The 72089-nt window shown below is 37.4% G+C and overlaps 2 protein-coding genes across 2 annotated transcripts; both read right to left on the bottom strand.

Moving 5' to 3' along the window:
• Window positions 1-10453: 10453 nt before the first annotated feature.
• On the bottom strand, window positions 10454-14568 carry FUT4 (fucosyltransferase 4). Its single transcript, XM_031961023.1, has one exon. It carries the CDS (start codon window positions 14091-14093, stop codon window positions 12621-12623), a length of 1473 nt encoding a protein of 490 aa, XP_031816883.1. The 5' UTR covers window positions 14094-14568; the 3' UTR covers window positions 10454-12620.
• A 28183-nt stretch (window positions 14569-42751) lies between these two features.
• On the bottom strand, window positions 42752-69689 carry C3H11orf97 (chromosome 3 C11orf97 homolog). The gene is made up of 4 exons (XM_031961022.1): window positions 69341-69689; window positions 60083-60187; window positions 45780-45905; window positions 42752-42863 (listed from the first exon to the last, which is right to left on the bottom strand). Exons 1-4 carry the CDS (start codon window positions 69672-69674, stop codon window positions 42859-42861), a joined length of 570 nt encoding a protein of 189 aa, XP_031816882.1. The 5' UTR covers window positions 69675-69689; the 3' UTR covers window positions 42752-42858.
• Between the last annotated feature and the right edge of the window lie 2400 nt (window positions 69690-72089).

The following is a 72089-nucleotide window of genomic DNA, read 5'->3' as shown; positions in this document are numbered from 1 at the left end:
GACCTGTGAACCACAAGTGTCAAATGAAATTCTATTTTTTCCATATCAGTTAAAAAAAAAAAAAAGATAATCAAACCTTGTTTGAGCCTAGCATTTGGAAAAGAAAAAGGAGGAAACACACATAAAGGAATAAAATGAGAAAGGGAAGGAAATTAAATGACTTACACTTTAGAGAACAACTTTAAAGTTAAAGAAAGTAATTTAATGCTTATTTTGACATAATTTAGGGCTCCTAAGAGATATTTCTCTTCACTTTAATAAGCTGTTGCATTATACAAGTTAATTCATATAAATGATAAATGTAAAAATTCACCTAATGTGGTATGAAAAGTCTAAAGCAAATGATAAAATATAGATTTGTTATAGAGCTTTTGTTTTAAAAATAGCACTGAAACATCACTATAACAATTGCATATTCCCATAATTTCTATAATCATTGCATAGTACTGTGAGAAATGTTTCTGATGTTGTAGTTAGTTCTTTTTTGTCAAATAAACCAAATATTAAAACAAACTAATTCTTTTTTAAAAATTTTTATTGAAGCTTTTTATTTACAAAACATATACATTTTTTCAACATTGACTATTGCAGTCTTCTGTTCCAAATTATCTCTTTCTTTCTCTCCCACTCCCCCCCATGGCAGGTAGTCAAATACATGTTAAATATGTTAAAATATATGTTAAATCCATTATATGCATATGCATTTATACATATTTTATACATATACATATACAGTTATTTTGCTGCACCAGAAAAATCGGATCAAGAAAGAAGAAAAAAAATTTAGAAAGAAAACAAAATGCAAGCATACAACAACAGAAAGAGTGAAAATGCTATGTTGTGGTCCACACTCAGTTCCCACAGTCCTCTTTCTGGATGTAGATGGCTCTCTTCATCACTGAACAAGCGGAACTGGTTTGAATCATCTCATTGTTGAAGAGAACCCATGCCCATCAGAATTGATCATCATATAGTCTTGTTGCTATGTATAATGATTTCCTGAAAAACACTAATTCTTAAAGAAGGGTCCTGTGAAATCAATTCATGTGCAATACAAATGTTCTTGATAGGAGTTAGGAGAATAGTGTGTACTCCTGTTCTGATTCTCTACATTTCCATGAATAAGGAATTCTGTTAATTTTATATGCCAACAATAAAATCTTATCCAAAAAAAAAAAAAAAAAAAAGGTGATTTGTTGGACTATTCCCCCATCTCCCTATGGAGAGTTCTTGATTTTTTTGATTATATATGGAATAGAAGTTGGGAGAAAGACTTGTATAAAGACATGGAGACAGGAGATAGAATTTTGTTATGGGAGGAAGATTGTCTTAATTGCAGAGTATACAAAGAGAAATAAAATATGAGAAGAGCAGCTAGTGGTTCAATAGATATGGAATCAAGAAGACCTGAGTTCCAATATGGCCTTAAATATTTTTTAGTTGTATAATCCTGGGCAAGTCACTTAACCCCCTTTGCCTCAGTTCCTCATCTGTAAAAAATAAGCAGCAGAAGGAAATCACATATCATTACAGTATCTTTGATAAGGAAACAATAAACAGAGTCACAAAGAATTAGGTACAACTGAAACAACTAACCAACAACAACAAAGTGTAAGAAAACCAGAAAAGAAGATTGGCACAAATCTTATTAAAACTTTGTACCTTTTGACTTTTCCAATCAAAATACAATTCACATTGGGAAGAAGAAGATAATGACTTCCCCACTCCTTTTTGAGTAACTCAGGTAGGCTAGAGTTCAAATCCCAGGTATGGGCAGCTCCATAATCTTCCCTCTGTTGTCCAGAAAATAAACCACTTTGATGTAGAAAATGACAAGTGTGAAACATCAAAATGCAAATCTATATGTAGGGAGAAAGATAAAGGGATTTATCTTATATGTATAGGATGGTCACAGTTTTCATCAAATACATACTAGTTGCATGGCATTTAAAACTATTCACAAACCTGGATCTACATGCTTAAATTTTTTTTTATTATATGCTGAACTTAAGAAATAAAACTAGCATTTCTATAACAGAATAGAAAAAAAAAAGATGATTGTACATGAAACTCCTTTTTTAAAGATCCTATATACTTTTCTAGTTTTATTATGTATTGCTCTCATTTTCTCACTTTAATGTCCAGTCAAACTAGTCTTTCTTATCTTCTAACACAACACTACCATCTAAGTGCCTTTCAACAGACTGTTCCCTATATCTAGTATGCATACCTTCTTTATCTCCATATCTTGGAATTTTTAGCTTCCTTCATAGTTCAGCTAAAGTGACTTTAACTGCCTCTTCTACATAAAACCTTTCCTGATCCCCTCACTCCAGTTCTAAATGCTTCCAAAAAATTACCTTGTAGGGAGTGTTTTACTTTCTTTGCATATGTTTACATACTGTCTCAACTAAAAAGGGACTATTTTTTAATCTTTGCATTATCAGTATATTAACAGCTGTTACATGGTAGCTGCTGAAAAAAAGTGCTGATTTATTCATTCAATTAATTACATCTGCAAAAGCTCAGAGCCTGAAAGGATAGGGCAAAGTTCTATACATTGTACCCTCAGTTCATAAAAGTTCTTTGTAATCTGTGAAGTTATAAACAAATCCCTTTACCGCTGGAAGAGGGGAAAGAAGCCTGCCACATCATTTCAAAGTTATCAACATTATAGGTTGGATGTTACAGATACAAATATAGAAGTCAGAAAGAGGAAGAGGTTAGTGGAGAAGATAACAGGTTCATATTTGGATATGTTGCATTTGAAATGGAAAGATATTTACATGGAGATAGACTGTAGTCTCCAGAGACATAGGCCAGGACCTCAGAAGACAAGTCAGGGTTAAGGATAATAATAATGTGTAATAAGCACTGTGCCAAGATCTGAGGATACAAAAAAAAGCAAAAAAAGAATCCCCTAGAACTGACATTGTAATAGGGAAGACAACATGCAAACAACTGTACAAATAAGAAACATACTAGACAAATTGATGATAATCAGAAGAGGGAAGACACTGTATCAAGGAAAATTAGGAAAAGCTTTTTATAGAACATAGGATTCTAGGTAGGATTTGAAAGAAGTAAGGGATGCTAGGAGACAGATGAAGATGGAAAGCATTCCAGAAATAGGGGATAGCCTGCATAAATGCTCAAAATTAAGAAATGGAGTGAACATATCCATGTTCTCTGCAATCTAGTGATACTTGTCTCTTTGCTGTTCTCAAAGAGACAAGTATCACTAGATTGCAGAGAACATGGATATGTTTAAAGTAGAAGAGGAGTAGAAATGTAAAAGGGAAAAAAAAGTTTATAAAGGGTTTTAGATGTCAAAGGATTTTATACTTGAAACCATTGAAGTTTATTTGATAGAAGGGTGACACAGTTGGACCTATGAATTACAAAAATCAATCTGACAACCAGATTAGATTGTCATGGAAAGATTTGAGATAGTGAAATCAACCAATATTTTATTAGTAAAAGCATGAAGTGATGACAGTCTGTATCAATCTATAACAGAGAAGAGGAAGAGGCACATGCCAGAGATGTTATAAAGGATGGGGTTTGATAACTGATTGGATATTGTGGAATTAGATAAAGTGAAAGTTAAAGATGATTCCTAGACTGTGAATCTGAGACACTAACTGGTGGTACTCTCAATAGTAAGAGGAAGATTAGGAAAAGAGTAGTGTTGGGGGTAAAGATGATGATTTAATTTTGAACATGACATGTTTAAGATGCCTATGGCACATCTAGTTTCCAATGTTCAGTTGTAGCTGGAGAAGTGAGACTGGAGGTCAGGAGAATAGTTAAAAATTAGACAAATAGATCTGAAAATCATTTGCTAGAAAATTGAATTTATAGAAGCATATGAAGCACAGAGCGAGAAGAGACAGAACTCTAGGGGACATCTACCATGAACAGTCGTGACCTGAAGGACAATAAAGCAAAGAAGGCTGATAAAGTTAAAAAGGTAGTTCTAGAACTAGATGAAGACAATGTCATGTAAACATAAAGAAAAAAAAAGAATATCAAGGAGAACAGAGGGATCAACAGTTTCAAAGGTTGAAGAGAGAAAAAGAAAAATGAGGACTGAGAAACAACCACTATATTGATTAAGAGTTTGGGGAGAACAATTTCAGCTGAATGATGAATTTCAAAGCCAAACTGTAGAGAATTAAGAAGAGAATGAGATGAAAGGAAGTGAAAGTACACAAGGAGTTTAGTCATAAAATGGAAAAGATAAAATAGCTAGCAGAGTCAAATAAGGCTTTGGGGAGGGGAGGAGGGAAGGAGGGGAGGAGAAGAGACATGGGCAAGTTTGTAGGCAGGGAAGCAGCCTGGGGTGGGGGGTCCTACCTTTTAAATTTTTTTCATGTTTGGCCTGAATTGTAACTTCCACGATTGCTCTGCAGTTTATGTTGGAGATAACAAAAAATCTCTTCTAGTTGATTTATATAAAAATTGTGTGAGCAAGTCAGGGCATGACCAAGCTTTCTCAGGTCACAGAGAGAACCATCCTATGATGCAATTTGGCCTCAGGCTCTTTTAATTAGTGGTTGCTTTATAAAATGCACCAGAATTTATATATTTATATATATACATATTATATATATATATATATATGTACATATACATATCCAATATCTTCACACACATAATATCTATATATGTGAAAAGCAAAGACACTAATGGGGAATAAATTAATAATCTTTTTTTTAAGTGACTACTGTATGCCAGGTTTGAATTGAATTGAATTAGGTTCAGAGAATAAAAATAAAACAGTTCCAGCCTTCTAGGAGCTTACATTCCATGGAATAAACAATGTACATTTAAAAGCATATGCAATTTTTGTTTTTCTTCCTGGGTTATTTTTACTTTCTGAATCCAATTCTTCCTGTGCAACAAGAGAACTGTTCGGTTCTGCACACATATATTGTATCTAGGATATATTGTGATATATTTAACATATATAGGACTGCTTGCCATCTGGGGGAGGGGGGTGGAAGGAGGGAGGGGAAAAGTCGGAACAGAAGTAAGTGCAAGGGATAATGTTGTAAAAAATTACCCAAGCATGGGTTCTGTCAATAAAAAATAATTATGGGGGAAAAAAAGCATATGAAAGATAGATATAAACCAAATACAAGATAATTTATATTTTTCAGGGAAGGAAATGACAGCTGTGGGGATAAGAAAGGTTTAATGTAAAAATTGGTGTTTGAACTGAACTTTTAAGAAAGCTAGGTAATTTAAGATGCAGAGGTAAGGAATAAGTATAAAGTATGGGAGATGGACTATGCAAAGACTGAGAAATAAATGATGAAATATCTTTTTCAAGGATTTGCAAGAGATTAAACTGTATGGATTGTAGAAATAGAAAAGAGAATAAATACAAAAAGTAACACAGTCCATTAATCAGGAACATAAACCTCAATATGAGTTGAGGCTTTCAAGAATTATTCAGACTCCTATACTGAGAAGTAGTTAATCAGCAACCAAATAATAAACATTTATTAAGTGTTTACTAGGTACTAGGCATTTGTGCTAAGCATTGAAGACAGAAAAAGAAACAAAAAACAGTTCTCCAGGTATTTAGTCTAATGGAGGAGATAACATGCAAACAAATGTAAATAAAACCAGCTACACACATGGTAAATAGGAAATAGTTAAGAAAGAGAAGACACTAGAATTAAGAGGGGTAGGAAAAGGCTTCCAGTAGAAGGTGGGAATCTGTTTAGGAGTAGCTTCAAGGATCATTATATACTTCAACAACAATCCTGTATAATGATCAATTCTGATGGACGTGGCCCTCTTCAACAATGAGATGAACCAAATCGGTTCCAATCGAGCAGTAATGAATTGAACCAGCTACACCCAGCGAAAGAACTCTGGGAGATGAGTAAGAAACACTACATATAATTCCCAATCCCTCTATTTTTGTCCACCTGCACTTTTGACTTCCTTCACAGGTACACTATTTCAGAGTCACAAAGTACAAAGTCTTTTTGTACAGCAAAATAAATGTATACATATACTGTATTTAACATATACTTTAGCATATTTAACATGTATTGGTCTACCTACCATCTGGGGGAGGAGGTGGGGGGAAGGAGGGGAAAAATTGGAACAAAAGGTTTTGCAATTTTCAATGCTGAAAAATTATCCATGCATATATCTTATAAATAAAAAACTATAATAATAAAAAAAATAGTATGCCAAAAAAAAAAAAAAAAAAAAAAAAAGTAGTTCCAAGGCTTGCTATGTAGCAAAGTGGATAGAATGCCAATCCCAAGCCCAGAAGGATCTGAGCTCAATTTCAGCCTCAGAGTCTTATTAGCTAGGTGACCCTGCCTGTTTCTTCATCTGCAAAAAGAACTGGAGAAGGAAATGGCAAATCACTCCTTTGCTAAAACAAACAAAAAACAAAACCAAATGGGGTTATGATGAGTCAGATACACCTAAGTGACTAAACAAGTAGCCTTTGTACTTGTGGCCTGGGAGAAATAGGGATACCCATCATTTAAATAAAAAAGAAATTAATTTTCAGTGTGGGAAGGAAACTTTTGAGGAAGGGAGAAAAATAACAGAAAAAATTAAATTATATTTAAGAAATTAATGATCAAAAGAGGCGAAATATGCTGCTTTAATCATTGGAAGTCTTCTAACAGAACTTGTATGAAACCTGGTCAGGAAGGCCTGGTCAAGAGTTCATCCTAGAAGCAGAGGTTTTATGACATCTTAGGTGTCTTCTAGCTCTAAGGTTCTATGACACTGAAATCATTGTTAAAACTTGGTCTTCAGTGAGTTGTAAAAAATTGTGCCTAATCTCTAAAAATTTTCTTTTCTTCCTCCTCACCTTTTCTTTAAAGAGGAAATTCATTGATGTATCTAGCTATTTTAAAAACAACCACCAGATTTTCTAAAAATAGAAGTCAAGCACCCCAGAGAGATGGGGAAGAGGGGGGAGAATACTAGTGAGTCTCTGTTGTTTTTACTCAGATGATAAAGCTTCATAAGTTTTAAATCATCTAGTAACGAATCAAGGAAATTTTCTATTTCAGCAGAAATGCTAGTTCTTGCCTTGTTAGACCTGATTTTCAGTGAATTCATAAACTGTTCACTTTCCTTTTGGAGATTTCAACTTTAAATTGGAGTAATGAAGTTTTCAGGAAAAAAACAACAACTATTGGACAGATTAATCCTGTCTCCTAAAAATATTCCCTCATTCTGTCACTTTCACAACTCCCTCCTTTATCCTTTTTTTTTTTTCTTCTCCTTTCCATGTTTGTTCCTTGTAATTCCTTTTTCTACTTTTCCTTTTTTGTGGACAAATTTTCTTTTTCTTCAAGACACCTATTTTCTCCCCCCCAGCATTTTCCCCTTCTCTTCCTTTGTTACTAATCAGATTTTTCTTCTTGTTCCTCATTCCTTACTGAACTCATGTGTCTCCCTCAGTTTTCTCTGTAAAATATTCTTAAAGTTTGAAAGGTGAAAACTGGTAGAGAGGTTACTTTTCAGATTCCATACTCTTACCTAAGACTTAATGCCACTGGCAGCAGTATTCATGCTTTCTAGTTAATATCCTGTCCCCTCTCCCTTTCACAAATAATATCTGAATAAAAGGTAAATATATATATATATATATATATATATATTTAAATCATTAAAGTACTTAGGGAAATAAGAAAATAGGCTTCAAAAGAGAGAAAGCATCATTCTTTTTGCTCTGATATAGGCCACTGAGTTCCATTCATTTCAATTCTGTAAGCTTTTATTATGGGTCAAAAGGGTGTGTTGTGCAGGAGCCAGCTCCAGCAGATTGTTACATTTTCCATGTGAGCATTTGTATTCTGGGAATCACCAAATGCTCCTACTTGAAACAGGACTTTGTTGTTTTAATTATTGTTTATACTTAAAAAAGTGATGGAAAAAATGTTAATAAAGCAGATTGAACTAAACTCAGACCTCAAGACACTGGCTACATGACCCCAGCAAATAATTTTTAACTTGTGTCTGTCTTGTTATTATTAACAGACTGCTAAAATTAAGTATGACACACACAAAAAAAGACTAAGAATCCCTGCTTTGAAGGACAACAAGAATTCTAAGGGAGAGAGAGAAGGTTTAAGGAGTGTATTGTCCCAGCTAGCCTTGATCTTAGTGCAGGAGGCAGGAGAGCCACCACGAGGCTGGTCAAAGATAGAATGTCTCTCTTCCAGTCCTTCTTAGCCCTTATATACCTTATTATAATTACATCATTATAGCATATTGATTATGTGTGAACTTAGAGAACCATTACATCACCATACTAAGGACTAAGTATATGTGAACTAGATAACCATTGTCTCATCAATTCCACTGAGTTAATACCTTGTTTTAAATATACTTCTCCAGATCTACAAAGGAGTATCTCCCAACAAAAGAGATAGCAAAAAGCCCAGTGCCAAAAGAAAGAAATCTGATTTTTTAGTTCTGCAAACAGCAAATTTGTCCTTGAGTCTGGCTGGGACAGTGTATGAAGGAGAATAAATGTAAATTGTGATGATTAGTTAACAATTACAAGTACCTACTAAGAGCCATACAATGTGATGTAGACACAAAGTAAGAAAGAAAAAAATAGTTCGGTCAAGCAGAACTTCTATCTGAACGTAAGAACAACATAAGGAAAATTAGGTAACAAAGGAATCAAGAATGAATGAAATAACCTCTGAATTAATGCAATATAGAGTTTATTTTAAGGTAGGAAATGATGTAAGTCATGGTTGAACAAATTGACTAGTTCCGAAGAGCAGCACAAACACAAAGATGCTCATTTTCTCATTTTACTTTCATTATTTTATTGTTACATTGAAAATGAATAAAAGCAACCAAGTCTGCAATTTGATGAGTTTTGGTATAAAATTTCCTGAGACAATCTAAGAATTTAACATACCTTATTCATCCTACTTATTTACCAAGAAACATGTCATTTTCTTGATAGTTTAAAAATATATCAAATACTTTAAAAAATTAAACCAGATTTTCCCAGGGCCTGATTCTAAGACATTCAGTATTACTGCTGTTACATAGTAACTGGTATCTCATACACAGACAAAGAACAGAGGGAGCTCACTTAGAGGGACTGAAGAAAGAACACTTGCATTTAAGGATAAATTTATAAACCAAAATAACTAAAAATTGGGGAAGTGGATTTTGAAAAGCTGAAATAATTACATCTTGGTTCAATTGAATCCACTGGGGACTGAGCCATGTAATCTAACTGAAGTTGCTAAATATCACAAGCCTGCCTCTGAGGACAAGATCAAGTGTTGTGTGGCTAGGGTAGAGGGGAGAGCAGTCTTATTTGTATAAGATGACTTTGAATGAGCCGTGGCTAACTATGCCTACAAGGCTAGGATAAACTATGATGATCTATTCCCACTAGCTTTCCCATTATCCTCCCACCAAATGTTGTCTTTTTAAAATAATACTTGATGTACAATTTTGGAGCAAGGAGGGGAAAAAAAACCATTGCTATATTCTCTCGGTGAAATAGAATTTAAAGAATCCAGTAAAGAAAGAGGAGATATTGAAAAAGACAATCAAAATCAAATTTCAAGTAGTATAGTGGCAACAGGGATGAACTTAGTAAGTTCCTCTAACTGAAAAGGTAGCTAGGTTAAACAATGCCTAGTCATATGAATTAAGTCCCTAATTTAACTCACTACTAAACAATGTCTTGGGAGAAAAAAAAAAAATTAGATAAAATACAAGTGGCTTGATTTTATAACATTTTCCTGCAGTAAGCCTCAATCCAGGTGAGGTAGTAGTTATAGTCTCCAAGTATTAATACATATTAATTGAAATAAATTTCCAAAATTATATTTGCAAGGTTCATACATTTAGCAAAGACAGATTATAAGGCTATTTCTGACTACAAAATCAAGACTTTCATCACACACTACTAGATTTATAAATGTTTCAATTTTGCCCAATTTAACATGTCATATGAAAGTGAATTATAAAAGTCAGCTGCCATATTTAATCTAGTTGATGTAATTATAGGAAAAGAAAATTAGAAGTCCAAGTCCATTTGTTTTCAAGTAACTTAAACATGTAAGAAAATTATATTACAAAGAAAATCATCAAGATCTTTATAAACCTCAATAATGTTAGTTTTTACTGTCTTGTGTAAATGAAGATCAAGTTCACATAAATAAAAGGGCCACAGTAGTAGCAGCAGAAAATATCACTGAGCCTTTGAAGTTTAAAATTCATGCAGAAGCTTTGTCAAAACAACTTAAACATAAGGGTCTGGCTTTGGAGGAATTTCAGATCCCCTCATCAGAAAAAGAGCCTAGATTATATAATATATTCAGATGAATATCTAACCTGAAAGAGAATTTGGTTTTCCTGTTCAATGTAGACTAAAGTAATAAAATCCCATAAATTGTCATTTTAAAGAATCTTGTTGGAGTTTTCCTTTCAGAAACTCTCCTCATTGGGAGCTGGGTATCAGGCTGATCATCCTATCCATTCCCAAACTACTTGTAAGTCAATTGCCACCTACGTTTTAAAATACTTTGTAGAGAACATTTTGTCCCTAGATCTCAGTTTTTCAAAATGAACATCCCTATTTGTTGATTTTTTTTTTTTTTTTTTTTAAGGAAAAAGGTAGTAGGAAAGAAGGCACTAAAATATAAACTTGTCTGGAACAAATAAAACTAACTAATCTGGAACAAATAGAATATATAAGTCTAGTTCATCCTGGAACCCTTCCAAAATAAGCCATTGGTGAGAGAAGAAACAAAGAGTTATAGAAAGCAGACTGGAAATCAATTGTCTTAAATCTTCTAATACTCTGCAAGATAGCTCAGTCTACTTTAGCTGAAGTGCACTAATTTTAGTTGAAGTACACTATTTCCTTTAAGATTCATATAAACTATATATTCTGGGATGGAAGAGTCCTCATACATCTTTATATTTCTTTCCTGCCACTCGTCCCATAACTTCTATAGAGAGCAAACTACTCAGTACATTTATTGAATGAATGTTAATTCTTTTAGAAAAATTTTTATTTAATAGGGTAAATTCCTATGATAAAGGCTCATAAGGCAATATTATAGTAGGCTCTAGTATATTTTTAATGCCAAAGATAAGCTCAAGCCCACTTATTAACTAGTTAACAAGATCTTATTCCAATAAAAGGTTTAGCAGCAAAATGGAGCAGTAAATGACTAGGCACCGAGTAACCTGGGTTAATGAACTTTTTCAAACAAACACATGGGGAAACTGTACACTTAGATAATTACAAATAAAAAACATACAAAAATATAAAAAAGTTTCATTGTAGCAAACAAAATCTTTTTCCCCCCTTTTCTACATTATTTCTTAATTGCCTATAATCAAATGGGGTCATGTATGTAAAGCACTTCCCAAATGCTAAAATGCTAGCTGTGATGTTATCTTGTGTTTGTGATTCTTTAAGAAAAACATGGCAAGCACCATAACAGTGAAATTCTAGAATTTAAATATATGAAAACATGAAATATACAGAGTTTGTCAAGCCGATTTCTTTCTTTCTAATTCAGAGGAAAAGGTCTTGTTTCACAATTTTTCCTCTACTCGGCTTTCAATATATAGGTGGAAAAAAAATCTGAATTTACAAAAAACAGGTCATTTTTCGCATTGTAAAGGGATATTCACCACAGTTCCTTTAAATACTGAAATACTTTTTAGTGAACTTATAAATTAGTTCACACACAACTTTTAAAAAGTATTTTTTTCCCCTTCTTTCCTTCATCTTATCTTGCTTTCCTCTATTTGGAGGAAAGGATGCAATTGTTGATAGCTAGGTCTCTTAATAGCTTCTTCAGGAGGTCATCTTACCTCCTCTGGAAAGGATCTCAGAAGTTCAACACAAATGACCTTTGCAATAGAGCCATTCAGCCTTTGCTTGAAGACCTCCTGAAAGACTCTCTAAGAAAGGAGAACTCAGTCTCTCAAGTAGCCCATTCCAGTGCTGTATAGCTCGAATATTCATTGTTAGGCATTTTCCCATTGTCTCGGTAACTTCTACCCACAGCATCTTGTTCAACCCTGTGGAGTCATTAAGTACAAATTTAACCTCTCTATTAAGTAAACCTTTCAAATACTTGAAATCAGTTGTCAAGTAGCTATTGTCTTCTCCTCAAAATAAACACTTATTTCTCCAACAATACTCATAGAACATGAAATGAAAGAGCTTCACAGTCCTGATTCTCAGCTAGAAACTTTTAAGACACCTAGTGAAGAGGTGGCATTTTCATTGGAATAAGGCATTCTGTGACCTCTGAGAAAGTTGGTGGCTTGTGAAATAGGGGCTGCTGAAGATCAAGGAACAAACCGCATTGCTTACCCAATGCAGGTCACAGAGTCAGTTTGGTAGAGTGGGAAGACGCCTTTCTTTCTTCCCGTTTACCCATTTTAGAAGAGTTCGATTGCTTCATTGTAAAACACCCGTTGTGGAAGCTGGGCAGCAAGTACCTGATCTAGGAACTTTTAAATCTTCCTGTTACAAATAGCGTGGTTCCCAGATTACCATCTATGCAACATTCTTTGCAAAATACATGGTAATCCCCGGACCAAGGCACAGCGAAATCTCATCTTTGGAACCAGGCAGCCAAGTTGTTAATTTTCTTCTGCTGGTCTCCAGCACTCTGTAAAGCCTGGCAGGTCCGACACCAGGGCTCGTCCCAAAAGGACAGGGTATGCACCGCATAACGCCGGCGCCAGTCAAAATAGCGCTTGTATTCGTTCGGGTTTCGATCCAGAAAGCGGAGGTAGGTGGCTAGGGCAGCAGCATGGGGGAAGTCGTCCACATGGATAAAGGAATTTCGAGGGACAAAGCGCTCGTAATTGGCCCGGCTGGGCCCCAGCACCACCGGGACGGTCCCTGCCAGGAAGGCGTTTCGCCACAGTTTTTCCGTGATGTAGTCTAAGTGCTGAGAGTTTTCGAAAGACAGGTAAAATTTATAGCGGGCCACTGTGTGCAGAAGCCCAAGTTCCGGCACTGGCTGTCCAGGACCACCTTGGCCAAACACGTCCACTTCCACATGTTGGCTCAGCTCACGGTAGTACTTGACCCGCGCCTGGTCCTCGTTCCAGTGGCTGACCACCCAGGCCACCAACCTATGCTTTCGGGCCAGCGAGGGGATCAGCCCGGAAGGCTGCTCTTCCGGATTGCTCCTGGGGTAAAGATACCCATAGGGCACAAAGATGTCCGAATCAGCCCGGTAGGACAGCGTCCAGTTGAAAAGGCTGCCATCAAGGCTCTCCAGTCTTGGGGAATTGGTAGGGGACTCGAAGTTCATCCATATCCAGCGTTGCCCAGGGGGCCTGTCCGGCCGGCCGCTGCTCGCCGCTCCGACTGTTGCTGTGTCCGGGTCCAGCCCGTCTCCGAGCTCGCTCTGTGGAGGGGGCCAGTCCAGGGTTCGCACCAGGTCTCGGTGATGGAAGAGAACTGCATGCGCTTCCCAGTAAGCGCTCCTGTCAGTGAGCAGGAGGCAGCCGTTCAGATTAAACAGGCGCTGGCAGTCGGGGGCCGGACTGGATTTGCCCTGTCCGCCGAAGGGTTCCCACCACATCAGGACGGTGACAGGCCGTGGCGGGGCCGAAGGCCGCAGGTATGTCCAGGGCAGCTGAGGCAGCTGGCCCAACGAGAAGTAGAAGGCCAGCGCCGAGAACAACACCAGGAGCCAGGTTGTAATGAGAAGCCAGGCTCTCCCTGGCAGTCCCAGGCCGCCACGCCGGCCCCGCTGCCGGCCGCTCCACGATGCATACATGGGCGGAGAAGGCCGAGACGGGGCTGCTGCAGCTGTTGTTCGCCCCGGGTCCAAAGGCTGAGGGGATGGGTAGCGGCTTTCATACTGCTGCAGCTCAGTTCGCCGCCGGGCTCTTCGCGGCAACTCACCCTCCAGCTGTTGACTGCCCGGAGGTGGGAGGGGACCATGTCCAGATTCCAGGCACCACACCTCCTGCTCTCCTCCAGGGGCTCCAGCCAGGGAGAGGTGAGCTTCCCTCTCAGGGCCGGCTCCGCCCCAAACCCTCCCAGATGGACTTAGAGATCTCCACATACTGTCTGTCCGTCCAAACCTTCTCCTTCCGCGCCGTTACCTCTCTTTCTCCACCTCTCGGATTCGTTCCTCCTACCACCCCTTCGTAGAGTACGGTTTCATTTCTTCCACTTCGATCTCTTCCCGGATGGACTTTCGGTCTTTCCTTCTGGGAACTCCTCCCCTGTGGCCCGATTCCCTTCCTGGTGCTGCCCAGCTGTTCTTTCGCTTTGGTCCGTTCCCGATCTCTAGAGGAGGTTGGGGAGAGGATCGCTCCAGATTTGTCCTGAGTAAAGTCTGGAGAAACGAAATCAAAAAGCTTCAGACGTGAGCAAAAGCTAACTTGGGCTTCTAGAGAGAGGGAAGGACTGTATCCTCTGAGTTAAAGAAGAACCTTTACACTTCCTTCCGTTTAGCTCCCGTCAGAGGCTCAAGACTATAGAAAAAAAGGACCACAAGGGGCATATCTGAGTGCAGAAAAGACACGGAGGGGGGAGAAGGAGGGAGTGGTGGTGAAGAAGGGTACAATTGTCCACGTGGCCCAGAGACCAGAGACGCGCGAAAGGAAATCGGTAGGGCTGCTGCCTAGACTTATAGCTATGAATGGGGCTGCTTTCCTAAATAGGCCACTTAGCAGAATCTGGACAGACCCAACCCAACTAACTGCAAAGAGGACACAGAGAACAGATTGTAGGAAAACTGCCAACACAAAAATAAGGACATCGCATACATATTTTAGGAGGTTAGGCTGTTGGGTTTGTTTTGTTTTTTTTTTCTTCAATTTTAAAACATTTTTAAAGGTTTAAATCCCTCCCCAGGCAAACAATCAGATAGGATTTGTACATATGAAATTATGTAACTATATTAGTTATTTGTACAAAAAAATCTGCATAAAAGGAGAAATTGAAAGTGAAAAATAGTCATTATTTAATCAATATTAGTTCATTCTTTAGAGGGGAATAATATGCTTCATTCCTTGGGAATTGTCTGGGATGTTGTATTCTGAGGATAATTAAATCATTCATACTTCTTCATCAAACAACATTGTTACTGTGCACAATGTTCCGGTTCTGTTCACTTGACTATGCATCAGTTTATGTAAGTCTTTCCAGGTTTTTCTGAAATCATCCTGCTTATCATTTCTTACAGCACAATAATGTTCTTTTACAATCATAATGGAATTATGTTTGTTTATCCATTTCTCAATCATAGGCATCCCTTGGATTTCCAATTCTTAGCTACCACAAAAAGAGATACTGTAATTATTTGTGTACAAATAGGTCCTTTCCCCCTTTTTTAGATATCTTTGGGAAATAGACCTAGCAGTGGTATTGCTGGATTAAAGGGTATGAACAGTTTTATAGTTTTTTGGGCATAGTTCCAAATTGCTCTCCAGAATGATTGCATCAGTTCACAATTCCACCACAAAGCATTAGTGTCTAGTTTGGGTCATTTCTTAAAAAAAAAATATATATATATATATATATATATATATTCAAAAACAGATCATAGTTTTAGGACTAGAAGGAACCTGAGGGGTCATCTAACTAAGCTACACATTTTACAGATGAAGATCAGAGTTGTGACTCATTCCCAAAATCATAAGTGAGGTTATGTAAGTAAGCTTTTTGTCCAGAATTTAGAGAAAGTCCCAACAATACCATTGGTTCCTCTTTCCCAGACTTTGAGTTATCTTCTGCTGCCCCACCCCCACTTCTCACCTCACTTCATCAGGAAGGCAACTGAGTCTCAAAGGATCACTCAGAATGTGAAGATTCAAAGAAGCAATCCATTTAATAAGAATATATTTAAATATGCCCCATAAAAGTTCCTTTCAAAATTAAGAAGGGCAGGAAGTTCCCTGAAATCCCTGACATTGTCTTTAAAACTGCCTTTATAGTTTAGCACAACAGATTCACAGTTGAGTCCCAAAGTCAATCTACCAGAGAGACAAATTAACCCCACCTAGTAGTCTGCATCTTTGCTTCTTTGCCCACAATAATCCCAACTGGAGTTAGGTGGGATGGGGAGAAGATAGAAACAGAGACTAGAGAGTTGGCTAATTTGTGCCTCCCTACCTCCATTGTTATCTTGATCTGCACCCTGTCTTCTAAATGTGATATCCACAAATGCTCTGGACCCAAGGCTCTCTGTAGACATTTTTCCCTCCCTTGGTGATTTCATCCACTTTGATGTCTGCAGTTATCACTGCTATCCCCAAATCTCTATATTTTAGCCCCAATCTCTCCACTGAATTCCAGTCCTATCTTTCTAATTGCCTGCTTTACATATTTACCTAGTTTTTGTATTAATACTTCTTTTTCTATCCTCCAAATACCCAATTTGTTCTTCTTCCTTACTTCCCTATTTGTAACCTAGACACAAAAATTCAGATTCATTTTTTAGTTTCCTCTTTCACTTTCTGTATCCATTTAGTCACCAAGTCATGATGCAATCTACTTCCACAATATTTTTCATATTCCCTTTCTCTTTTCTAATTACATGTCCAACACCCTGCTCATTTCTTACATGGACTATTTAATAGCCTTTTGACTGTATTTCCTACTTCTGTTCTCTCCCTGATTCATAATGTGTGGGACAGGTGCTAGACTCTTTCCCAAATTAACTAATCAAAGATATTTTCAGGTACAAAGAGAAAGCATTTACTTAGACTTTGCAAGGAGAGGCCCAGACACACATCTGGGAGCCATACCAGCTTCCACCATGTACTTGTGAACCTGACCAGCTTTGGGCCCCTCCAGGATTTAAAAAAGCAAAAGACCCAAGTCTTTTCATTGGATAGACTAAAAGGAAGTAACCATCCTTGACCGATGTTGTCTGCTTCCCCTGGGTCACATTACTTCCTGTGGGTCTGACCTTTAGAGACCACTGACTCCCTTCAACCCAAGGTTTAAGACCTGGGAATAAGGATTAAGGCCTGGGAACAGGGATCGTGTGATTTAGTCTCAAACCAAGAAAACTTCATCCAATCAGCCCCATTCACAACTTTTCCATGTTTAAGTCTGACTAGTTTTCCCAACTCTATTATTTTCCTCAAACCTCCAGCCCCCAATATTTAAATAATATTGAATAAAAGCAACCTTCCTTTCCAGCCTTATTTCACTCTGTTCACCTTGACACATTCTATGTTCCTGACACACTGTAAAATAAACCAGGTAGTGTAGTATGGTAGAAAGGATGATGGCTTTAGAGTTGGGATTTTAGTTCAAGCCTTGGCTGGGCTAGGATAGTGTGAATTTGGGTCCAGCCACTCTGAACTTGAATTTCCTGTTATGTAAAATGGAGAGATTGAACAAGTTGCCTTTGAAATTTCTTCTATAATCTTTGTTTCCAACTCATATCCCATAGTTCCCTGAGACTATGCACTGGTGAATGTCATGCCAGACATGTCCTCCCTCACCATTTTTGCTTTTTTCTTTTTTTCTGACATTCTTGCCCATTTATTCCTTCTTAGTTCTAGTCTCAAGAACAAAAATGGGTGCTTTTACATTTGTCCTTCATCCCAGGCCCTGTTGGCTTTTCAAACCTTGCTTTTTGTTCATTCTTTGTCTAAGTTTCATTTTCATTTTACTCATTGACCTTTTTATTTTAACACACAAAATTAAGCTGGTATTCCTACTCCTAACATGATTCACTAAATTGTGCCTTCCTTTCAACTATTATAATAGGATCAGAGGATCATAAATTCTTTTATAGCCCAAATCCTATAAAACTTTGTTTCAGACACTCTCTGTGTGGCCCTAGGCTAGTCACTTTTCACAGTCTCAGTTTATTCATCTTTAGAATGGCAAAAAAAAAAAAAAAAAAAAAAAAAAAAAATTAGCATGTACCTCACAGAGTACATTACAAACCTTAAAGTTCTACATAGATATTATTATTATTACATTAAAAAATCAATTTTCTCTATTCCTCGCTTCTACTTCTTCATAACTCCTATACTGGACTTCCTTCTCATCTATGCTTTGGGGCTTTCCTGACATCCTTCAAGTCCCATATTCAATCTTACCTTCTATAAGGAGCTTTTCCTGATTCCTTTTAACTAAATGCCTTCCTTTTGCTGATGTTCTCCAGTTTATCCTGTTTGTATATAATTTTTTGTACATAATTGTTCACATGGTGTCTCCTCCATTCGATTGTGAACTTCTTGAAAGCTACCTTTCTTTGTATCTCCCATATTTAGCACAGTGCTAGTACCTAATAAATGCTTGTTAAGTGATTGACATCCTACTCTCAGCTCTTGGTAGAATGGCTTCTGACCCCAGTGCTCAACTGAAAATGTTCTGCTCCAGATTACCAATGACCCCTTACTTATTAAATCTTGTCTTAGACTTCCTTCTTGAATTTTCTGTAGTGTTCGATTCTGTTAACCACTCCATACTGCCCTCTTCTAAATCCTAACCTTTTTTTTTTATAATAGCTTTTTATTTTTCAAAAAACATGCAAAGATGGTTTTTGACATTCACCCTTGCAAAACTTGTGTTCCATATTTTTCTTCCTCTCTCTCTCCTCCTCCCTTAGACAACAAATAATGAAACATAGGTTAAACATGTGCAATTCTTCTAAACATATTTCCACATTTATAATGGTGCACAAGAAAAATCGCATCCAAAGGGGGGAAATAAGAGAGGAAAAAAATGAGCAGGTAAACAACAACAAAAAGGTGAAAATATTATGTTGTGATCCATATTCAGAATTCATAGAACTCTCTCTGAAGGCAAATGGCTTTCTCCATTCCAAATCTGTTGGAACTGGTCTGAATCACTTCATTCTAAAAAGGAGCCAAGTCCATCACAGTTACAAATCTCAACTTTTTAAACTGTGGATCAGAACCCCATAAAGGCTCTTCTAACAAAATATGTGGGGTTTGCGAAATTATGATTTATTAGCAGTAAATGTTTCATTTGTCTATTTTATATACCTATATACTTGGCATCATGTAAAAATTTTTTGGGAGAAAAGGAGTGGAAAATGTAAAAAGTTTAAGAAACCTTGTCTTAGTTCTTTTATGTCTGATCACTGCTTTTCAGACTTATTCAAAAGACTAACCATCATAAATACACTAACGGTGGGGGTGAGTCCTCTGCCAGCAGTACTTTTCCCTCTATGGTCTTTTAGTGATTTAAGCAGCTTTATGGATTAAATTGTTGTGATGTTCTCTTCTCTAAAATGTAATATTCTCTGGGAGCAGGTTTCTTGAGGGGCTTCTGGAGGCAGCCTTAGTTTCAGTTCAGTTCAATAATCACCTCAAATGCAGCTAGCTGTTAAAGTCCAGATCCTTTATTTTCTCTTTCCTTCACTTGGAGCTCGGCTAGCTTTCTGGAGGCCTTGCGGATCTTGGTTTCAGTGTTCTCCACAGGACAGCCTGCCACCTTTTCTCTGTCTTCCTTCATTCTGCCCAACTGAATCCTGGCTTCTCAATCTCCCAGAGTGCCCTTTAGCCCTGAGACCTTCTTGCTTATATGCTGCACACTGAGTATACTCCATTACATCACTAGGAAACCATTATTTGTTGTAGGATTAAATCAATGCTAAATTTTATTTAACCATTGTCTCCTCAATTCCACTGACTGCGCACCTTGTAAGAATTCTAAAAAATTATTTCTACCCAGATGATTCCCAAATCTATATATTCAGCCCTAATTTCTTAACAAAGCTGTAGTTCCATTTCATTGACTTTTTAGTACACATCTCCATGTGATTATTCTCTAGGCATCTCAAACCCAGCATGTGCAAAAAGAAAATTATCTTCTTTCAGAATGGTTTTTTTTTTTTTCTCTTCCAGACGGTCTTTTTTGTTTGTTTGTTTTGTTTTGATTTAATTGATGAAACTACCATCTTTCTAGACTTCCTGTTTCCCAATCTTAAAATCATTCTTGATTTTTTTTCTCCCTTTTGACCATACATCTCATCTTTGGCTAAATTTGGTTGGCTTAACTAGCACAATATTGCTTATATCTGTACCCATCTCTCCACTTGTACAAGTACTACCTTAGCTTAAAACTAGATTGCCTCTAGCAAGAACTACATCAATAGCCTTTAGATCCATCACCACTTTCCTGGTTGGTCTAGTCCACCCTCCCCAAAGTACTACAATTAATATTCCTTAAGCACCAATTTAAGCAAGCCCTAGAAGCCTCAGAGACTCCTTGTTTAGAGGATAAAATAGAAACTCTTCAGTTTGGCATTCAAAATCATTCACAATCTGGCTCCACCTTATCTTTTTTTAACTGTCATTTAGAAGTCATCCACTAACTCTTCTAAACCAGTGGATTAAAGCACTACACGCCCTTCCATGGAGTTTTCTTGGTAAAGATATTAGAGTGGTTTGTCATTTCCTCCTCCAATGGATCACCTTTTCCTAGAATTTTCCACATTTATCTGTCCATCTTGGCTAACCTAATACAGAATTACCTCACAGTTTCATTGAGCTTCAATAACCTCTCTGCCAGGATGAGGCAATGATCCAGAAGGGGTCCATCTTTCCAGACAATGCTAATTCCTGCTTTATCCCCTTAAATACCATATTCCAGCAAAACTAGTCTACCTGCTGTTATCTGTAAATGCCGTCTCATTTCTTCCTTCCATGGGTTGATGCAATTTTCCTCCTCACCTGTCTCTTGAAAATTCCAGTTTGTCTCCAGTCTGAAAAAGTATCATCAAAGCTGTTACAGATCTAGTAATTATATTGACAAGTATAGAAATTAAGACAACACTGTATCCCAAAGAGAACATAAAAGAGGGAAAAGGACCCACATGTGCAAAATGTTTGTAGCAGCCCTTTTTATAGTGACAAGGAACTAGAAACTGAATGGATGCCCATCAACTGCAGAATAGTTGAATAAGCCATATATATGAATGTAATGGAATATTATTCTATAAGAAATCATGAGCAGGCTGATTTCAGAAAAATATAGAAAAACTTACATGAAATGATGCTGAATAAAGTGAGCAGAACCAGGAGAACATTGTACACAGTAATGTTGAGGTTGGCAAGGGGACCACAAAAACTTGGGGTCATAGACCAGTGTGGTGAGGTGTCTCAAAAGAAATTTCAGGCTTGAACCCATCTCCTTAGGCAAAGTTTATTGTAATTGTAACACCATTACAAAGTGGGATGAATTTCTAAAAGAAATTATCTGATGACAGGAAAAAATAATGATGATTGTTGGAGGGGATGTGGGAAAACTGGGACATTGATTCATTGTTGGTGGAGTTGTGAACGAATCCAACCATTTTGGAGAGTAGTTTGGATCTATGCTCAAAAAGTTATCAAACTGTGCATACCCTTTGATCCAGCAGTGTTACTACTGGGATTATATCCCAAAGAGATTATAAAGAAGGGAAAGGGACCTGTATGTGCACGAATGTTTGTGGCAGCCCTTTTTGTAGTGGCTAGAAACTGGAAACTGAATGGATGTCCATCAGTTGGAGAATGGCTGAATAAATTGTGGTATATGAAAATTATGGAATATTACTGTTCTGTAAGAAATGACCAACAGGATGATTTCAGAAAGGCCTGGAGAGACTTACACGAACTGATGCCGAGTGAAATGAGCAGGACCAGGAGATCATTATATACTTCAACAACAATACTATATGATGACCAGTTCTGATGGACCTGGCCATCCTCAGCAATGAGATCAAACCAAATCATTTCTAATGGAGCAGTAATGAACTGAACTAGCTATACCCAGAAAAAGAACTCTGGGAGATGACTAAAAACCATTACATTGAATTCCCAATCCCTATATTTATGCACACCTGCATTTTTGATTTCCTTCACAAGCTAATTGTACAATATTTCAGAGTCTGATTCTTTTTGTACAGCAAAATAACGTTTTGGTCATGTATACTTATTGTGTATCTAATTTATATTTTAATATATTTAACATCTACTGGTCATCCTGCCATCTAGGGGAGGGGGTGGGGGGGTAAGAGGTGAAAAATTGGAACAAGAGGTTTGGCAATTGTTAATGCTGTAAAGTTACCCATGTATATATCCTGTAAATAAAAGGCTATTAAATAAAAATTAAAAAAAAAAAAAAAAAAAAGGGGGAAAAAAAAAAAAAGACACTATCAGCTCAAATGGACATTTAGGAGTGTAGTGGTCTTATGGTTAGGATCTGACCATAAACACTATGCTCCAGGATAGAGTTGATAGTATCCAGCCCTACCATGCAGAAGTTTCCCGAATAAAGTGAGATGTGATGAAAAAAAAAAAAAAAAAAAAAGAAATTATCTGAGAAATAGAAGCAAGGAGACACATCTATCCAGCTTCTATCATGGATATACTAATTCTGTAGCTCATAGGGAATTTAATTCTCACTGACAAGATTATCAGTCAGTAATGAATTGAGGAATGGTCTCCAGAACAAGGCAGATTGTCAGAACAAGAGGATTCCTAGGTTGGGGATGGGGGAGGCAAAGCCAGAGGACTTTGGAATCAGATAGATTTCCAAAAACCCCTCCCCCTTTCCCCCACCAAGGTCAGGGGACTTCAAAACTACCACTATATTTCGCTAGAGGGCTATATCATATTGTTGAGGGGTCGGGATACCCTAACAGGGATGGGGTCCCCAGACCGGTGTTGAAGGTTTTGTGAAAGAATTCACAGTCTGCAAGTGAGGTTTTTGGCAAAAATGGGTTTTTTTCACTGAGAAATTCTTTCATTGGGTCACTTCCTGATTAGGAAGATATTAAAGTTTTAGGTACTGAGTCTTGCTTTTTATATTTCTCCTTCTTTGGTTTGGGGCTAATTTCCAAATCAATAAGGGGTGGTGATTGTTTCCCAGACTAAAGTGATTCCCAGATTAATTGGAAGTGGGAGTTTTACTGTGAGAAGCAGGTAGGAGGGTAGGGATTTCCCCAGGCCAGGGGTCCCACCCTCCACAAAGATCAGGGGGACACAAAGTCCTATTACATAAATATCAGTAACAACAAGATTAAATGATGATCAATTAAAATAGACTTGATACTTCTCAACATTGCAGTGATTCAAGACAATTCCAATAGACTTGGGATGGAAAATGCCATCTGCATACAGAGAGAGAACCATGGAAATTAAATGTGGATCTAAGCATAGTATTTTCACCTTTTTTGTTAGTTTTTTTCTTTCCTGTGTTTCTTTTCCTTTTGGTCTGTTTTGTCTTGCACAATATGACAAATATGGAAATATGCTTAAAAGAACTGCACAAACAATATTAAGTGATGATAAAATGTGATGGACTTGGCTCTTTTCAACAATCAGATGATTCAGGACAATTCCCATAGATTTGTGATTGAAAGAGCCATCTGCATCCAGGGAGAGGACTATGGGGACTGAATATGCATCATAATATAATAAATTCACCATTTTTGTTGTTTTTTTACTTGCTTGTTTTTTTTTTTTTTTCTTTTCTCTCATTCCTCCTCCTTTTTGATCTGATTTTTCTTGTGCAGCATGATAAATGTGGAAATATGTTTAGAAGAATTGCACATATTTAACCCATAGTGGATTACTTGCTATCTTGGGGAGGGAGGAGTGGAAAAATATGGAACACAAGGTTTTGCAAGGGTGAATTTTACATATATTTTGAAAAATAAAAAATAAAAAAGGAAAGAATTGCACATATTTGACCTATATTAGATTAGTTGCTGTCTTGGGGAGGGGGAATGTTAAAGGAAGAAGGGGGAAAAATTTGGAATACAAACTCTTACAAAAATGAAAAGTATTTTTACATGTATTTGTGAAAATAGTATACTATTGAAAATTAAAAAAACAAAACAAAAACAAAAACAAGGCAACAGATACCAATTAAGCACCTACTAAGTACCAAGCTTTAAGCTAAGGGCTGTCTATGTAAATATGAACAAAAAGACACTCCCTGCCTCCAAGTAGCTTACATTCCAATTTGGACAATACACAAAAGCAGAATGGGGATTATTTGTAGATTATAGATGGGCTTTTAAATCTCTTCTGTTGAAGGAATGAAGGTATCTGGCACATGCACATGATTTTTAAGTTTGGGAAACTGAGGGAAAAGGCTAGGAGGAAAATGAAGCTTTGTCATCTTGGGATCCTGTGCAAAATGGATGCCCCAGGAGGAATTCATTAATGAGAGAAGGGGCTGGAGGGGGGTAGGCTTTGGAAAAAGATAGTACAGAGTGAGGATGATGAGGTGTGATAATTGAGGGTAAGTGATCCTGTCTGGTCCATGCTGCAGATTCCTTGCAAAAGAATTACCAAACCCAAAGTTTGTGGCAAAAGGGGATTTATTTGCACTAACAAGACAACTTGCTAATAAGACAGCTTTCTTAGTGGGCAAAAAATCCTGTTAGGATGATTTTTCGAAGATAGGTTAATAACTTTCCCACCCCACCCCACCCCTTATATCGGGCCAGTGTTGGCCTGAAGCTGAGAAGTGGTTTGAGCCACTCAAAAGGATGTTGTCTATGCTCCAGGCCCAGATTTCCAGTTGAATGGGAGTTGCTGGGAAAGGTGTGCCCCTTCCAGGGTTTGAGAATCAGGAATCCCCCCCAAAGGGGACACAGTTTACATCCCCCTCCCAAAGGTTAAAGGGGACACAATTTACATCAAGGAGGCATCCAGAAACTAGGACATTTAAAATCTCTCAGGCGCTGAGTGGAGGTTCAGTATGAGAGGCAGAAGCAAATCTCTTTAAACACAATTCTCATTCAAATCTTACTATAATCCTGTAAGGGAAAAAATACAAATAATATTATCCCCATTTTATAAAGGAAGAAATCTATGTTTCAGACAGGTTAAGGAACTTGTTTTTAACACAGCTAGTAAATGCCAGCGGCAAGAAGGAATGGAAGCACTCTCCTCTGCTACATGTTGCCCAGGCCAGGAACAGGCCCTGCAGGAGTTTGGGGACATTAATTAAAAGAAGAGCTTCACTTGACTCCCAACCACTTAATTCCTTTATCCTTCAATGCAACAAGCTTTTATTAAATGTTTATTATGTACCTCCTTGGGATTCAATTTCCCAAAATAAAGGGATTAGGCTGTATTGTCTCAGGTTCCTTCTAGCCCTACATTTAACACCATAAAGAGACTATGTGCAAAGGTAGAGGCTAGACACCTTAGATAAAAATGTAATGGTGTGGGGTAGGGGAATGGAGAGTGGGCCTCCCTACCCCAAGGGTTTAGTTGCGGTAATTACAGAAAGGGCAGATAAAGGAGGTTATGAGATATTGTGCTAATCAAGTGATTAATATTGCTGCCTATATTCCCTTTACAGAAGGATGAAAAGGTTTCTTTTGTTGAATTGGAAGGAGCACTCGGCATTGGCTCTCTTTCCTTCCTCATCCATGAATTTAGGGTCCAGGGCTACATGTCACTGTGAGAAATGCTGAAAAGTTAGGTTTTCACAGTGTTACAAGCTTTGAGGTAGTGTGGGATAGTGGGTACCACTGACTAGAGGCTTTCAGAATGGGAGAGGTTAAGTAAGGTTAGGATTCACAGAACAATTAAGTGATCAATAGAAGCCTTGAGCAAACAAAGAATTGGGGGGCTAGGAAGGCACAGATGGATTCTGACAATCAGAAAGATTTTGTGGTTTTGAGAAAACTACAAATTTAAGATAATAGCTCATCAGGCCCAAACTAGTTGGGGTCAATGACCTGATTTGACCAAATCACTACTGCACCTGCTTAATAGGCTGACTGAATATTAAACAACACACCCCAGAGGAGGAGTTTTCTGCCATTTTTGAACTTGGGATGTATGATGAGGGGTGGGGTGTGATTTATACATATTAAGTTGAAATCTGTAGTGGGCGTATCAGAAAGACTGTAACCCAGATAAAACAGACCAATCCATTCTCTGAAGGGAGGAGCTACGTCACATGAGCAAGTATAGAAGTTCCCCTATTTCTGTACCGGATGCTCCTTCTTCTTGAAGAGGAGTGGGGCCTGCTTCTGACCAGAAACATTAAGACGATTCCTTAAGATTCTTTTTTAATAAATTTTCCTTGATATCTGATTTTCAGCATCAAAAGTGTTATTTTTAATGATAGCCATATGATTATTTTGTGCCCAGGTGAAGTCTGAAATCTGGGATTTTAGATGGCTTCTCCCATGTCCCTTAGCTCCCTTCCAAGCCCTTTTGTTGAATCAACATAAGGTAGACTATACAAAGACAAAACAAATAAACACTGTCCCCTTGAATTGTTCTATTTGTTTCCCTGCATTAGTTTCCCTGAATTGTAATATCTCAATTTCCCTGAGTTAGTATGCAATTCCCCCCTTTCCTGTTCATTAGGGCTGTACAGATCTGGCTACTCTGACATTCCAAAAAATAAGACTCCAGATGTCCTATCTCAGTTACCTAATTAACATCCTCTACCTCTATCTCTCCAGACTTTCTGTCTCTAATGGGACACCTCCTTACCTCCCAATTAGTAAGAATTTATAGTTTTCACCCCCAATCTGTCAGAACTGAATTTATGGTCCATCCCTGAAAATTCCCACTCTCTGCCTTCTGCCTTTGTTTCTCTTCTCACTGAAGACCTATAAAAATCCTTGAAGATTCACATTCAATACTGGATACTTTGAGACGAGACTCTGATCCAGTCAATCAATTAAGCTCTCCAATAAATAAAATATTAAAAACTCTCTAATCTCTATCTTACCTCAGTTTCTCCAGCATTACTAATACCATAGTCCCTACTCTCAAGAAATTCACATTTTAATGGAAGATATGACATCAATAAATATTTACTTATTATGATACAATTATTATGAAACAATAGAGAAAGGAAAAATGATATATGTATTATAAATAATATAAATATAATATAGTATAATTTGCTTATTAATAATAAAGATTATTTGAGAACGGAGAAGACACTAAAAACTGGAAATAATCAGGAAGGCTTCAACAGAACACTGGTACCTAAGGCAAAAGAACAGTAGAACAGAAACTGCCTCCTTATAGAAATTATTCTGTATTTGTATCCTTAGTGTCTTCCAGTGTATCTGGAACATAATAGGCATTGAATAACTATTGATTGATTGATGGTAAGAATTATGACAGTCAGGAGCAGATAGGTGTTGTAATGGAGAAAGTACCTGCCCCAGAGTCAGGAAAATCTGAGCTCAAATCCAACCACAAGCATTTACTAATTGTTCAAAACTGGGCAAGTCACTTAACTCAGAATTGCCTCCAAAAAAAAAATAAATAAATAAAAAGAATTTTGACAGCTGAAAGGAAAAGGAAGCACATAACAGAAGTGAAGGACGGCTTCTAAAAATACTGTTAAAAATAGTTAAATATAACTATTTTTAAAAAATAGTTAAAAATAACACTCGACACTGAAAATCAGATATCAAGGAAAATTTATTAAAGAAGAATCTTAAGGAATCGTTTTAACATTTCTGGCCACAAGCAGGTCCCACTCCTTTTTGGGAAAAGGGAGCACCAGTGTAGAAATGGGGAAACCTTTATATTTGCTCATGTGACAAAGCTCCTCTCTTTTCAGAGAAGGGACTGGTTCACCTTAGGTGGGTTATAGTCTTTCTGATACATTCACTACATGTTTCCCTTTAAGATGTATAAAACATGCCCCCCCCCCCCCCTCCCCATCCTAAATCTCATGTTCAAAAATGGCAGAAAACTCCTCCTCTGGGGTGTGTTGTTTAATATTCAATCAGCCTATTAAGCAGGTGAAGTAGTGATTTGGTCAAGTCAGGTCACTGACCCCAACTAGTTTGAGCTGGATGGGCTATTATCTTAAGTTTGTAATTTTCTCAAAACCAAAGAGTCTTTCTGATTGGCTGAATCCACCTGTGTCTTCTTAGCCTCCCAATTTCTTATTTGCTCAAGGCTTCTATTGATCACTTAATTGTTCTGTGAATTCTAATCTTCCTTAACCCCTCACATTCTGAAAGCCTCTTGGTCAGTGGTACCCACTATCCCAATCCCACACTATCTCAAAGCTTACAACACTGTGGAAACCCAACTTTTCAGCATTTTTCACAAATACACACAAAAGGAATAATTGTAATCATGAGTTCTAAGAATCCTAGTGTTGCCTGTAATATCAGGGTATCTTCCTCTTCTTATGAGCTCATGTCAATGTTTCTCTTTTGAATTTGTCCAAGTGCAAAGTTGTTTGGAAGTAAGTGGGTCCTGGGTCAGAATCCTGTTTGTCAATCTCCTTATGAATGATGGAGGGAATTTGGATACTACTCTTGTTCAATCCAATTAACAAGGAAAGTCTTCAGCTATGAGTCAACCTCAGATTAAGCTGTTTAGAGTTAGGGCTAAGAGTACAGCTCTGAAACACTGATAAGGCATAGAGTTTAAAGAGCAGCTGGAGAAGGAATCAGCATCCTCTCACTGTTGTGGTCATGAGTACTTAGCAATAAAATTCACATCCAGCCTAGACGCTCCTTTTCCCAGGTTTTGGGCTGCCTTGTTACTATTTATTATTTTGATTTTATATGAATAGGCTTTGATCCCAAGATGGGCATGTTCAGATTTTGGAATTTTCATGAGTTTGATAGGTTCAGAGATCCCGAGTTCTTTTGTTGGAATTGACTGGCAGGGGGGCAAGTATGGAATCCTACATAACTATTCTGGAGAAGGTGGTCAACAGCAGATGGATGAATTCCATCACTGGGCTTCTTTGCCAGAGGACATCTACCATGAAGGAGACAATGCAGAGCTGAAGCCAAAAGTGGAATGCCTTTCTGCAAAGTAAATTGTTCTGGTTTACAATTGTTTCAAGTTCTGATGTTTATGACTCAGTGTCTCATCAATTTGAAACAATAACTATAAGTTACTGTTTAAATCTGAGTCTTTTGTATGCTTTTTCTATTTCTTTTGTGTAGGAAATAAATGCCTGTCCCATATTTGCTTCATAATTGTATATTGCATGTTTTTCTTTTTTAAATCATATTTTGATTCATTTCACTGTATTGCATTTAAGATAACCATGAGATGTCTTCAGCAACAGAAAAGGTCAATACCACCTTCCAAGTTAGGTACAAATCGTGAAATTTAATTCACTACAGTGTTGTGACAACATGAAACATTTTTTTTTATTATAGCTTTTTATTTACAAGATATATTCATGGGCAATTTTTCAGCATTGACCTTATGTTCCAACTTTTCCCTTCCTTCCCCCTATCCCCTCCCCCAGATGGCAGGTAGAACAATACATAATATGAAACATTTTAATGCAATTATTCTATCATGATTAACACTTTTTAAAAAAAATTATTTTCAAAATACATGCAGATAGTTTTCACCATTCACCCCAGGAAAATCCTGTGTTCCAAGTCTTTTTCCTCCCTTCCTCCCATCCTTCTCTTCTAGACAGCAAGCAATCCAATATAGGTTAAACATGTGGAATTCTTCTACATTTATCATGCTGCACAAGAAAAATCAGATCAAAAAGGGAAAAAATGAGAAAGAAAACAAAAAGCAAATAAACATAAAAGGTGAAAATATGTTGTGTTTCACTTTCAGTCCCTATAGTCCTTTTTCTGGATGCAGATGGCTCTCTCCATCACATCTGTTGGAATTAGCCTGAAACACCCCATTGTTGAAAAAGCCAAGTCCATGAAGACTGATCTTCACATAATCTTGTCATTGCATATTTTTCTAAATCATTCCATGACTCAAAATCTAAGTGTTGTAGCCCCAACAATAATGCTTGTACCCTCTTGATTGAGGTTCAGTATTGAGATAAATTGAAGTTCTCATAAATTATTGAATATTTATAAAAGGAGATTGATTTTGTCCTAATAAAATAAGGACATACAATAAGGATTGGTGGTACTTAGCTTTTCTCAGTGAATACAGTCCTCTTCTTCCCCATCTGAAAATACAGCTATCTCTAATTAGTGTATTATCAGAGAATGGACACTCATGTGAGCTTAAACACCTACTCTGTCCAGGTTGGAGTCTCAGATTCCACTTGGCTGGGACTTTTTATGCTCCAAGAAGCTGAATGAGGGAAGCAGGGGCCAATCTAGGCTTAGGGGCACCTTTCAGATCTCCATGTTGTAGGTGGGAAGAACTTTTATCAGAGAAATGCTGGTCCTATCACACTAAACTTTGAATAAGTTTTCTCTAGGACACTGGGATGGAGGACAAAAGAAGCCAAAATGAGAAAAGGGAACCTAATCTCTTTCATTAAAGTCTAGGCTCCCCCAGGACTGAACATTGTCTAAATCATAGGAGAAAGATCAGAGAAGATCCCTTTTGTGAAAAAGGGAAATGAATGAATTTACCAGACTACCTGCTCCCAGTAGCAATTGGTTAATAATATTAAAGAAATTAATTTTACCCAAGTAAAAGAGAGATATTAAATATAAAGACATCCCTTTTTTAATTTGAGAATTAAAAATCTACAAATATAACTCCTGAGAATAAACCTTAATCCTAAATTTTTCCTGAGGTCACTGCAAGTTTTAGACTAAGAAGTACCCACCAGAAACATTTTTCCACTCTGAATATTTATGTTTAGATGAGACTCTATTCTTTTATTGATTGGTTTACTTCATTTTGTTTCAATATCCTAGCTTACTGTTTTGGTAATTTGTTCCACTGCTCTCAAAGGGCACTGGTTTAGGAAGTGAATGGATCAGTGGAAGCCCATTACCACTATTGGAAAAACAACTAAAGATGTTTCATTAACTTAATTCCCTTTACAGAAACCATGCTATTTTTTTGGACTTCCCAAGAGAACAGTAAAATTAAAAATATTCTCTATAATGAAGGGTAAATAGTTGTGAAAAGATGAGGAATCAAAAATAGCTGTGGTCATTACTACCTACTTGAATAACTCTAGACAAATCACTAAATTTCTTAATGCCTTAGTTTTGCTGTCAATAAAATGAAGACTTTAGTCTAGAGCATCTTCTAAATCACTTCTAACTCTAAACATTCTAGGATTCTAATCAAGCAAATTCAGAAAAGACTGATGAATTAATACTACTTACTACTTGAAGACTTTGTCAGTCTACACCAAAAACTGAGATATAGGAAATAGATTTAAATTTTATTACTGACTTTGGGCAACTAGGTAGTACAATAGATTGAGTGCCAGGGCCTGGAGTCAGGAAGCCTCCTTTCACTGAGTTCAAATCAGGCCTTAGATACTATCTGTGTGATGGGCAAGCCACACAGTTCCTCATCTGTAAAATGAGCTAGAGAAGGAAATATCAAACTACTCCAGAATCTCTGACAAGAAAACCCCAAATGGGGTTACAGAGAATCGAACATAACTGAAAAATGATTGAACAACAAAAACAATACTCTCTTACTCCTGTGATAGGTCTAGCACATCTTTTCTTCTTGTTATCTAATATTTTGATGACAGTCTTCATTTCTGTCCCTCTTACAAATGCCAAGAGCACACTTACCCCACATTTTTGTTATAGTGACCTTCACCTGGGGCAGACTAATTTACTTTGGGCATTGTCCTGTCTTCAATGGAGGCAATCAGATTTTGAATCTGGTAGTTTCCTCCTACTTCTATAGTTTTAATGGGGATGTGGTGCTACCTGGAGCTTTCCTAGATAAGCCCATTCCAAGTCTCTGGTTACCTCTTGTACAGTTTCTGTTCGGCTTGCCCAAAATCACACAAACAATTGTAGATGAATGGTAGAGAACTAGTTCTGACTCTCAAATGAGGAATATCCCCAAATATATCCAGTTCAATTCTTTATGCTCATTTAATATTACTTTGTCTTGTCATTTTGTTGCAGAACAAGCACTAAGAAGTAATAACTGAAGTGGATTACTGACAAGAGTAGATCTATAACTCTGATTGTTGGTGTTCATATACTGGAAATTTACAGAACTCAATCTGTTGAACCCCAACAATATTATAGAGTATTTGGAAGAAAGAGTTAGATAGCTTATTTTGCTCCTTTATAGTTTTCTTTTGTATACTAGCTCCTCTTTTGTCACAAAATTGGATCATTTTTATAGTTTAATATTATCTCTATGTCATTTCAAATTTACCTCCCTTTCAATTCCCCATCACTATTTCTCTGCTAGTTCAATGGATCAACAAACAATCTCTTTAAATAATATATTCAAATACTCCTAAAAAGCAATTCCAAAAACTGTTTTTAGAAAGAAGTTGAAGAGGGTAAAAGGGGATAAAAGTCTCTACTGAGCAGGAAGTTCCCTGAAATTCCCACCATAGTTCTAATAATTGCCTTTATATTCTTCTTTCCCAAAAGATGCACAGCTGGGTCACAGATCAATCCTCTTGGAAGCCAAGTTACTTCAAGTATGGCTCAAGTATGTCTGCACCACTGTTTCCTGCTTACAACATTCCAGCTGATTGAAGGAGGTGGAGAAAAAAAGAGAAAGGCAGATAGAAACAGAGAGACAGGCAAGAAACAGACAGACAGACAGATACAGAGACACACACACAAACTCATGCCTTCTCAGTTCTACCATTTTTTTCTGCAGCACTATCATTATCACCTAAAGGTGACTACCCACCAGAGCTCTGGAGCCAGCTCTCTTTTCTCTCTAGACTTGTCCTGCCTATTCCTTGATGATCTCGTCCACTTCGAAATCTGCTATGCAAATGATTGCTAAATCTCTATATCTAGATCTAATCTCTCCACTGAATTTTAGTCCTTTAGTTCCAACTGTGTACTTCACATACTTATCTACTTTTTGGACTGGCACTTCAAAATCTTTATTACCCATCTTTTCCCACCCTCCAAACCCCAACTTGTTCTTTTTCCTAGTTTATTTGTGTTACCTGGGCTCAAAATCTCAGGATCATCTCTTAATTTTCTTCTTCCTTCATTCTATATATTCAATTAGTTGCCAAATCATGGTACAGAGGAGTCAACTGCCACAAGATCTACCATCCCTATCATCTCTAACTTGGACTATTTAATAGTCTCCCAAATGTACTGTTTACTTTTGATAGGACATAGCTACTAGGGAAAATATAGCAATAATTTTAACGTCCCCTGATCTTAGAGTGCTTCTGTTCTAGCAATTTGTCAATGATTCTAAAGTCTTCTGGCTTTAGAATCAATGATCTTGAAGTCCTCCCTCCAAACTTAAAGTGCTATTGTTCTAATACTCTGTCAATGATTGTAAAAATCTTCTGGCCTAGGAATATAGTAGTATTTCTTCCTTTAGACTTTAGAGAAGATATATTAGTGATCCTGAGACCTTCTGATTTTAGAGTGCTATTGTTCTGATAATCTGTTAATGATTCTAAAATCTTCTGGCTATAGAATAGTCCTACAAACATTGCTGACTGTCAGATACATAATCTGCTGGTCAATGATACCCAAATTCCTAAGACCACTCCTCATTTCTATCTCTAGGCTGTAAAATTAGCAAATAAGTAACATGAAGTTCTGTTCTAACTGTCCTATAAATCTTGTTCTTGGTTCTTTGCTAAATTCTTTTGGAACTTAGCCTGCTTCAACTGGTATTACAATTACAACAAACTTTGCCCTTTGACTTGGAGATGGGTTCAAGCCTACAAATTCTTTTGAGATACCTCACAAAACTGGTTTGTAGGCCCCAACCTTTTGGGGTACCTTCTGAACCGCAAGACTTCCATTTTCTCCCTGATCCATACAATTCTTCCTTCACACAGCAGTTCAAATAACCTTTCTAATGGGTAGTTCTGAGCAAGTTTCCCATGTCCTCATTATTTCTCCCCTCCATTTCTTCCAACTCCAGAAATCCAAGCAAACCCATCTTCAGTAGTTTCCTCCTGCCTCTATTAGAATAAGCACAACCAACTTTACATCTTATTTAACTCTGCTCCCCTGACACATTCTATATTCCAGACAAACTCTAAAATAAACCAGATAGCGTCATATGATGGAAATCATGCTATCTTTGAGATCAGGATATGGGATTGAATTTTGGCTGCTAAGATTACATGACATTGGGCAAGTAATTTTTCCATCCCAGCCCATTTCTAACCCATTTTTCATCATTACTCCATGAGTTCAGTACTTGGTTCACTGTCTTTCTTTTTTTTTACTTCAGTTCTTTCCTTTATTCTAGTGAACTTCAACATTATTACTAGTTCCTTAACTTCCTCAACTTCCTTGAGCTAGTTACTCCAGACCAGGCCTTAAACTAAAACCAATCTAATTCTAATTGGCCATGAATAGGTCTTAGGTCAAGCCCTGTTTGGTCATTGTTTGGGTCCAAATGGACTCAGATAGAATGTAAGTAACAATCATTTTTGCTTTGTCCAGAAACCCTGAGGGTCTTCCCCTCCCAGATTCATTCATTCATTTATTTAGATGGTGGGGTTTTTTGGAGTAGGTGAAAGAGGAGATTCTTTGCCTTAATTGTTAGCTAAATGGGTAGCTCACTGAATAGGTGTTGCCTCAGTCAAAATGAGACTTGTTGAAGAGTTTAGCTTAAAAATAAGACCAAGCTCTTATTTTATTCATAGTCATTTCCAGTCATTTTTATCTGTATCTTGCCACTGAACCCAGGTGGCTCTGGAGAATAAAATGCGGCAGGTGACCTTGCCTAGCCCTCCCTCACTCAAATCCAATTCTCTTGCATGTCATGGCATCCTGATATCATGGTCCTCTTTGAGGATGAAGGATAAATAACAACAATTACTCCCCTACTCTTCCTCAACTATATACTAAGGTAGTATATTCCTAATCTTACCATTAACCAAAGTATTCTACCTTCATGTTTTTGAATTCTGAAATTCCTTGATCAAATCATGATCTTTTACTATTCTACAATCCTCACTGCCTTAAATCGTTCTTTATCCTCACCATAAACTTCAGTCTCTACATTCTTCAATTCTTTATTAGGACATTACCATTATACTCATCAGATTTTCTTCTCTTTCTTAGCTCAATAGTTACCCAGTTCTGGTCTATGTTATTCCCTTGTACTATCTTACATCTCAGCTCCAGACTTGAAATATTTCCACTATTTGTTGCCTTTGTTCCTACTTAGATGCTGCTGCATAGTGTTGAGAAAAAAAAATCACAGAACAATTTTAAATGAGTCCACTGCAAATTTATGCTACATAATTTTAACTGGGCCGTTGTGGTACAATCAGTGCTTCCATTTCTTTTCATCTGACTTTCTTCTAAATCCTCTGTAGTCTGATTTCTGATGCTATCATTCAACTGAGATTGCTCTCTCCAAAGTTACCAATCATTTAACAATTAAATCTAATAACTTTTTCTCAGTCCTCATCCATCTTGACTTCTTACAACCTTTTAATCGGCTAACTCATTTGTCCTGCATATTCTCTCCACTCTAGATTTTCATGATAAATTTATTTCCTAGTTCTTCATCTGCTTGTCTGACTTCTCACTCTCCTTTGCTAGGTCTTCCATTGGGTCATACCTTCCAATCATGGATGTCTCTAAAAATTCTCTGTTCTGGCCCCTCTTCTCCTTCTACATACGTGTTCTTTTGATAACCTCATTGGCTCCTATGGGTTCAATTATCATCTCTATACAGATGTTTCTTGATTTCTTTATCTAGGTCTGATGTCCAATTTAGCATCTTCATTTGCTTCTTCGACATTTGAAAACATATATTCTGTAGCCATCTCAAATTTACTATTTGTAAAACAGAACTTATTCTTTTTCAGCTAAACTCTGTTTTTGAAATTTCCAATTACTGTCAACACCACACCATTCTCCCACTCACCCAGGCTTGTAACCTTGGTGTCACACTAGAATCCTCCCTTACCCCTGGAATCCAGTTTATTACCCTATAGTTACCATATAGCAAAACTAGAATAACTTTTTTTAAATGATCATTTATAACAAGAGACAACTTGGGCTTGTTGAAAACACTACAATCATTTTTAAAGCAGTTTTAGGAATTCTTTTTGGGCTTATATTCAATTCACATTTCTCTTTGAGGCTTTGCTTGTAGCAGCTTTGACTTCATTGTTTGTGTTTTTTTCCCTGTCATCATACTAGATTTTTATGGTCAGGATTTCTTTTGCTTTATTTTATTTTTGCTTGCTCATTTTCCCACCTTATTTCTTGATTTATAATTTTATTGGACTCTGTTCCAGTGTAGGAATCTCGAGGAAAAGGGGTTCCTCAAACTTTCGAGTTTTTTGCACTATTGTTTTCAGAGATAATTCAGAGATAATTATTCAGAGATAATTTTTATGCTTTCCAGATGGTGTGATCCTAGGAGAGGTATAGTCACTGCTCTCCTGATTTGTACTCTGGTCTTTATCCTGATTCTTTGTATCCACAAACATTAGTGCTCTCTTTGCCTTAGAACTACAACTACTTACACTACTCTCTTTTGACTAACCCCCAGCAGTGTTCCTCTCTACTCTGGAATTGTGACATAGAACTGCATATAGGCAACAGAGTTGCCAATCAGTACCAAGTGTTCTCAGTGTCAGCAAAAAGTCCCTAGTAATCTCTTTCTGACCAGTTGGCTGACCCCCTTATTATTTTTGGGCTTAGAGCTCCCAGCAACTGCTGCTGCATGTTGGGGTTCTGGACAGGTTTCTATCTCAGTACCGCAAAGTTTTCTTGCTGATTTAAGTTTTCTTAGATCAGAAAATTGTCTCAGTCTGATGTTTTGTGGCTCTTGTCACTCCAAAATTTGATTTTAAAAGTTATTTTAAAGTTGTTTGGATAACAATGTTAAGAGCATCTAGCTGGGTTGCTTTTAATCTGCCATATTGGCTGGGTTGGAGGGCCCTCCTTCAATTTTGGATCTAACAACTGAAAAGCAGCTGAATTAATGAAAAAGAAAACAAAGTTTCTTAAGACTGGGAGCTGGAAAGAAAGAAGAAACTTGCCATTTTTTAATAGGAGGTCACAGGTTTTTAATCCCTTAACAAGAGGGGGAAGAAGAGAAGAAAACTAAGAATTAGAATCACATTCTCATTGTGCAAGATATTGGTATAATGCTGGAGAAACTGAGGCAAGATAGAGATTAGACAGTTTCTAATATTGTATTTGGGTTTCTGAGAGGGAGAGATAGTCTGGAGGCAGAGCAGAATCCATTCTGTCTCCGGGCTGAATTGAACTTTCATCTCAAAAAATCCAGCATCAAATGTGAGATTCCAATGATTTTTATACATGGCTCAAAGATCAGGGGAGGCAAAGGCAAGAGGTGGAATCCAAATTCTGGTGAGCGCAGAGATTTCCAGAAACAGACCATCAATCCAGTTCTGACAGCGTCAGGGGGTGAAGACCATAAATTCTGATAACTTAGGAGGACTTAGGAGCCAGGATGTCTGAACTAGATCTTTCCCTTATCTGAGATTAAATATTTACAGTTTATGACCCTAGCCAGCCCTAAATTATATCAGTCCTAATAATCAGGAAGGGAGGGTTGCAACCAGGAGGATTGAGGCAGAACAATTCAGGGAAACTGAGACAGGACAATAAAAGGAAACTGTGGCACAACATTGGGAGATTGTGAACTTGACTTTAAGCCTTAGAGAAATATTCCTGGTTGGGAAGGTAATTTTGTTGAAGATATACAACAAGCATGACAATGATGAAGATGACAGTGATGGTAATGATGGTTCCTGAAAGTCCAGAAAATTCTGAAAGTAATTTAGAATTGGAGAAAAAGAGTCAGATAAGTGAAGGACCCCTAAACTAAGGAGGATAAAAAAAAACCAATCATAAAATAATGTTTGTTATATCCATTGGTTCACCACACAAAAATAATTCCTATCTTCCTTTCACATTATCATCATTTGCCCTCTAAGTCCCTCCATTAAAAAAAAAAAAAACCCTTCTGTTGCAATTATGTGGGGCATACTATTTAAACTTCTTAGTATTATTTTGTGGATATTTTGTTTTTTTGAAAGTTATATGTTTCCAAGAACTGATGCTAAATGAAATAACCAGAACCAGGAGATCATTATACATGGCAACAACAAAATTCTGTTTTCTTCTGATCAATTCTGATGGACGAGGCTCTTTTCAATAATGAGAGCTATCTACACTCAGAGAAAGGGCTGTGGGAACTGATGGTGGATTACAACATAGCATTTTCATTATTTTTGTTGTGGTTCGCTAGAATTTTATTTTTTCTCATTTTATTTTTTACTTTTTGATCTGATTTTTCTTGTGCAGCAATATAATTCTATAAATATGTATGCCTATATTGGATTTAACACATATTTTTACCATATTTAGCATATATTGGATTACATGCCTTCTGGGAGAGGAGATGGGGGAAAGGAGAGGAAAAATTTGAACACATGATTTTTCAAGGGTCAATGTTGAAAAAATTATCCTTGCTATGTTTTGAAAATAAAAAGCTTCAATTAAAAAAAGAAAGTTGTATGTCTAATTCTTAAGGGTTTTTTTTTTGTCTCTGAATGTCTCAAAAAAGTTAATTTGAAAATGTGATGGTATACTAATGAAAAAAAATCTTCCTTAATTCTGATATTTTGATGTACTGAAACTATTCATTGATATTTTTCCTGACATTGATATTAAATTATAATTATGAATATTACCTAGCAAAATATCGGGCTCTTGGTTTATTATTACCTTTTTCTGGAAATACTTTTAGGTCCAAGGAATCATGATAGTACCTATTATTGGGCTGGAATAATACTATGTTGCCCAATTAAATGGGGGTTTTAAAAAAATGTTAACAATCCTTCCTCCTACTCTCAGTTTTTTAATTTAATTTTTTTTTATTAAAGCTTTTTATTTAGAAAACATATGTATGGGTAATTTTTCAATATTGACTCTTGCAAAATCGTCTGTTCCAAAATTTCCCTTTCTTCCCCCCACCCCCTCTTCTAGATGGCAGGTAGTCCAATACATGTTAAATATGCTAAAATGTTAAATCATATATATATATATATGTGTGTGTGTATATATATATATATACACACACATACATATATATATATATATATATATATATACACATTATATATATGCAGTTATCTTGCTGCACAAGAAAAATCATCAAGAAAGAAGAAAAAAACTGAGAAAGAAAACAAAATGCAAGCAAACAACAACAGAGAGACTGAGAATGCTATGTTGTGTTCCATACTCAGTTCCCATGGTTCTCTCTCTGAGTGTAGATGGCTCTCTTCATCACTGAGCAAATGGAACTGGTTTGAATCATTTCATTGTTGAAGAGAGTCACGTCCATCAGAATTGATTGTTATATAGTCTTGAGTGAAATTATTAATTATGTCTATAATTTGCTGTTTCATCCAATTCTTCTTTAAGATGAGATTGTTTAGTTTCCAATTACTTTTTGGTCTATTTACACCTAACTTTTTGTTGAATGTAGTTTTTATTGCATTGTGATCTGAAAAGAAAGTGTTTACTATTTCTGCCTTCTTGCATTTAATTTTGAGGTCTTTATGTCCTAATATATGGTCAATTTTTATATAGGTTCTATGAACTGCTGAGAAGAAAGCATATTCCTTTCTGTCTCCATTCAATTTTCTCCAAAGATCTATCATTCCTAACTTTTCCAATATTCTATTTACCTCTTTAACTTCTTTCTTACTTTGTGGTTTCATTTATCTAGTTCTGAGAGCAAGGTTGCTTTTGTTTGATCTAAGATCAGGATGGCTATCGCTGGTTTTTTACTTCACTTGAAGCATAATAGATTCTGCTTCAGCCTTTTACTAAGGCTGTATGTTATCACACTGCTTTAAATGTGTTTCTTGTAGACAACATATTGTAGGATTCTGGCTTTTAATCCATTCTGCTATCAGCTTCCACTTTAGGGAAGAGTTCATCCCATTTACATTCATGGTTAGAACTACTAATTCTGTATTTCCTGCCAGATTATACTTTTCTCTTTCCTTTTCCTCTTTCCCTCCTCCCCAGTATTTAACTTATGAGCACCACTTGCCTCAAACAGCCCTCCCCGCCTTTAGAGTCCCCCCCTCTTTCTTATACTTTTCCCCTCCTATTTCGCCTACACCTTCCCTTTTCACCTTTCCCCTCTCACTTTTCAATAAGGTGAAAGAAGTTTCTCTGTAATATTTTCTCTTTGAGTCAAATCTTATGAAAGTAAGATTCACACAATGTTCATTCCCCTCCTTTTTTTCTCTCTCAAATAGGTTCCCTTTACCTGTTTATGAACTGTAATTTCCCTCATTTTACCTCCACTTTCCCCTTTTTCTGGTACAATCCCTTTTTACCTCTAGTTCCTTTTTTACATTATAATAAAATCAAAGTTTACATGTTCTCTCTATGTATACCCATAACAGAAATAAGAGTTCTCAAGAGTTCTTTTTACCTTTTTATGCTTCTCTTGAGTCCTATATTAGGAGGTCAAATTTTTTGTTTAGCTCTGATCTTTTCATCAGAAATAAATGGAATTCACCTGTTTCATTGAATGCCCATCTTCTTCCTTGGAAAAGAAATGCTCAATTTATTGAGGTAGTTTATTCTTGGCTGCATTTCAAGTTCTTTTGCCTTTTGGAATATCAGATTCCAGGCCCTCTGATCCTTTAAGGTGGAAGCTGCTAGATTCTGGGTGAGCCTTATTGTGGCTCCTAGGTATTTGAATTGTTTTTTTCTGGTTGCTTGTAATATTTTTCCTTAGTCTGACAGTTCTTAAATTTAGCCACAATATTCCTTGAAGTTTTTAAATTTTGGAGTCTCTTTCAAGAGGTGTTCAGTGAATTCTTCCAATGGCTTTTTCACCTTCTGATTCTATGACATCAGAGCAGTTCTCTTTGATGATTTCCTGAAAAATAGTGTCTAGGCTCTTTTTTTGCCATCATGGTTTTCAGGGGTCCAATAATCCTTAGATTGCCTCTCCTAGATCTATTTTCCAGATTAGTTGTTTTCCCAAGTGGGCATTTTACATTTTTTTCTGTGTTCATTTTTTTGGTTTTGCTTGATTCTTTTTGTCTCATTGAGTCATTAATTTCCATTTGAGCAGTTCTAATTTTTAGTGAATTATTTTCTTCATTTTTTTTTTATTTCTTTTTGTATTTGTCCAATTGTTTTTAAATGAGTTGTTTTGTTCTATGGATTTTTTTTTTTTCTATTTCACAAATTCTGTTTAAGGAGTTATTTTCTTTTCCCATGTCACAAATTCTGTTTTCCTAGGAGTTATTTACCTTTTCCATTTCACAAATTCTGTTTTTCAAGTTGTTTTCTTTTTCCATTTTGCCATATTTATCTTTTAATGATTTATATGCCTTTTCCAATCCCTCTTGCAAATTTTTCCTTTCCTTTCCCCATTTTTCTTCCAACTCTCTTTTAAGATCCTTTTTAATTTCTTCTAGGACAGCCTTGTGTGATGGGGTCCAATTTATATCACCCTTTGGGGATTCATCTGGAGATGATCTGCTTTGAGTCTCCTCAGGGTTTGAAATCTTTTCTTCCCTTTCACCATAAAAACTATCTATGGTCAGAATTCTCTTTGCTTTTTTACTTATTTATTTTTTTTAAGTTGGGATTTGCTTTTAGGGAAGGGGAGGTTTTTAGAGCTTCCTCTACAAGCAGCTGCTGTGTGTGCCTGTGCTGACTCACTCTGGTGCTGGGGGGGCATGGCCAGGTCCTATGAGACTCTGGCATTTTGGGGTTCACTCTTTACCTTTTGTGTTAGCGTTGGGTGCTTTATAACTTCTCTGCTGATCTATTGGTTTGCAACAAGGGCAGAGTGGCCAACACTGCTGTAGATTTCTCTCCCTGTATTCTCTGCTGTACAGAGTCTGCACCTCACTCCAGATCTGCACAGCATGCGCTGGCATCTGTGTCTGGCCTGCTTGTGCCTGGTCTTCTCCCTTTGTGCTCAACTGACACAGACCCTTTCTGGTGATCTTTGAAAGTATCTTCTGCTGATAATTTGTTGCACTCCCAATATTCATGGATTCTGCTGGTCCAGAGCTAATTCAGAGAGAAGTTCAGAAAGAAGCTGTGTCCTCTACAACACGTTGGCTCCACCCCCTTCTTTTTAACATACTTTTTTGTCTTGTTTTTACATTGCCTAATTTTCCCCTTTATTTCTCATCCTCTATCTCTCAGAAAGCCATCCCATGGAACAAATAATTTTTGTGGACAAGTGATTTCTTTGCTAGACCCAAATTTGTTATTACTAGATGTACAATAACATCTGACATTTATACTCCACTTTAAGATTTGCCAGGTGATATACATATATACAATTTCATTTGAGCCCTACAATGATTATAGGTATTATCTGCCTTAAAAACAGATAAGGAAGTTAAGTCAGACAGAGGTTAAAGTATTTGATTTCATTCACTCTTGGTCACATGCCTAATAAAATGTCAAGTTGTAAGATCTGAATGTAGCACTCCAAGGGCAACACTGCTTTTAAAAGGGAATTTTTGAATTCAATGCTCTCTTAGGTTACTTTTTTAGTGCTGATCCTATATTTTACAGAATTTTTTACACATTTTATAGTAAAGAGTAAAATACATTGCATGTATTTTACGTGCAATTTTCCATTTATAACACTAATTTCTTTTGCAAATAGAAGTCTTATTTTCACCATCATTTTGTAAACTTCATGTGAATAAATGCAGGAATAAATACATAATTTATATAAATCATGACAAATTCAAAAAGAACTAATGTTTTATAAAGCAAAGGTCTCCTACAATTCCTCATTATGGGGATCCAGGCTGGGTCTCCTCCTTTCATGAAATTGGAATGATTAGAGGCAAGAAAGAAATGACTGCCAACAAGAAAAATATAGACTAAAACATTTTAATTTTTTAAATAGATTGGGATATGTACTTAAGATTTCTTCTTAGCTCCTGGGACATCAAAAGAAATGACTTCTCAATGGAAGAGTTACTTATCCTAGAGGAAAGAAACATGAATACATAAGTAAATATCTTGCTTGGAGAGATGAGCCAAATTTTGTTCCATCATACTTTGAGGCAATTCTTACTTTTATTCCTAATAAAGGACAACTCATTCGATAGAGTCAGACTCTAGGAACCATGCTCAATGAGCAATTTTACTATCTTGTGAATTAAACTAACATATGAAATAAACTACATAAGGAAATAATAATAAAAGCCAAGTGGGGATAAATTGTTTTCATTTGATAATCCAAATATGTTTAAAAGCTATATTTATGCTACACTGCTTCCAAATTATTATTTTTAATAAACAAGGTGTATGATCAATTTACAAAAAGCGTACTGATTTTTTTTCCCAAAAGGACAAAAATAGAACAGAAGACTAGCTGAAAGATAAGATCCCAAGAAAAGTTAAAAGTTTGCTGGGTATCTAAATTTCAGCATATAAACTCAAAGGCCTATGAATTTTTAGCTACTAAAGATATGAAATCTAAAAAAAATCTCAACTAACAGTAGTTAGAGAAAAACCTTACTTTAATTGTCTAGGTTCTACATATAAAAGACTTCTGATTATTCAAGTTCTTGGTTCCTCTTGGCTATTCCTTCTCCTATTTGTATTAGGCTGACAATATTGATAGTTTATCTCAATTCATATCTATTTGACAGCTTTGACTAAAGAAAAAAAGTAATTTTTTTAATTATAGGAAGGATTTTTCATAGTAGTATAGGGAAAATGCTATATAACAAGTTAATAAAATCCATTCACAAAAAAGATGATTTTATATTATTTGTGGATTTCATCTCTCTGTTGCCCCCATTATCACTTACAAGGAAATACATATTTGGCATAGTCAGAGTATTTGCAGACAAAATTCATTTGTGTTTTGGATGACAGGGATAAAGATATTTAATCTTATTACGATTAAGATTATTCTTACATTTACTTATAAAGACACAAACATAATAAATTGAGTTGTTTATATATTGAATGTTTTTCTCCTAGTTTAAATAAATCATTCATAGAGATATTTTCAAAGAGAATTATTCATCTTAAAACTTTTATTTTTCTAAAACATTGAAGTAACACTTTCCATACTGTAAAATGGAATGAACCAAATTAAGAAAGGAAAGATGATAAATGATTGTGGATAAATTAGAGATCCAGGTAATCACAGTGGCTGAACTTATATTTGGGTAACTTTTTTTTGATCTCAGAGATTTTCTTGAGGGAGCTAAGAGTTAATCTAGATTCCTTATCCCAGCATTTCTCTAGTCCTGAAAAGTAGGTTATTTAATTTCCACTGGAATCCATGATCCTCTAGAATCTGAAACCAAGAGGAAATCCAAGAAACTTACTAGCTCAACAATGGGTCAGTTCTTCTTGGACTTCTGTAACTCTAGATGCTGGATCACCTGCTTTTAATCCTAATTAACCAGCTTTTTGAATTTGGGTTTACACTATTATGCTTGGTATCCTGGCTCTTCATGAATTGGATTTCTTGATCCTAAAGTCTAAGTTGGGTCCCTTCTACTTGCCAGTGGGCTTCCTCTATGGTAAATGTCTACATGATTGGATACAATATGATTGGAGATTTAGAGCTACAAAACACCTTGGAATTCAATCCTTTAGTTTTACTGGATTTAATTTTAATTTTATTTATCCCCCAAAGTTAATTAACTTGCACAAGGTCTGGGCTGTGCCTGAGCTAGGCTAGGTCTGACCTAGGCTAAGCTAGTCTTCTTGTAGCTTAGGTTTGATCGTAAAATACCTTTAATTGATACTACTGAGTGAAACTGAGTTGATGCTTTAACTTAATTAACATGATTTAATAAATAACCATCAGAGAACCCCTGGAACTATTCAAGGAGTAACATCATTATTCTCAGCCTTTAAGTCTATTAAGCCAATTAACACTCATGGAAAATTTTAAAGGAAAAATTAATTTAACTTGTATTGGGGGGAAGAGTTAGGCTATTGCTCCTCCCAGAGAAGCAATGTGGCAGAGCAGGAATTAGAACTCAGTTCCTCTTGACTATGAAACCAATACTTTAAGTAGAAGAATATTGACCCAATTAATCAATCACCTATTATTCCATTTGTGCCTTTGCTAGTCTTCCCAACTCCTTTGGATGGATACCTCAGATCTTTAAATTATTTAGGGTTCAATTAGCAGCATCTGAGCACCCCATTTGGATTCATTTTCTGGTTCTGGCCTCACATCTCCATGTGGCCAGTCCTAGATTCATAGACTTCCGTGCCTTGTTCCCAGCACATGTAGACCATGGGCCTTCAATCTTATAAATATGCTTGGATTATAAATTCTGACTGTTCCTCTTTGGCCTATACAACTGTCATTCAAATTCATTCCTGAAAAAGTCAGGAATGAATAAGATACTGCTCCTAATTTCACTGCCAGAGAGAGAATTCTATATTTGGTCCAGAATTTCCACAGCTGCCTAACTGCCATCATTGTGGCACAATAAATACTCATCCCTTTGTAGCACAATGATAATTATTTGTAATAAAATCAGAATAGTCTCTGCCTCTACTACTTTCTACACTGTACTTTCTATCTTTGCTTCCACTAGGTTGTATGATCATAGGTATCTAGCAATCTGAAGGAAATAGGGGATCTTTCTTTATTAGGACTCTGATGCTATTTCAGAAATCACATTTGAAAGAAAATAATGAATATAACTTAATATAAATTTCTATTGCATCAAGATGCTAAATTGATAAACTGCTATATTTTGAACACCAAATTAAAATGGATAAAACTAAACACTTCTTAATTAATGGAAACAAAGGGAAAAAAATCTATTCAAAGCTATCCTAATACAATATATCACATTAGTTCATAATCAAACATGCTTTCTTTTCATCTGAGCTAGAATATCATGTATATCTTACTTCTTATTCCTCCATGTCTGGAATAGTATTTAGGTTGTGGAAGTAAACTGTTTTTGTTCTGTGATCCTGGCTTCAAGCTTCCCACGGAGAAGTTCCTTTTAATGCTCCAGATCCCTTCCAGAGCCACTGTCAATATTTTTAAAAACAATAAAATGACTTATTTAGCTTGTTTTGCTTTCTAGTCTAAATAATAATAAAAAAAACCCCAATAACTTCTTACTGTTTTTAGAATTTTTTTAGTTTGTTGCTAAGTTTATTGGTTTCCTTGTTAAATCAAGCAAATAAAGTTATTTTCATTTAATAAGCTCTTATTAAATATTTTCAAAAATTTTAGTTAATTTCACTTACCTGTAAATAAGTTTGGATAAAAATCAGAGTAAAAACATACAGGACAAAACTTGTTGATAAATATAATAGAGCAAAAAGTAGTATGGAATAGTGGATCAGAGAGCAATTTACTGTGAGAGTTAGGAATACTTGGGTCCAAGGCCTGCCCCGGGACATACTGTTTTGTGAGCTGGCTATGATACAACCTGGTGCTCCAAATAGTTCTCTAGGAGTAGAGTTTCTCATTTGCTTTGATTAAGGTGGTTTCCTCCCACCAATGAAATTATAGTTCTGGACCAATAAATATGTAGAGCTAACTGGTGTATCTAACACTATTAAATTATATCAAGTGAAACCTCAGGCAGAACATATGTGTTCACAGAATTCTCCTAAGATTCAAATTTCCATGACCATCTAATTTTAACATAGAATCCTTGGAGGTAATTTTTGGAATTATTTCATGCAGTCAACCTTCTCTGTGATTTAATTCCTGGAAGTAGGATTTGCAAAATGAGTGATCTGGCCAAATGTGACCATGCCCAGTTCTCCTAATGAATCTAAGAATCTTTACAAATCCTTAAGTTGAGAGAAGTAAAGAAAACTCTAGATTTTATGGTTGGATCTTGGCTTCTACTTTAAAATAATTGTAGCAAGCATGTTTGAAAAGTAATGCTTACAATATATGCAGATAGAAATTAATATGTAAAACTCACAGGCTTTGTCAAGAGCTGCAATTCAATAAATTAATAATCTGCTCATGAAACTGGCACTAACTTAAAGGAGCAGCCTTAAACCTTTTTTTAAAATAGTATTTTATTATTATAAATTCTCAATAGTATTTTATGTTACCAATACATGTAAAAATGGTTTTCAACATTCATTTCTGTAAGATTTTGTGTTCCCAAATTTTTCTCCCTTTTTCCCTCAATACCCCTCCCAAAGATGGTAAGCAATCGGACGTAGGTTAAACATGTACAATATATTTCCATATTTGTCATGTGCAAAAGAAATGTCTTAAAAGTCCTGAAGTCAAAAAGGACTCATGGGTGTCCATAACACTCCGCCTCTGTGGAAAACAGGGAGTTATGGGCATATACAAAGAAACACAAGTTGTTTGTTTCTGGAGTTAATAACCAATGCTAAATAAATATTCTTCATAGGGCCAAGGCGGCAACCTTGCTCCTCATGGTTTCTAAAATGTCTTCATGGTATCAAGAATGTTTCATCATCAATCAATTAATCATTTATTTGTTAAGTACCTCCAATGGGATTAGACACTGTGCCAAGTTCTGGGTAATACAGAGAAACCACCTCTGCTCACAGGAGTTTAAATTCTATTGTAGCAAATCACATGGACACATATACCCCCAAATATACAAGGTAATAGGGAGGATGGAGGTGTTAGCAACTGAGGATGCAGAAGGGCAGATGTGGGAGACAGCATCTGAGCCAAGTTTTGAAGGAAGCTACAGATTTTGGGAAGCAGAGGTGAGGAGGAAGTACTATGGGCATGGCCACCAAGAGATGTATGGGAAGCAAGGCCGTTAGGGATTGTAACTAAAGAACAGCAAGGCTGCTAGCTTGGCAGATAGTAGAAGGGGTGAAGAAGAGCAATCTAGAGTACAGCTGGAAAGGTAGGATGGGGATTAGGTGTAAGGGCCCAAATAAAGCGATTTATATTTGATCCTAGAGGTAATAGGGGACCCTCCTATAATACATCACTTTATAGCTCTAGGACTTGGATCAAACCATTTAATTTCTTCGAGCCCCAGTTGTAAAACAAAGATAATAATAGTTACAACTATTGTCTACCTCACAGGTTGTAAGGAAAATATTTTGTTAACTGTGAAGCACTACGAATGTTTGTGACAGCCCTTTTTGTAGTGGCTAGAAACTGGAAACTGAATGGATGCCCATCAGTTGGAGAATGGCTGAATAAATTATGGTATATGAATATTATGGAATATTATTGTTCTGTAAGAAATGACCAACAGGATGATTTCAGAAAGGCCTGGAGAGACTTACACGAACTGATGCTGAGTGAAATGAGCAGGACCAGGAGATCATTATATACTTCAACAACAATACTATATGACCAGTTCTAATGGACCTGGCCATCCTCAGCAAGGAGATCAACCAAATCATTTCCAATGGAGCAGTAATGAACTGAACCAGCTACGCCCAGGGAAAGAACTCTGGGAGATGACTAAAAACCATTACATTGAATTCCCAATCCCTATATTTATGCCCACCTGCATTTTTGATTTCCTTCACAAGCTAATTGTACAATATTTCAGAGTCTGATTCTTTTTGTACAGCAAAATAACGGTTTGGTCATGTATACTTATTGTGTATCTAATTTATATTTTAACGTATTTAACATCTACTGGTCATCCTGCCATCTAGGGGAGGGGGTGGGGGGTAAGAGGTGAAAAATTGGAACAAGAGGTTTGGCAATTGTCAGTGCTGTAAAGTTACCCATGCATATAACCTGTAAATAAAAGGCTATTAAATAAAAAACAAAAACAAAAACAAAAAAACTGTGAAGCACTATGGGAATGTAGATAATCATAATACATTACTGTATCCAGTCACTGACATCTGTCAATCACTTAAGACACTAAGAAGGGGAATCAGTGTACATTGCTTTTACAAAATCAAACTCCTTGCAGTTTTTATCCATTCCTTGACTTGTGAATGAAGTGTCTGCAAACAGAATCCTTCCTTAGCCATCTAACAAGACAGGTTTTTATTTCTTTTCTTAAAACAGTTTCAAGGAAACTGACTCCACAGCCTCCTACTGTAAAGATCTTACAATGTGTAAGTTGTTCCTCATATCTAACCCTAAATCTCTTTCTGCAATACAAGCCAATCTCCTTTTCTTCTGTCCTGCCAGGAGGTAGAAAATTGCTGATCACTATCCTTCAGAGAATGGGCCTCCATTTTCAGCCAGTCAGTCCACAAGCATTTATTAAGGGCCCATTGTAATAGACACAGTCAGAAGTAACAAAGAAGACTGTGGTGAAAGTGTGGAGCTAGCCTAGTTAGGCCAGCAATTGTAAAATGTCTACATTTGATCCTCACAACAATCCCGGGAGTGGGTGCTATTATTATCTTTGTTTTGTAACTGAGGAAACTGAGGCAAACAGGGTTAAGTGACTTGCCCAAGGTCATACAACTTGTAAGAGTTTGAGGCCAGGTTTGAACAGAGGAAGATGAATCTTCCTGACTCCAGGCCCAGGGCTCTATCTACTGTGTCACCTAGCTTCCTAAGTTGTTTCACTCATCTCTTCATAACTCTAGTTGAGGTTTTCTTGGTCAGAATACTGAAAGGGTTTTCCATTTCTTTCTCCTGCTCATTTTACAAATGGGTTTAAGTGACAAGTAATAATTGTCTAAGGTTGGATTTAAATACAGGTCCCCCACTCTGAGAGCAGCCTGCTATCCATAGTGTCGCCTAGCTAGGTGTAACATCTAACGCTAGGAGTAACAGAGGAAATAGATTCAGGGTAGCCCTACACAGTGTGAAGGAACATAGTAGGGTCAATTTAAAAAAGTATAGGACAGAATTATGTACACAGCTTGATACAGCAGAATGGACAATTCTGGTGTCAAGGGAATCTGAATTCAAACTCCACTCTGACACTATCTGTTTAATATTGGGCAACTTGGTGGTTTTGATTTCCTCATCTATGAAACCGGGAATTGGGACTAGATGGCCTTTGAGGTCTCTCGTAGCTCTAGATGGATGGGACTACATCTAAGCAGCAGCTCTTCTCATTCCTGTATCTCCCCAGAACTAAGCAAGGTGCTTTGCATAAGGTAGATCCCTAAAACCTGCTTAAAGTGCATTAGATGGAATACATTTACAAAGCAGGTTAATTCATTTGTATTCTTTTAACCTCAGTTACAATAGCTGCCTCTGAATATATTATAAGTGTAATGAATATAAATACAAATGCACAGGAGTACATACAACACAAATAATATAAAAGCAAATAGGAATTGATCCATTTAATGCCTCTAGTGCCATGTTTAGGAAATGGGTAGGTTTGACACAAGAAAACTCATTTAGCTTGTTTGTAAAGTTATGAAAGATGTTTCTTTGTATCTGAGCAGGTCTGAAAGCATAGGTTCTCTATTTGTGACTGCTGTTTCCTTAGTAAGGTGAGCAAGCACAGCTTTTCCAGTTCAAAAAGAAAGCATCAGGGACACAGTGAGGGAGACAAGCAGCCTGAGTATAAGGGTTATAATGCAAGGTCCAAATAATATTATCGCCATTTTGCAGATGAGTAAGGGGAAGATTAGAGAGATTCCAGAGATGAGGGAGATTAAGTGACTGCCTATATAGCTATTTGCAGTTAATAAGTGGCAGAACCAGTTCTTCTGATCTAACTTTAGGACTCTTTTCTCTGTGAATTCAAGAAGAGCTTGAGCAATTAAGGACACTATGAGAAGGAAGGTAAGGGTCAGGAATCAGAGGCTTTTACTGAGTCTTAGAATCAAATGTGATTCCTTATCTTTTTATTTTGCTTTCTAGTCCTACATTTCTTACATATCCTGAACTGCCTGAGTTACCAACTCAGTATTTCTGCCTGAGCCTCCTAGATTTTGTACCTGATTTTGTGAAAAAGATAAGAACGATCATATATTCTTATTTTAGTTCCCTGAATACCATCTCTGGCCTGTAAAAATTGAGTAATAGATGCATTAAAAAGTTTAGAACAATATATTACATATTTTCCTAATATAGATGTGGTCTATAAGCTGATTTTTGTAAACTTAATAAAAGTATAATTAAAAAATAAATAATATACATACATACATATACATATATATATATATATATATATATATACACACACACACACATATATGCACACACACACACACACATATAAATTTGTCCTCAGAGACGTTTTGGCTTGACAATTATGTTGACATAACTTTGATGGAGAAATACTCTTAATTTTTCTGTTTGCATGAAGAAGGATATTGGACATGTAACGGGGGAAAATAAAAAAATAATTATTTTTTTTACAAAGGATATTGATGTATTAAATTTAAAGTATATCTTTTCTTTGAGGCACTCAAGTATTAAATTTTTTAAATCCTTTACTTTTTTCAAGAAAAGTTTGTCAAGTACCTGCTCTGTCCTAGTTGCTGGATGGTGGAGAGAGTTTAGATAAACTCTCTCTGCCCTCCAAGACCTGGCCCAAGAGAGACAGGAGAAGGCCCCTACCTATATGATAAGCATCTTAGAGATAAATGTCCTGCTGGGGAAGGGGCCAGTAACAGAGAAAGGGAGGGCCGTGAGCTGGCTTTTCTCTAAATGTGCCTAGTGGGAATTGAATGCATGGACATGCTCCTCTAGGAGTTGGTATTCAGGGCAGTTACCAACATAGAGACAATTAGCTGGTTAGCCACCTTAGCCATGCCAGGGTTCCTCCCAACATCAGGCCTGTACAGCTTGTCTCAGTAGTCTCTGGGGTTTCCTTTCTTGTTCTTTGCTTGAAGGAATGGTATGTTCTTAGGGTCATTCCAATTATTCTCTCTATCCCTTTGTACAATGAAGCCAGTCAGTCAATAAGCATTTTAAATTTAAGCATATTAAATGCCTACTATATGCCACTGTGCTAAGCACTGAAGATACAAAGAAGGGCAAAAACCAGATCTTGCCCTTAACAAGCACAGTCTAATAGGAGAGAAAACAAACAAAAAAATTGTATACATTGGATAAAAATTGGAAAAAAAAAAATACTCAATAGATGAAAGAGACTAGAAATGAGAAAGATTGGGACAGGCTTTCTGTTGAAGATAGGATTTTAGCAAGGGCTTGAAGGAATGCAGGGAAGCCAGGAGACAGAAACGAGGAAGGAGAGAATTCCAAGCATGGGAAACAGTCAGTGAAAATGCCTGGAGTCAGGAGATGTGATACCTTGCTAGAGGAGAAGCAAGAGTATAGATGGATGGAATCAGTGTCATGGGACCCAGGAGACCCTGGCTGGGGCAAGATGGGGGTGGGGTCCAGTCCAGAGACTGGAAAGGAAGGGAGGGAGAGTGGGACTTAGGTTATGAAGGGCCTTGAAGGCCAAAAAGAGGATTTTGTACTTGAACATTCTGACCAAAGCAAAGTGCCAGTTCTGTACTACCCTACCTTCTAAGACTTTCCAATCTGGGGCAGAAATGATTGTTTTGTCTAGGAGATTATTCTTACTCATGTAAGCAGAGTCTCTAGACTGCTTTGCTCACAATGCAGAGAATTAACATTAGTTGGTCTTTCTTCTGGGACAACCTTGATGCAAGGCTCTAGGCTGATATCTTGAAGTTTGAGACATTATTCCCCTGAGTCAGATTTAAATCAGGCCCTTCAACTCAAGCTTCAACAGAGACAGGCAGGCTTCAGATGGCTTACAACCTAAATACCAACTCTGATCATTCCTCAAATTGCCAGATCTGAGGACCTTGCTTGCCTGGGTGATGGGTTTTTTTGGTGGTTGTTGTTATACCAGACCTCCAACCACAAGTTCATTGATTTAGTAATAAACTTTTCAAATTCATTGCAAAAGGTACCAAGTTACCTGAGATATGTTATGAGCAAGAGAATTAATTCAGGATTTGTTGTGCCTCAATTCCCCTAATCGTCCTGCCTCAGTTCCCCTAATTTGTTCTGCTTCAGTTCCTTGAATTTCTCTGCTTCAATCCTCCTGGTTGCAACCCTTCCTTTCTTACCATTAGGACCGAGATAATTAGGACCGTAGAGATCTGGCATTCCGAAAGATAAGACTCCAGATGTCCTACCTCAGATACCTAATTGGCATCCTTTACCTCTATCTCTCCAGACTTCCTGTCTCTAACTGGACACCTCCTTAACTCCCAATAAGTAAGAATTTATGGTCCTACCCTCCAACCTGTCAGCATTGGATTGATGGTCCCTTCTTGGAAAGTCCTGCTCACCAGAGTTTGGATTCCACTCCCTTGCCTTTGTCTACCCTGATATATATATATATATATATATATATTTCATTGGAATCTCACATTCCTTGCTGCTGCTAAAGCTGAGGCTGCTGCTGAATGCTTTGAGACATCAGCCATAGGACCAAAATGGATCCTTTGGTCCCAGAAAATCTCTCCCTCTCAGAAACTCAAATAAAATATTAAAAACTCTAATCTCTATCTTGCCTTAGTTTCTTGGCATTACAGATTCATGATTTCATCATTTGAATACAAACAACCATCTCTGTGCTGGTCTGGAATCGGTCAGTTGGAAGACTCCTCCCTTCTTTCCCTTACTCTTCTTCCTCCATCCCCTTCCTGCTTTGTCTCTCTCCCTCTTCCACCATCCCTTATCATCTTTCCTCCTTTCCTTCCTTCCTTTCCTCCCTCTCTCCTTCCCTTCATTTCTTCTTTCTTTCCTCCCTCTCTCCCTTCCTTCCCTTCTTCTCTCTTTCTCCTTCCCTTTTATTCCTTTCTTCCTCCCTTCCCTCTTCTCTCCCTCCCTCTTTTTCTTCTTCCTTTTTTCCTTCCTTCCTTCCTTTCTTCCTACCCACCCTCCTTCCTTCCTACCTACCTTCCTTCCTTCCTTAAGGTCTTAAACCAAAACCAAGCTTATTCTAATTGGTCACCAATAGATCCTAGGCCAAGCCCCATTTTGTCGTTGTTTGGGTCCTGATTGACTCAGGTTGAATGTAAATAGCAGTCATTTCAGTTTTGTGCAGAAACTCTGAGGGCCTTCTCCTCCCAGATTCATTCATTCATTTGGACTAGGTGAAAAAGGAGATTCTTTTTTCAATTGCTATTTAACCTTAATCACTAAATGGGTGTTGCCTTAGTCAAAATGAAACCCCTTGAAGACCTTAGCTTAAAAAGGCCCATCCAGGGGTCATCTCTAGTCCTCTTGATCTATATCTTGCCATTGGACCTCTGGAGGCCCTGAAGGGGAAAGTGAGGCAGATGACCTTGCACAGTCCTTCCTCACTTAAATCCAATTCACTTGTATTTGAAGTCACCACCTCCTGAATGTCATGGTCCTCTTTGAGAAGGAAGGACAAAACATTTCTCTTCACTAATACATATACAGCAACTGTTCGATAATTCAGTAGTTGATCTTTGAGAATTGTTATTTCTGGCTAAACAATTTATCATATTGTGCTCTACCTGGTGATGAACCTCTCCAAGCTCAGTTAGACTAGATCTTGTATGATAAACAAAAAGAATATCATGAGCCCATACCTAAGGCCTTTCTAGTTTGGCAGAATCTGTCCCCAGACCTTGTGGTCCACTGGCAAAGGCTTTGAGAATCCCAGAACCCATGCCAAAATAAAGCAACGAAGGAAGAAGACTTGACCATAGAACAAAAGAAAACCAGTCTAAAGCCAGGGAAAATTTAAGACATTTACTAGTTTTGATGAGGTTTAGATTTAGGAAACCTAAATGAAATTAGAGTTTCTGGTGGTCAGGGAGTTAAATGATATGGTCTAGTGGCAGGTTCAGAGTTCAGGGAACCAAATGGAGAGGTTTGGCTCCCCTGCAACTCCTTGGGATTTGGCGCAAGAGTAGGGAGTTTTGGGGACTCCCTTCTGGCGGTGCAGAGGTTCTCTGTAAAGGAATCTACAGACCTGAAAACCTAGATTGATAAAACAGGTTTATTATGGGGATTGCAAGTAAGGTTAGAGTTGGTTAGGGAAATAGGGGAGGGTAAATAAAGGAGGAACCTCTGCAAAGAGAGGATTTTAGTTTGCCTCTTTTTATAATGAGAGCTTTGGCTACAAGCTGAAGGGGATTTGTGGGTGGAGTCCCAAGTTGGCTCCTCCCTGGATTTCAGCTTCAGCTAGAATTTGAATTGAATTCAATGAGTTTCAGGACTGAGCCAACCCCACCCCATAACAAAGATGAAACTGTTTGTCCTTTGGGGTGGGGTCCCTCACTGATATAGAGTTGAAGGAGATTTTCTCCTTTAAGGATTTTCAGTTTCAGGGTCACCTCTTCAGTCTCATAATAGTTAACTTGGCAGGAATTAGTTGTGGGGGAGGGCAAGTTTCTGCACTGATGGGGAGTTTCCACAAAGGAAATCCCCCAAATGAAATCATACATTAGGACTAGAGAGAAGTAGGGACGGTAGAGACAAAGAAAATAGCCATATCCCTAAAGTTGTATATGAAAATTTAGAAACTTCAGACATCTTAGTAATGAAGAATCCTTTTATTCCAAAGTGAAAGTTTATTATTATCTTTATACCACTGAAACGTGTTTAGGAAGGAAGTATTTCAGGAATACTGGAATCTACCAAATTCTTCCTTATTCTTAGAATCCCATGTATTTTTCTGTTAAGATTTTCATTTTAAAAAATCCGATCACAAGATTATATTTCTTTTTCAGGATGATGAAACTTACTATTATAAATTAATATTAAAAATACATACATAGCACAGTCTTACTTCTTTGCCCTATTTCCACTCACAATCCTGTCAATTTTGCAATCCTTATCTCCATTATCAGTGCCTCCTCTTTTCCATCATTCAATCATGATGACTGACCCACTACAAACGTACATTATCTAATATCAATTGAGCCTTCAATACAGCACAATAATCCCTTTATTTCGTAAAATTAATTCTCCAAGAAAGATGAGACTGAGTGTGGATGGAAGCCTACTTTTTTTTTTTTTTCTTCCCCTTTTTGGTCTGCTTTTTCCTTGCACTATATGGCAAATATGGAAATATGTTTAAAAGGATTTTATATCAGACTGCTTGCTGCCCCAGGGATGGGAAGATGAGGGAGGGAGAAAAATTTGGAACACAAAGTCTTCCTCCCTCTTTTTCTGTATTATCATTCATGCATATTTGTTTAGCGGCATATCTTCCCAGATGCTCTGCCCTAGACTCTCCTCCTCTTCCTCCTCTGTGCCCTCTCTCTTTCTGATTTCATCAGATCCTATGGATTTGATGTAAACTGTGTCCCCTATAATCTTTGGGGGGAGAAGTGTTGGAAAAGAATCTGTGGGGGATGGATGATTCGGGGTCTCAAACCCTTCTCACCTTTAGGAAGGGCATACCCTCCTGTCCACAAAAGAAACTCCCAAAATAAGCAATCTCTTTCAATTTGAATTGAACTGAATTGAAAATCAGTCTCTCATATTCATCTGGAATTGGCCCCTGACTCGGGGGCCAAAGATCAAAACAGCCCCAATATATCTAGCACTGTATGCCCAGAAAATTCGCATAAGTCCTAACAGGCTTTTGCCCACTGATGAAGATATTTTCTTCTCAGTGTAAACCCATCTTTGCAATAGTCCCAATAGGACCTTGCCCACTAAGAAAGCAGTCTTCTTAGCATAAATAAACTCATTCTTTGCTACAAACCTCTTGCCTGTATTTATTGAGGTTTGCAAATTCTTTTGCAAAACCTGCACAACCAGTCAAGGCGATCCCATGGCTGTTAGGGGATCTCTTACCCTTAATTCTTGCACCTCATCAGTTTCAGTTATCACATCTATGCAAAAGGATTTGACAATCCAATATCTAATACCAGTCTCTAGTACCACACATCACTAGCTGCTGGTTAGATATGTCCAGCTAGAAGTCCCCCCCAGTCATCTCAAACTTTACATGTCCAAAATGGAACTCATTACCTTCCCCATTCATTATCCATTTTTTTTCCTTCAGAATTGCTTATTTCTGCTGAGGGTACTAAAATCCTTCTAGTCTCCCAGGTTTATAACCCTGGAGTCATCTTCAACTCTTCCTTATCCCTGACTTCCAATCCAGTTAGCTGTTAAATCTTCCTTCACAATTGATTTGGCATCTATCTCCTTTTCTTTACTTACTTGGCTACCACCCACATTCAGACTCATCACCTCTTGCATGAACCTTCTAATTAGACTCCTGACTTGTAGATTCTTCCTCCTCCAGCTCATCAATCACCAAAATAACCAAAAAGCACATTTGACTGTCATTCCATTCCCAAGAATTTTTGAGGTTCCTTATTTTATCTTAGATGAAATACAAGATTTTAGTCTATTTTTTAGGTTTATTTCATGCTAATCCCCTTCGTGTACACTATGCTTAGTACAAACTAGTCTCCTTGTTATTTCCTAAACTCAGCTTATCACATCTGACCTCCATGCCTTTTCTCTGTCTTCCTCTAGGCTTGGAATGTATTTTCTCCTTATTTCCAATTCTTAGAACCCTCCATTCCCTTCAAGGACCAAGTGACATCTTCTAAGAGAATTGCTTTGTTTTCACAATTACTCTTACTAACTATTTCCTCCCCATGTATTCTATTCTCTCTCTCTCTCCTTTCACCCTGGCCCTCCTCAAAAGTATTTTGCTTCTGACTACCCTCCTCTCCCTCTCCTTCCTCCTCCCCCAATCTGCCTCCCTTCAATCAGCACCCCACTCTCACTCCCATTCCCTTACCCTCCTATGAGAATAAGATAGGTTTTTTCCAATTGAGTGTTGGTTATTTCCTCTGCTGAGCACTTTTTATTTTATTTTTTCCCCTTTTTTATCCTCCCCACCTCCCAAGCAGGCTACAGTTAAGCACAAATTGATTTATATATCTGTGTGTACGTACCATGTATGATATATATATGTTATACACTCACCCCCACCCACAGACTCACACATATGTACATATATCCATAGGTACACATATATAAATCTAGGCCTGGCATTCCTAATCAGCTGAGGTTCACTCAGTCTTCCCAGACTCAGACCCCAGCTCCATAGAACAGTCCAGGAGGTGAAAGTTTCTGTGGTTCTGGCTGAAGCTCCAGTCACACCCAGCTAGCCCCGGGACTCCCCATTTGGAGTTTCTCTGGAGCTAGCCTGAAGTGACAAGGGTTAAGGCTGGGGTCTGTCTTTGAATCTTCTTGAGTTGTACCAGGAAGACTCCAGTTCTGCCCCAACTCTTCTTTGTTTTTTACTAGTCATTCAAATAAATTATTTCTGTTTGTGAGGGAAATCTGGAGAGCTTGAGATTTACTGACCAACTACACAATTTCCCCTGAATCCTTCCCTGTTGTTTCCTTTTTGAGACAATTCTGATGAGTAAGATTCCTTGATTGCCCTTCATCTCTCCCCTCTTCCCCCCTTCATTGTAAAAGCTTTTTCTTGCCTCTTTTTCCCCTTTTATATGGGATAATTAAGGGAATTACTTTGTGAACTTTTTAGCTATTTTTTAGTATGGGGCAGTGGATGTGGAGGCAAATGGTCTGTATTCACATTCCTACCTTTTCATTATTGATGGGAATTTAAGTCATCTGCTTTTCACTGATTCATGTGTATAATGAAGATGGTTGAACTAGATGACCTCTAAATTTCCTTCCAGCTCTACATATATGAACCCTTGTATAACTCAGCTATTTAAATGTTGTATTTTCCAGGAGGATTTGTTTTTCATTTTGTTTTTATATCCAAAATACAAAGTGTACAGATTAAGCACTTAACAAATATTTGTGGGATTAATTTAGATTAGACTGGAGATATAAACCTCTATTTTTTCCACACAAACTATCCTACCTAAAGAATTTACAAAATCCTTTATGAACTGATCATCATTAAGTAATGGAAAAGATACAAGTACCTCTATGGTAGCCTAGTGGTACTTTTGAACTGGGGCAGCTAGGGACACAGTGGACAATGGTCTGGGACCTGGAGTCAGGAAACATTATCTCCCTGAGTTCAAATTTGGTCTCGGGCATTTATTAGTTGTATAATTACTCTAGGCAATTCACTTAACTCTGCCTTACGTTCCTCTTTAGTAAAATTACCTCCACTCCATTATTTCTGACAACAAAACCCCAAATGGGATCAAAAAGAGTCAGACAAAATTGAAGAGCAACAATGATATAGCTCAATGTAATTAATACTGACTTTCATGGTCCTTTCTTCCTTGGTCTGTTTTAATCCTAAAGTTGTTTATGTTTGTGTATTCCATAAGCTGTTCTTAGTACCCAACCTCTCTGAAACTGCTGTTGCTTTTTTTTTTTAATCTTTTTTATTTTCAAAATACATGCAAAGATAGTTTTCAACTTTCACCCTTGCAAAACCTTGTTGCAGTTGCTTTGAAAACACATTTTGTGCGACCTCTAGTGGGTATTAATAAGTATTCATCAACTTCACTGATAGATAAATTCTTGGAAAATGTGTACAAATGGAAATTTTATAAATTGAATAATGTTGCCCCATTGATTTACATGATTTGAGAGTTGTTTTTCTACTAAAATTTTGGAGTTCAAGATATAAACTTTTTAACATCATACATGAAATGGAGAAACAATTTTCCTAACGAAACTAACAATAATATTATAAATCAAAGACTATACTGAGTACTGAGCAGTGGAGGTCAATGTAAAAGCAGATCTTCAAATAATATCAATGTTCCAATATAACATTTGTGAATGATCACCTAAAGCAGGGCTTCTTATATGGTTTTCCATTCACTACCCTTTTTTGACTGAGAAATTTTATGCAACTCTGGGGATCTATGTATATAAAAAGTAGATATACAAATCAAATATTTACTGGTAACAAATCATAATTTCATGATCCCCACATTCAGTTACATCCAGAACCAGAAGTAAGATTCAGTCAGCTCTAACTAAAACATACAAATATATATGTGTGAGTTTATATCATGTCACTGACGAATACAGATGATGCAAGGTCTTTATGTTATTATTATCTTCATAGTCACATTTATTAAAAGAAAAATAATGTATATTTTCCATTTAATTAAAAAATGCTTAAAATGTTGCCGTTTAACAGACTTTTGAAATACAAAGAATTTAAGTGATCATTTTTAAACACAAAGGCTTTTGTTTGTTTATTTAAACTCAATTATTGTGGGGAGATTATAGTTCATCTGGAAAAACCCAAAACAAAGACCCTTTCCCCCAAAGGCAAAAACACTATCTTCAAGTGGACAGCTTAGTTTTCCTTTCTTAAACATACATTATTAAGCATAGACTTTACCTGTAGAAGGATTTTTGATGTGGCATTCATCTCTTTGAATAAAAAGTTCTTCTTCGAGCACTTCTTTAATTCTCTTATGTGGCTCACAATATAGGAATTTTTTCCCTAGTAAGACATTAACAAGATAGGTTATTTACTATTAAAAGAAAAAAAAAATGCAGTGGTTAACTGTCCAAAATTTTACATATTCATCAAATATAAAACTTTGAAAAGCTATCTCTGTCATCTGCATGTAAATAGTGAATAATTTATCCTAGAATCTCACATTTCTTGCATTGTAACAATCATAGAGGCACTTATTTTCATTATGGTTAGTGAACATTATATATAGCCTTAGATAAGTTGCTGCTGTATATTAAACCTACCAAGACTACTACCTAATTTTTTCAGAATTTTGAGAGAATAATAGCAAAGTTGTTGTGCAAGTTATATTTGGGGACAGAAAACTCTAGTTTGTCTGAAGCCCAGAGGTTGTAGGGAAGGAAGAAATATGATATAATACTAGAAAGGTGGGTGGAAACAAGAGTGTGGAGGAGCAGGAATGCCATACAAAGGAGTCTGAACTTAATTCAGTAGACAATAAGGGACCATGGTAATTTTCTTAGCAGAAAAGTGACATGAATAAGTCTATATGCAAAGAATAATCCAGCAATGGTAGAAAAGATGGATTAGAATAGGGAAAAAAAGTAGAAGACTTATTTGGAAAAGTAATGCTTTTTTTAGTCATCGTGTATGGAAGAAAATAAGCATTTATCAAGTCCTCTTGAAAATCTGGAAAATCTGCATAAAATTGGCCCTCCTTTTGTACCAGAGAAGAAGTCTGAATTATTATGGAGTTTCTAAACTTATTCTGAGTCATCTGTTGGCCATCCTATTTCATCTGTGGCTTCCACAAAATTTCTCCAAAATTCTCATTTAATTTCTTATGACAATCCATGATATACTGAAATTGTGATAGGGAAAGTCACAATGTGGAAGGAATAACTGTACCAGTAACTGTGCTAAATACTATACAAATATTATCTCATTTGATTTTTATTAATAGCGCTCTTGTTATCCACAGTCCTCTGGAAACTGAGGCAGACAGGTTAATTGATTTTCCCAAAGTCATACTGCTAGTAAATATCTGGTCACATTTGAACTCAGGTGTTCCTGACTCCAGATTCCAGACCCAACTGTCTATCCACTGTACAATCTAGCTGTCTTAGATGCCCAATGAGGACTTATATTACCTATTACAGTCAAAGGGATAGAAATATTTCAGAGATGGACTTGAAAGATGATGGAGACATAAGATGAAAAAAATGTTGCCATAGACTGAACTGATTTGCCATAAACTTTGAAGTGCAAAATAGAAATGAAATTTTTAGCATCATATGTGAAATAGTGAAACAACTTTCCTAACAAAGCTAACAATACTGTAGCTGAAACTCACTCAGGGAAGTGAGTGAGATTGCCAAAGAAGGGAATATTGATAGAAAAAGATCAAGGACAGGCCCTTAGAAGATGAGGACCCTATACTGAACGGGCAGAGAATAAGTGTTCAAAAAGCAGGAGGAAAGCTAGGATGACATAGTGTCTCTTAGGTCAAAAGAAGAAAAAACAATCAGTAAGATGGAGTTGTCAGCAATGTAAAAGCTGAAAATTCAAGAAGGATGAAGATGTGGCATAGTAGAGTAGTAGATTGTCAGGAAGACCTATGTTCAAATCCTATTTTGGTCATTATCTGTGTGATCTCTTTGTGTCGCAGTTTCCTCATCTGCAAAATGAAGAAATATTTTTAAAAAATGTAGAATGAGGTTCAATGGTCTCTGTTGGGTCACTTACAATTTTAAATCTATAATCTTATGATTTCAACACTGAAAAAAAAAAAGTCATTAAATATGGCAATTAATAGGTCACCGTGACCTTAGAGAAAGCAGTTTCTTTAGTATTATAATAGGGTAGCAGGGCTAAAGCTAAATTTCAAGCTGTGATGAAGAGAGCAGGAAAGCAAGTAAATGGAGACATCAAGTTTAGACAACTTTTTTCTACAAGTTTAACAGTGATGATGAGGAAAGAGCTGCGACAGTATCTAAATAGATGGATCAAGGGAAGGCATTTTTTTTTTTTCTTTAAGTACTGTAGAGACCTGTCTGAGTTTGTGTAGTAATAATATGACCAGGAGTCAGTGGAAAGGAAGAGGTGGCAAGGATGAGAAAAAAATAATGACTTCTGGAAGAAGATCCTGAGGAGATAAAAAAAGATTGAGATCAAAGGCAAAGGTGGAAAAATTAGATTAGATGTTGAATGACACCTCCTTCTCTTTGGCCTGAGGGAAAGGAGGAGAAAGTGAAGGAGGGTACTGATAAATTTTGAGGAATTAAATTGGGAAAATGAGAGAATTGGGATAACCTAATTTTTTTCAAAGAAGTTGGAGGAAAGGTCATCCATTGTAAATGTGGGCTCTGGGGTACAGCTAGATATTAGAAGAAAGAAGAAAAGGTTTGGAACAATCTCTGTTGGAAATAAGAGAGGATTTCATCAGTATGGAAAATAAGGATTGTTTAGCATCTGTTAATATACCATTAATTTCTAAAGGGTGAAATCATATATCTTTTCTGTCTTTTTTCAACAGCCCAGGATCTGAGACCTTAGCACTTAGATATTTTTAAATGCTTCAATAATTTAAGGATTCAAGAATTCATCAATATGATTCCCTTCCTCACTGCTCCATTTCAAAGTCTTTATCTTGGTAACTAGTCCTTATGAGTTGAAGTGGACAAAAGAATTTATTGCCTGGTACCCAGTTTTCTGGTGATGAGCCTTTCTGGATTGGCTAGTCCCCAGTCAAATAGTATGTTTATGGGAAAGAAGAATTCAAAGCCCTTATCTCTAGTGTATTTTTGTTTTAATATGAGAATTTTCAGTTGCTCAGGAAATATAGTGTGACAAACAAGATAAAAGAAACAACCCCTGTTCAAGAAGGGTTGTTAGATGATTATAGAAGGTGGAAAAAAGGCAAAATTTCTATTTATTCTCTGCCAAGAAAAATGATCTCTGAATTCTGATCAAATCCTATTTCATTCTCCAGAAATATTGTTCCAAACTTTTTCTGCTTTCTTCTAATCATGATTCATACTTCAAGGCCAACTTATAGTAGACAGCCTCACATTCTAGTAAATGAAAATGCATTGAAACCTCCAGTACTCTGGCTAATAGTTTGTAGGATATTCCCTCTTTTTGAAAATTGGATCATTTTCTTTACCCCAGTTCTGGTGTATTTCTGTTTCCCAAGACCTTTCAAAACTCACTAACAATGATCCATTCTTTCAGTGTCCTAGGATGAAGTCATCGAGGACAGCTAGATCCTGTATTATTATCTCTCTGCTAATCTTGAATCTCAGGTTCTTTCTTTTACTTGGCCATCTTAGCTCTGCCCAGCTAAAGCATTTACTTTTTTTTTTAATTTAATAGCCTTTTATTTACAGGATATATACATGGGTAACTTTACAGCATTAACAATTGCCAAACCTCTTGTTCCAATTTTTCACCTCTTACCCCCCCACCCCCTCCCCTAAATGGCAGGATGACCAGTAGATGTTAAATATATTAAAATATAACTTAGATACATAATAAGTATACATGACCAAAACATTATTTTGCTGTACAAAAAGAATCAGACTCTGAATTATTGTACAATTAGCTTGTGAAGGAAATCAAAAATGCAGGTGTGCATAAATATAGGGATTGGGAATTCAATGTAATGGTTTTTAGTCATCCCCCAGAGTTCTTTTTCTGGGTATAGCTGGTTCAGTTCATTACTGCTCCATTAGAAATGATTTGGTTGATCTTGTTGCTGAGGATGGCCTGATCCATCAGAACTGGTCATCATCTAGTATTGTTGTTGAAGTATATAATGATCTCCTGGTCCTAAAGCATTTACTTTTTTAAAAAAATCTTTTCTTGCTAAGCTTGAATCTCAGCTTCTTGATGATCATTTTAAGTTCTTCTCAGTTCAAAGTTCATTTTTGACTAAGAAAATAGAAGCAAAATAAGTTTTAAGCAATTCTGCCTTCTGTGTATTCTTGAATAATATCTTCTAATCCACTTTGAACAATTATGCTCTCTTTGATTCTCTTTTTTCTCATATTTCATCTCCTAACTAATTGAAAGTCTTCATGTTGGGATGAAAAAACAGATGGATAAAAGAAAAGGAAAGGATGATCACTTGGGATCACGGTAAGTTCCTCAAGATCAAGTAAAAAGAAAACATATTTTCTTTTCAAGATTTTCAAGATCACTAGCTCAAGACAATCGCACAGTCAATAAAGAATTTTAATTTGATATTCTGGAGAGCAGTTTAGAAATATGCTCAAAAGGCTATCAAATTGTGTATACCCTTTGATCCAGCAGTGTCTCTACTAGGCCAAAGAGATCAGTACCCACATGTGCAAAAATATTTGTAAGCTACAATAATTCAGAGTCTGATTCTTTTTGTACAGCAAAATAATGTTTTGGTCATGTATACTTATTATGTATCTAAGTTATATTTTAATATATTTAACATCTACTGGTCATCCTGCCATCTAGGGGAGGGGGTGGGGGGGTGAGGTGAAAAATTGGAACAAGAGGTTTGGCAATTGTTAATGCTGTAAAGTTACCCATGTATATATCCTGTAAATAAAAGGCTATTAAATAAAAAAAAAAAAATATTTGTAAGCATTTGTTTGTAATTTGTAGTGGCAAGAAACTAGAAACTGAGTGGATGTCCAAAAGGTGGGGAATGGCTGAATAAGTCATGGTATATAAATATTATTTTTCTATAAGAAACTATCAGCAGGATGATTTTAGAGAGACCTGGGAAGACTTACATGTACTGATACTGAGTGGAGCAAGCAAAACCAAAAGAACATTGTACATGGTAACAAAATTATGTGATGATCAACTGTGATGAATTTGACTCTTCTCAACAGTGAGGTGATTCAAGGTGATTCAGATGGAAAATTCCATCTGCCTTAAATCAAAAGAGTTCTGAACACCAGAATCATTTAAAAATGTAATTAGGAAATATTTAACAAGAGGAATAAAAACATAATAAACCACAGATAGTGTTAATATGTAGTTTTCTGAGTCAAAATGTATGACTTGGAGGGATCCTTATATATATTTATATTTTAGCTTCTCCCCACTGCTTTCAACAAATCTGAGCTGTTCCCTTGTATAAATGCCTACCTTTAATGCAAATTTTCTCCAAGTAAGGCTCTATATCATAATCTTGGTGTAATGTCTTTGGAATAAAAGTTGCATTTGATAGAAAGATCAACAGAGAGGCCCATGGCAGGTCATAGCATAATTTCAATGATAATCTATGTGTAAAAAGTAAAGTAACAGATACCATTTAGGAAATATGTGAACTGAAGAAGTGGCTGAATCATTAGTAATTAGGGATAACAGAGGAGAAGATGTGTGGAAACCCAAATTCTAAATTTATAATGTTAGAAAAAGATTGGCAGCTAGGTGGTCCAGTGGTAGAGTGCTGGGAGTGGAGTCAAGAAAACTCTTCTTCCTGAGTTCAAATATGGCTTCAGACAGTCACTAGCTGCATGTGACCCCAGGGCAAGTCACTTTATTCTGTATGCTTCAGTTTCTTCATCTGCAAAATGAGGAAAATGGTAAAAAAAAAATCCAGCATCCTTGCCAAAAAAAAGGAAAAACACCAGCCTAATGGGGTTATGAAGAATTGGTTAAGACTGGGAGATGACTCAAAAACAACAAAAGAAGATCTCTAGCACCTTCTATCTGGGGATCTCTGGAAGAAGGATTGAAAGGATAATGAGAAGGCATGTATGTATAGTAATCTGGCCCTTTGGTGGAACAGCATGTCAATGAGATTACAGTTCCATTGAATTATTGAAATACTAATGTAATATTAAGGGGGAGATGCAAGAGAAAGTGGAGAGGCAGATGACATGGGGTTTATTGTAGGCTCTGTCACTAACTACTAATGTAACACAAGAAAAGTAATTTAATTTCTGTGGTTGGCATGATGGTCTCTAAATGTAATTTCTGGGGTTCCTAGAACTTTAATATTCTCATAGAATGTGACTTTCACTGTACTCTGAACTAGAATACTATGCTTAGTTTTAAGTTCCACAGAGGCAGTATTATATAATGGAAAAAAAAATTCTTTTGTCATCTGGAAAAATCCAGACAATACATGGGTTATCATCTCTCTAGGGTAATGTAATCAGAATGATAAGGGTCTTCTAAACATCAGTGAAAAGAGATAGAAATGTTTACCCTCAAGAAGTAATTATCACCATATATTTTTCAAGATTTAAGAAGATCAGTCTTGTGGAAACCAATTCCTAACTATTATTATAGGACTTTTAAATCTCCTCTAGTTCAAGAGATTCTCCAATTTATTTTATTGATTGAAGACTGAATGGCTTACTTTGTTAAGAAGGTGTATATTCAGGGGCAGCTAGGTGAGTCAGTGGATAAAGTACCAAGCTGAAGTCAGGAGGACTTGAGTTCAAATATGACCTCAGACACTTCCCAGCTGTGAGACCCTGGGCAAGTCATGTAACCCCAATTGCCTCAGGGGGAAAAAAAAAGTTATATGTTTCCAATTACTAGATATTGTCAAGAAGAGGGTAGATGATCAATTATTGGTGAGTGATATTGGCAAGACTTGGGAGATAGAACAGACAAGATCTGAAGTCCCTTCAGCAATCTCTTCCAACTCTAATCTTAGGATTCCAGTTAAGAGGCAGCTAGATGGTACAGTAGATAAAGCAAGGGCCCTCGAGTCAGTCAGGAGACCCCGAGTTAAAATCCAACCTCAGATGCTTAACACTTCCTAGCTGTGTGGCTCAGAGCAAGTCACTTAACCCTAATTACCTCTCAAAAATAAAGAAATAAAAAGATTAGGATTCCATGTGGTAGAGATACTGACATTGCAATGAGTGAATGAGTGAAGGTGACCTCTAACCTAAAGTAACTTCTGAACCAAAGTTCTGTGGTTCTAAGAGTAAAGAATATAGCTAGAAATAAGTGAATTTCAGGATTGTTTTTGCAGATGAGTATTATCATTTACAAAGCAGGTTTCTCATACATTGTATCTAGGATATACTAGGACATATTCAACATATATAGGACTGCTTGCCATCTACGGGAGGGGGTGGAGGGTGGGAGGGAAAAATCGGAACAGAAGTGAGTGCAAGGGATAATGTTGCAAAAAAAATTACCCTGGCATGGATTCTGTCAATAAAAAGTTACTATAATTAAAAAAAACAAACAAACAAAAAAACAAAGCAGGTTTCTCCTAAACCTCTTATAATAATTGCAATTTCACATGTTATGCATGCAATTCAACTGAAAAGCATTTATTAAGTACCTGCTATGTGCAAAGCACCATGTTAAAATGAGGCTAAAAAGACAAATCTGAAAGTTTGATCCATATGTGATAAAATAGACATTCAAGTTAAAAGGAAAATATTTTCATCTTCATTTCATTTCTGTCACTCACTCTTAGATGCTCAAAGAAACATTTTTTTTCTGTCCCTTTGAAGAAATATGTTGAAAACCATTTTTCATCAAGTATCATCTCTTTTTACAGATTAATATAATAGAAAATTTGATTTGATTTATAGAATATACATAACATCTACTAAAGTGCGATGAGGGGGAGTTTTTATTTTTTAAGTTTAAGGAGAAAGTTAATGAAAAATGAATTGGCTTAAACTCCCTTGGAAAAGAATTTCAATAATAATACTATTCCTTGAATTAATAACATTTCTTTTGAAGTCTATATTACATTAATTCACTTTACTGCAGAACTATCCTAAGAGGCAGTCCCCAGATTAATAAAGAAAAGTCTGGTGACTTTTCCCGAGATCACATAGCTAGTTAGTTGCAAAGTCCAGATAGCAGGCCAAGTCTAAAAGGTCCTACCACTACACCCTGCTATTATCCAACAGTCAAAAAGATTTAAACTTTTATATTCCTTCTAAGGACTTATGGTATTGTATGATCATTTTAGCAAACAAAAATATTTAATAATCTGAAGAAATTCTTAAGTGACACAAATGCATAATATTTTTCACTTGAACTCAATCTAATGAGATTGTTTAATAGAAGAACCATTATTAGGCCTAATAGGGCTGGCAAATAAAGATTCTCATCATTATTCGGCGATTTGTTCTGACTCTGATGAAGTCTCAGGAGGGTATGCGGTCTGTCACTAAGGCAGAGTGGTTGCTGAAGTACTGGATGCAGAGGGACAAAAAAATCTCTAGAGGGGCAATCAAGCACAGTACTAAGAAAACCTGGAAACCTACTGTGTTCCTCTTTGGACTATTGCTTCACCCTTATCATTCCTAAGCACGCGTTGATTGCTTACAGGGAAGGAGGCACTGCAAAATAACTGTAGACCAAGAAACAGTATATCATTGTGGCTCCGAATCGGAGCGGGGCCAAACCCTGCACGTGGGAAACAAGCCTTTGGGTTTGTAACAGCCGGCAGTCTCGCTTAGATGAGACGAACGCCCGAGTGCCGACAGCATTAATACAACTAAGGGGCTCTGACGAGGCTTAAGTCACAAATGCGAAAAACCCGCAGCGGGGTGGGAGGGGGAGCGCGGGTCGGGCGGGGGAAGAAGCCTGGCCTCGACGCCTCTCGGACCCAGGCGAGAAGTCCTGGTCCTGCCCCGTCCTCACGCAGTCAGCAAGTCACTTTCCCGTCATGCTAGGGAAAGGGTCTCGCAGAACAACCCAGGCCCCCGCTTCACAAAAGAGGAAACAGCGCTCGGAGACGACATCTGACCTGGCCAAGGCCAGAGGGCACCGGGTTTGAAGTCGGAGAGCCTGCGTTGGATTTCTGGCTCTGACACGAGCTGCGTGGCTCTGGGCACGCCCCTCCGACTCTCGCGGGTCTCACTTGACTCATCTGGGAGACTTTTAGTCCAGATGCCCCGCAGCTCCTGTCGGCCCGGGGCCTGAGGGGGCTACAAAGGCCCTGGTTCTATCGGCCGCCTCCCAAGTATTCGGACTCCAAACCCAGAACCTTCAGAACCCGCCGTCGGAATGCCTCAGTTTCCTCCCCGCACAGCCAGGAGCCCGCGGAGGCCCCGTGCGGGGCTCCCGCCGGTGCCGGGGCGCCTAGGCGCACGCCGGGGCACATTAAGTAGCGCCCGCGGGTTTCGGGGGGCGAGGGGAGGCTCTCGTTCCCCGGCCCGCCCAACACAGCCCGGCCTGGAGCGGGTCCGTACTCACAAGGCTTGCCGCGCTCCGGGTGACACCCGCCGCTCAGCTCCCCGCAGACGGCGCACGCGACCCCCGCCGGCTGCGGGGGCTGCGGGGGCTGCGGCCGCTGTTCCCGCTCCGCCTCCTCGCCCTCGCGCTCGTGCTCGTCTTGGTCCTCCTCCTCCTCCTCCTCGTCCTCGTCCTCGTCCTCCTCCCGCATCACTGTGGCCGCCGCCGCCGCCGCCGCCGCCGCCGCGGCCTCCGTGCCCCTCATGTCGCCGAGGGCCCTCCCCTCCGCCGCGTCTGAACTATTCTCGCAGCACCACTCCGGCCGAGCCAAGCGGGAGGCGTCCCCGGTTGCCATGGAGACGGCGGAATCCTCCCCGCCCCGCGGGTTGCCAAGGGAATGAAGCGCCTTAACCGCCGAGAGCGCGGTCCAGCGGGCGGGAAAAGAACCGAACCCAGGGGCTTCCAGAGTGGGAGGGGTGGGGAGGGCAGCAGAAGGCGCGCCACGTGATCCGGCGCGGGCTTGGAGACCCCCTGGACGGCCCGGGCCCGCACCGGGAGCCGGGCTGGACTGGCATGGCAAGGCTTGGTTGCCTTGGCAGGAGTGTTGGCTTTGTGCTTGCTGTGGTTGTTCTTCCTGTTAGCGGTGCCTTAGATGGGCAAATCCTTTAGATTTCAGCTTCCTAGAAGACCGCCCCCAGAAAGCTGTCACCCTGCTCCCTTAAATTCTTGTTCACTGTGACTTTGCAGGGGAAAACCCAAAGGAGGGCGTCTGCTTATTTGTTAACTGTCGTCAGACTTTTATAAAGCGTGTCCCAAAGAGTCACAAGGCTTCATCAGCGCCGCCTTCTCTGGGGACAGAAAAGCTGGAAGGGACCGAAAAATCATCTAAGATAATTCATTTGACACATCAAGACTGTGAGACCTAGAGAAATGAAGTCACTTGGTGAAAACACTGAATTAGCTGCAGAGCTTGGAGTCAAGTCGCGGGCATGGAGATGCATGGATCCCAAGATGTAAGGGATTTACAGAAAGGGTCATGATCCTCTGCCAAGTGTCTGTCTCTTCATACTTCATGGAGACTAGCCTAGTTCCCGTTTAGATCCAGGACTACAGGCCTGTCCACTCTTAAACTAGAGGTTATCTGGGAGATTCAGAGAATCCCAGATTCTAGAGATCACATCAGACCCCAAAGCCCCTCCTAGTGATTAGAGAAAACAGACTTAACTGTGAAGCATTCCTGGATTTCTAGGAATACTGTGTGTGCAGATAAATCATATTTGAGTGCCCAAAACCAGAATTCTTGGATTTGGGATAAAATTTCTCTGTTTCTCCAGTCTTTTCCTGGAGATCAGGGACAAGGAGATGGAGAATGTAAAGGAATTGACTAGTTTCCAGATCCCATTACCTTAAGGTTAATATCACCAAACTAGAGAACCTGTCAAAGTTGAAGTCATGCTAGATAATAGAATGTCCTTTGTCCTATTGCATTTTCTGAGCACCTGACTGCTTGATACTTGTGAACACTTTGGTGGCATACATTGGTTTAACTATTTAGAGAACAGCAACATTTCTGTTTGTGGACTTGAGGACAGCTCATGAGCATGGACTCCCAAGGATTTCCTTGGTAGACTATTGCAACAAGTCCATGTATCCATTAACGCTGCACAGGGTGGAAGCTGAAGGTAGAGAGGTCTCAACAGGTGATGAAAGCTTGAGAAGTCCCAGGGAATGGAACCTGCAGATTAGGAGATAACTAGAGGCATGACAGGTGACACAAATTATATCTAGCCTTTGACTCACTGAGGTCTGATATGGGGAGGGGTCCTTAGCAGGCACTTCCTAAGATGGCAAAACATAAAAGAAAAATGATTGTCATCAACTCAGGTAAGCTCAGGTAACTTTTTTTTTTTTTAATAATAGCCTTCTAATTATCAAAATACATGCAAAGATAATTTTCAACATTCACCCTTGCAAAACCGTGTATTCCAAATTTTTTTCTCCCTGTCCCCCTCCTCCCTCCTCTACACAGCAAGTTATCCAATATAGGTTGAACATGTACACTCCTTCTAAAAATATTTCCACATTTATCATGCTGCTCAAGAAAAATCAAATCAAAAAGGGAAAAAAAATTAAAAGGAAAAAACAAGCAAGCAAACAGCAACAACAAAAAAGGTGAAAATACTGTATTGTGATCCATATTCAGTCCCCATAGTCCTTTTTCTGGATGCAGATGGCTCTTTCCATCACAGGTCTATTGGAATTGACATGAATCACGTCACTATTGAAAAAAGCCAAGTCCATTATAGTTGATCATCACATAATCTTGTTGTTGCCATGTATAATATTCTCTTGGTTCTACTCATTTAACTTAGCATCAGCTCATGTAAGTAAGTCTCACCAGCTTTCTCTGAAATCATCCTGCTGATCAAATTTCTTATAGAACAATAATATTCCATAACTTTCATATACCACAACTTATTCAGCCATTCTCCAACTGCTGGGCATCCACTCAGTTTTTAGTTCCTTGCCATTACAAAAAGGGCTGCCACAAACATTTTTGCACATGTGGGTCCTTTTCCATTTTTATTATCTGTTTGGGATACAGGTCCTGGAAAGACACTGCTGGATCAAAGTATACACACAGTTTGATAGCTCTTTGGGCATAGTTCCAAATTGCTCACCAGAATGGTTGAATCAGTTCATAACTCCACTAACAATGTATTTATTATCCCAGTTTTTTCACATCTCCTTCAACATTTATAATTTTTTT

The sequence above is a fragment of the Sarcophilus harrisii genome, chromosome 3, assembly GCF_902635505.1.
Source record: "Sarcophilus harrisii chromosome 3, mSarHar1.11, whole genome shotgun sequence".
Taxonomy (NCBI): Eukaryota; Metazoa; Chordata; class Mammalia; order Dasyuromorphia; family Dasyuridae; genus Sarcophilus; species Sarcophilus harrisii.
The sequence above is the reverse complement of the archived record's forward strand: the minus strand, read 5'-3'. Positions and strand labels throughout refer to the sequence as shown.

Coding starts and splice junctions, on each gene's coding strand:
- FUT4 (XM_031961023.1), bottom strand. CDS start 14,093: ATGTGGAGATCTCTAAGTCCATCTGGGAGGGTTTGGGGCGGAGCCGGC.
- C3H11orf97 (XM_031961022.1), bottom strand. CDS start 69,674: ATGGCAACCGGGGACGCCTCCCGCTTGGCTCGGCCGGAGTGGTGCTGC. Junction 60,188..69,340: donor CCCGGAGCGCGGCAAGCCTT/GTGAGTACGGAC, acceptor ATGTCTTACTAG/GGAAAAAATTCCTATATTGT. Junction 45,906..60,082: donor CATCAAAAATCCTTCTACAG/GTAAAGTCTATG, acceptor AAATATTGACAG/TGGCTCTGGAAGGGATCTGG.